The sequence below is a fragment of the Ascaphus truei genome, chromosome 4 (genome assembly GCF_040206685.1).
Source record: "Ascaphus truei isolate aAscTru1 chromosome 4, aAscTru1.hap1, whole genome shotgun sequence".
Lineage (NCBI taxonomy): Eukaryota > Metazoa > Chordata > Amphibia > Anura > Ascaphidae > Ascaphus > Ascaphus truei.
Genome location: NC_134486.1, coordinates 183,674,172 through 183,746,260, shown reverse-complemented (window position 1 = coordinate 183,746,260; position 72,089 = coordinate 183,674,172).

Genomic DNA, 72,089 nt, shown 5'->3' with positions numbered 1-72,089 from the left:
GAGAGACTGACTGACAAAATGAGTGAGAAACTGACTGACTGACTGAGAGAGACTGACTGACTGACTGACTGACTGAGAGAGAGACTGACTGACTGACTTACTGAGAGAGAGATTGACTGAGAGAGAGACTGACTGACTGAGAGAGAGACTGACTGACTGAGAGAGAGACTGACTGACTGACTGACTGTCTGTCTGAGAGAGTGACTGACTGACTAGAGAGAGACTGACTGACTGACTAACTGACTGAGAGAGAGACTGACTGACTGACGGAGAGACTGACTGACAGACTGAGAGAGTGACTGATTGACTGACTGACTGAGAGAGAGAATGACTGACTGAGAGAGAGACTGACTGACTGAGAGAGAGATTGACAGAGAGAGAGAATGACTGGCTGAGAGAGAGACTGACTGACTGAGAGAGAGACTGACTGAGAGAGAGAGACTGACTGACTGACTGAGAGAGAGACAGACTGACTGACTGACTGAGAGAGAGACTGACTTACTAACTGAGAGAGAGACTGACTGACTGACTGACTGACTGAGAGAGAGACTGACTGACTGAGAGAGAGACTGACTGACTGAGAGACTGACTGAGAGAGTGACTTATTGACTGACTGACTGAGAGAGAGACTGACTGACTGAGAGAGAGACTGACTGACTGACTGAGAGAGAGACTGACTGACTGAGAGAGTGACTGACTGACTGAGAGAGAACGACTGACTGACTGACTGACTGAGAGAGAGAGACTGACTGACTGAGAGAGAGACTGACTGACTGAGAGACTGACTGTCTGACTGACTGAGAGAGTGACTGATTGACTGACTGACTGAGAGAGAGACTGACTGACTGAGAGAGAGAGAGACTGACTGACTGACTGACTGACTGAGAGAGAGACTGACAGACTGACTGACTGAGAGAGAGACTGACTGACTGACTGAGAGAGAGGCTGACTGACTGACTGACTGAATGAGAGAGAGACTGACTGACTGAGAGAGAGACTGACTGACTGACTGACTGACTGAGAGAGAGACTGACTGACTGACTGAGATAGAGACTGACTGACTGACTGAGAGAGAGACTGACTGACTAAATGAGTGAGAAACTGACTGACTGACTGAGAGAGACTGACTGACTGACTGACTGAGAGAGAGACTGACTGACTGACTTACTGAGAGAGAGACTGACTGAGAGAGAGACTGACTGACTGAGAGAGAGACTGACTGACTGAGAGAGAGACTGACTGACTGACTGACTGTCTGTCTGAGAGAGTGACTGACTGACTAGAGAGAGACTGACTGACTGACTAACTGACTGAGAGAGAGACTGACTGACTGACGGAGAGACTGACTGACAGACTGAGAGAGTGACTGATTGACTGACTGACTGAGAGAGAGACTGACTGACTGAGAGAGAGACTGACTGACTGAGAGAGATTGACAGAGAGAGAGACTGACTGACTTAGAGAGAGACTGACTGACTGAGAGAGAGACTGACTGAGAGAGAGAGACTGACTGACTGACTGAGAGAGAGGCTGACTGACTGACTGACTGAATGAGAGAGAGACTGACTGACTGAGAGAGAGACTGACTGACTGACTGACTGACTGAGAGAGAGACTGACTGACTGACTGAGATAGAGACTGACTGACTGACTGAGAGAGAGACTGACTGACAAAATGAGTGAGAAACTGACTGACTGACTGAGAGAGACTGACTGACTGACTGACTGACTGAGAGAGAGACTGACTGACTGACTTACTGAGAGAGAGATTGACTGAGAGAGAGACTGACTGACTGAGAGAGAGACTGACTGACTGAGAGAGAGACTGACTGACTGACTGTCTGTCTGAGAGAGTGACTGACTGACTAGAGAGAGACTGACTGACTGACTAACTGACTGAGAGAGAGACTGACTGACTGACGGAGAGACTGACTGACAGACTGAGAGAGTGACTGATTGACTGACTGACTTAGAGAGAGAATGACTGACTGAGAGAGAGACTGACTGACTGAGAGAGAGATTGACAGAGAGAGAGACTGACTGGCTGAGAGAGAGACTGACTGACTGAGAGAGAGACTGACTGAGAGAGAGAGACTGACTGACTGACTGAGAGAGAGACAGACTGACTGACTGACTGAGAGAGAGACTGACTTACTAACTGAGAGAGAGACTGACTGACTGACTGACTGACTGAGAGAGAGACTGACTGACTGAGAGAGAGACTGACTGACTGAGAGAATGACTGAGAGAGTGACTTATTGACTGACTGACTGAGAGAGAGACTGACTGACTGAGAGAGAGACTGACTGACTGACTGAGAGAGAGACTGACTGACTGAGAGAGTGACTGACTGACTGAGAGAGAACGACTGACTGACTGACTGACTGAGAGAGAGAGACTGACTGACTGAGAGAGAGACTGACTGACTGAGAGACTGACTGTCTGACTGACTGAGAGAGTGACTGATTGACTGACTGACTGAGAGAGAGACTGACTGACTGAGAGAGAGAGAGACTGACTGACTGACTGACTGAGAGAGAGACTGACAGACTGACTGACTGAGAGAGAGACTGACTGACTGACTGAGAGAGAGGCTGACTGACTGACTAACTGAATGAGAGAGAGACTGACTGACTGAGAGAGAGACTGACTGACTGACTGACTGACTGAGAGAGAGACTGACTGACTGACTGAGAGAGAGACTGACTGACTGACTGAGAGAGAGACTGACTGACTAAATGAGTGAGAAACTGACTGACTGACTGAGAGAGACTGACTGACTGACTGACTGAGAGAGAGACTGACTGACTGACTGACTGAATGAGAGAGAGACTGACTGACTGAGAGAGAAACTGACTGAGAGAGAGACTGACTGACTGACTGACTGAGAGAGAGACTTACTGACTGACTGTCTGAGAGAGTGACTGACTGACTAGAGAGAGACTGACTGACTGACTGAGAGAGAGACTGACTGACTGACTGTCTGAGAGAGTGACTGACTGACTAGAGAGAGACTGACTGACTGACTGACTGACTGATAGAGAGACTGACTGACTGAATGAGAGAGAGACTGACTGACTGACTGAGATAGAGACTGACTGACTGACTGACTGAGAGAGAGACTGAATGACTGACTGAGAGAGAGACTGACAGACTAACTGACTGACTGAGAGAGTGACTGACTGACTGACTGACTGACTGAATGAGAGAGAGACTGACTGAGAGAGAGACTGACTGAGAGAGAGACTGACTGACTGAGAGAGAGAGAGACTGACTGACAGACTGACTGACTGAGAGAGACTGACTGACTGACTGTCTGAGAGAGTGACTGACTGACTAGAGAGTGACTGACTGACTGACTGAGAGAGAGACTGACTGACTGACTGTCTGAGAGAGTGACTGACTGACTAGAGAGAGACTGACTGACTGACTGAGAGAGAGACTGACTGACTGACTGAGAGAGAGACTGACTGACTGACTGACTGACTGACTGAGAGAGAGACTGACTGACTGAATGAGAGAGAGACTGACTGACTGACTGTGAGAGAGACTGACTGACTGTCTGACTGAGAGAGAGACTGACTGACTGACTGACTGAGAGAGAGACTTACTGACTGTATGAGAGAGAGACTGAATGACTGACTGACTGAGAGAGAGAGACTGACAGACTAACTGACTGACTGAGAGAGTGACTGACTGACTGACTGACTGACTAAAAGAGAGACTGACTGACTGACAGACTGAATGAGAGAGAGACTGACTGACTGAGAGTGAGACTGACTGACTCACTGAGAGAGAGACTGACTGACTGACTCAGAGAGAGACTGACTGACTGAGAGAGACTGACTGACTAAATGAGTTAGAGACTGACTGACTGACTCAGAGAGAGACTGACTGACTGAGAGAGACTGACTGACTGACTGAGAGAGAGACTGACTGACTGAGAGAGAGACTGACTGAGAGAGAGTCTGACTGACAGAGAGAGAAACTGACTGACTGAGAGAGAGACTGACTGAGAGAGAGAGACTGACTGACTGACTGACTGAGAGAGAGACAGACTGACTGACTGACTGAGAGAGAGACTGTCTTACTGACTGAGAGAGTGACTGACTGACTGAGAGAGACTGACTGACTGAGAGAGAGACTGACTGACTGAGAGACTGACTGACTGACTGACTGAGAGAGTGACTGATTGACTGACTGACTGAGAGAGAGACTGACTGACTGAGAGAGAGACTGACTGACTGACTGACTGAAAGAGAGACTGACTGACTGACTGACTGAATGAGAGAGAGACTGACTGACTGAGAGAGAGACTGACTGACTGACTAACTGACTGACTGAGAGAGAGACTGACTGACTGACTGAGAGAGAGACTGACGGACTGAGAGAGAGACTGACTGACTAAATGAGTGAGAGACTGACATACTGACTGACTGAGTGAGACTGACTGACTGACTGAGAGAGAGACTGACTGACTGACTGTCTGTCTGAGAGAGTGACTGACTGACTAGAGAGAGACTGACTGACTGACTAACTGACTGAGAGAGAGACTGACTTACTAACTGAGAGAGAGACTGACTGACTGACTGACTGACTGAGAGAGAGACTGACTGACTGAGAGAGAGACTGACTGACTGACTGAGAGACTGACTGAGAGAGTGACTTATTGACTGACTGACTGAGAGAGAGACTGACTGACTGAGAGAGAGACTGACTGACTGACTGAGAGAGAGATTGACTGACTGAGAGAGTGACTGACTGACTGAGAGAGAACGACTGACTGACTGACTGACTGAGAGAGAGAGACTGACTGACTGAGAGAGAGAGAGACTGACTGACTGACTGACTGAGAGAGAGACTGACAGACTGACTGACTGAGAGAGACTGACTGACTGACTGACTGAGAGAGAGGCTGACTGACTGACTGAATGAGAGAGAGACTGACTGACTGAGAGAGAGACTGACTGACTGACTGACTGACTGACTGACTGACTGAGAGAGACACTGACTGACTGACTGAGATAGAGACTGACTGACTGACTGAGAGAGAGACTGACAGACTAAATGAGTGAGAAACTGACTGACTGACTGAGAGAGACTGACTGACTGACTGACTGACTGAGAGAGAGACTGACTGACTGACTGACTGAGAGAGAGACTGACTGAGAGAGAGAGACTGACTGACTGACTGAGAGAGAGACTGACTGACTGTCTGAGAGAGTGACTGACTGACTAGAGAGAGACTGACTGACTGACTGACTGAGAGAGAGACTGACTGACTGACTGAGAGAGAGACTGACTGACTGACTGAGAGAGAGACTGACTGAGAGAGAGACTGACTGACTGAGAGAGAGACTGACTGACTGACTGAGAGAGACTGACTGACTGACTGTCTGAGAGAGTGACTGACTGACTAGAGAGTGACTGACTGACTGACTGAGAGAGAGACTGACTGACTGACTGTCTGAAAGAGTGACTGACTGACTAGAGAGAGACTTACTGACTGACTGACTGACTGACTGAGAGAGAGACTGACTGACTGACTGAGAGAGAGACAGACTGACTGACTGACTGAGAGTGAGACTGACTGACTGACTGACTTACTGACTTAGAGAGTGACTGACTGACTGAGAGAGAGACTGACTGGCTGATTGGCTGAGAGAGTGACTGACTGACTGACTGAGAGAGAGACAGACTGACTGACTGATTGAGAGAGAGACTAACTGACTGACTGAGAGATAATGACTGACTGACTGAGAGAGAGAGACTGACTGACTGAGAGAGAGACTGACTGACTGAGAGACTGACTGACTGACTGAGAGAGTGACTGACTGACTAGAGAGAGACTGACTGACTGACTGAGAGAGAGACTGACTGACTGACTGTCTGAGAGAGTGACTGACTGACTAGAGAGAGACTGACTGACTGACTGACTGACTGATAGAGAGACTGACTGACTGAATGAGAGAGAGACTGACTGACTGACTGAGATAGAGACTGACTGACTGACTGACTGAGAGAGAGACTGAATGACTGACTGAGAGAGAGACTGACAGACTAACTGACTGACTGAGAGAGTGACTGACTGACTGACTGACTGACTGAATGAGAGAGAGACTGACTGAGAGAGAGACTGACTGAGAGAGAGACTGACTGACTGAGAGAGAGAGAGACTGACTGACAGACTGACTGACTGAGAGAGACTGACTGACTGACTGTCTGAGAGAGTGACTGACTGACTAGAGAGTGACTGACTGACTGACTGAGAGAGAGACTGACTGACTGACTGACTGACTGTCTGAGAGAGTGACTGACTGACTAGAGAGAGACTAACTGACTGACTGAGAGAGAGACTGACTGACTGACTGAGAGAGAGACTGACTGACTGACTGACTGACTGAGAGAGAGACTGACTGACTGAATGAGAGAGAGACTGACTGACTGACTGTGAGAGAGACTGACTGACTGTCTGACTGAGAGAGAGACTGACTGACTGACAGAGAGAGAGACTTACTGACTGTATGAGAGAGAGACTGAATGACTGACTGACTGAGAGAGAGAGACTGACAGACTAACTGACTGACTGAGAGAGTGACTGACTGACTGACTAAAAGAGAGACTGACTGACTGACAGACTGAATGAGAGAGAGACTGACTGACTGAGAGTGAGACTGACTGACTAAATGAGTTAGAGACTGACTGACTGACTCAGAGAGAGACTGACTGACTGAGAGAGACTGACTGACTGACTGAGAGAGAGACTGACTGACTGAGAGAGAGACTGACTGAGAGAGAGACTGACTGACAGAGAGAGAAACTGACTGACTGAGAGAGAGACTGACTGAGAGAGAGAGACTGACTGACTGACTGAGAGAGAGACAGACTGACTGACTGACTGACTGAGAGAGAGACTGTCTTACTGACTGAGAGAGTGACTGACTGACTGAGAGAGACTGACTGACTGACTGAGAGAGAGACTGACTGACTGAGAGACTGACTGACTGACTGAGAGAGTGACTGATTGACTGACTGACTGAGAGAGAGACTGACTGACTGAGAGAGAGACTGACTGACTGACTGACTGAAAGAGAGACTGACTGACTGACTGACTGACTGAATGAGAGAGAGACTGACTGACTGAGAGAGAGACTGACTGACTGACTGACTGAGAGAGAGACTGACTGACTGACTGAGAGAGAGACTGACGGACTGAGAGAGAGACTGACTAAATGAGTGAGAGACTGACATACTGACTGACTGAGAGAGACTGACTGACTGACTGAGAGAGAGACTGACTGACTGACTGACTGTCTGTCTGAGAGAGTGACTGACTGACTAGAGAGAGACTGACTGACTGACTAATTGACTGAGAGAGAGACTGACTTACTAACTGAGAGAGAGACTGACTGACTGACTGACTGACTGACTGACTGACTGACTGACTGACTGAGAGAGAGACTGACTGACTGAGAGAGAGACTGACTTACTGACTGAGAGACTGACTGAGAGAGTGACTTATTGACTGACTGACTGAGAGAGAGACTGACTGACTGAGAGAGAGACTGACTGACTGACTGAGAGAGAGATTGACTGACTGAGAGAGTGACTGACTGACTGAGAGAGAACGACTGACTGACTGACTGACTGAGAGAGAGAGACTGACAGACTGAGAGAGAGACTGACTGACTGAGAGACTGACTGTCTGACTGACTGAGAGAGTGACTGATTGACTGACTGACTGAGAGAGAGACTGACTGACTGAGAGAGAGAGAGACTGACTGACTGACTGACTGAGAGAGAGACTGACAGACTGACTGACTGAGAGAGACTGACTGACTGACTGAGAGAGAGGCTGACTGACTGACTGACTGAGAGAGAGGCTGACTGACTGACTGAATGAGAGAGAGACTGACTGACTGAGAGAGAGACTGACAGACTGACTGACTGAGAGAGACTGACTGACTGACTGAGAGAGAGGCTGACTGACTGACTGAATGAGAGAGAGACTGACTGACTGAGATAGAGACTGACTGACTGACTGAGAGAGAGACTGACTGACTAAATGAGTGAGAAACTGACTGACTGACTGAGAGAGACTGACTGACTGACTGACTGACTGAGAGAGAGACTGACTGACTGCCTGACTGACTGACTGAGAGAGAGACTGACTGAGAGAGAGAGACTGACTGACTGAGAGAGAGACTGACTGACTGTCTGAGAGAGTGACTGACTGACTAGAGAGAGACTGACTGACTGACTGAGAGAGAGACTGACTGACTGACTGAGAGAGAGACTGACTGACTGACTGAGAGAGAGACTGACTGAGAGAGAGACTGACTGACTGAGAGAGAGACTGACTGACTGACTGAGAGAGACTGACTGACTGACTGACTGAATGAGAGAGTGACTGACTGACTAGAGAGTGACTGACTGACTGACTGAGAGAGAGACTGACTGACTGACTGAGAGAGAGACTGACTGAGAGAGAGACTGACTGACTGAGAGAGAGACTGACTGACTGACTGAGAGAGACTGACTGACTGACTGTCTGAGAGAGTGACTGACTGACTAGAGAGTGACTGACTGACTGACTGAGAGAGAGACTGACTGACTGACTGTCTGAAAGAGTGACTGACTGACTAGAGAGAGACTTACTGACTGACTGACTGACTGACTGAGAGAGAGACTGACTGACTGACTGAGAGAGAGACAGACTGACTGACTGACTGAGAGTGAGACTGACTGACTGACTGACTTACTGACTTAGAGAGTGACTGACTGACTGAGAGAGAGACTGACTGGCTGATTGGCTGAGAGAGTGACTGACTGACTGACTGAGAGAGAGACAGACTGACTGACTGATTGAGAGAGAGACTAACTGACTGACTGAGAGATAATGACTGACTGACTGAGAGAGAGAGACTGACTGACTGAGAGAGAGACTGACTGACTGAGAGACTGACTGACTGACTGAGAGAGTGACTGACTGACTAGAGAGAGACTGACTGACTGACTGAGAGAGAGACTGACTGACTGACTGTCTGAGAGAGTGACTGACTGACTAGAGAGAGACTGACTGACTGACTGACTGACTGATAGAGAGACTGACTGACTGAATGAGAGAGAGACTGACTGACTGACTGAGATAGAGACTGACTGACTGACTGACTGAGAGAGAGACTGAATGACTGACTGAGAGAGAGACTGACAGACTAACTGACTGACTGAGAGAGTGACTGACTGACTGACTGACTGACTGAATGAGAGAGAGACTGACTGAGAGAGAGACTGACTGAGAGAGAGACTGACTGACTGAGAGAGAGAGAGACTGACTGACAGACTGACTGACTGAGAGAGACTGACTGACTGACTGTCTGAGAGAGTGACTGACTGACTAGAGAGTGACTGACTGACTGACTGAGAGAGAGACTGACTGACTGACTGACTGACTGTCTGAGAGAGTGACTGACTGACTAGAGAGAGACTAACTGACTGACTGAGAGAGAGACTGACTGACTGACTGAGAGAGAGACTGACTGACTGACTGACTGACTGAGAGAGAGACTGACTGACTGAATGAGAGAGAGACTGACTGACTGACTGTGAGAGAGACTGACTGACTGTCTGACTGAGAGAGAGACTGACTGACTGACTGACAGAGAGAGAGACTTACTGACTGTATGAGAGAGAGACTGAATGACTGACTGACTGAGAGAGAGAGACTGACAGACTAACTGACTGACTGAGAGAGTGACTGACTGACTGACTAAAAGAGAGACTGACTGACTGACAGACTGAATGAGAGAGAGACTGACTGACTGAGAGTGAGACTGACTGACTAAATGAGTTAGAGACTGACTGACTGACTCAGAGAGAGACTGACTGACTGAGAGAGACTGACTGACTGACTGAGAGAGAGACTGACTGACTGAGAGAGAGACTGACTGAGAGAGAGACTGACTGACAGAGAGAGAAACTGACTGACTGAGAGAGAGACTGACTGAGAGAGAGAGACTGACTGACTGACTGAGAGAGAGACAGACTGACTGACTGACTGACTGAGAGAGAGACTGTCTTACTGACTGAGAGAGTGACTGACTGACTGAGAGAGACTGACTGACTGACTGAGAGAGAGACTGACTGACTGAGAGACTGACTGACTGACTGAGAGAGTGACTGATTGACTGACTGACTGAGAGAGAGACTGACTGACTGAGAGAGAGACTGACTGACTGACTGACTGAAAGAGAGACTGACTGACTGACTGACTGAATGAGAGAGAGACTGACTGACTGAGAGAGAGACTGACTGACTGACTGACTGACTGAGAGAGAGACTGACTGACTGACTGAGAGAGAGACTGACGGACTGAGAGAGAGACTGACTGACTAAATGAGTGAGAGACTGACATACTGACTGACTGAGAGAGACTGACTGACTGACTGAGAGAGAGACTGACTGACTGACTGACTGTCTGTCTGAGAGAGTGACTGACTGACTAGAGAGAGACTGACTGACTGACTAATTGACTGAGAGAGAGACTGACTTACTAACTGAGAGAGAGACTGACTGACTGACTGACTGACTGACTGACTGACTGAGAGAGAGACTGACTGACTGAGAGAGAGACTGACTTACTGACTGAGAGACTGACTGAGAGAGTGACTTATTGACTGACTGACTGAGAGAGAGACTGACTGACTGAGAGAGAGACTGACTGACTGACTGAGAGAGAGATTGACTGACTGAGAGAGTGACTGACTGACTGAGAGAGAACGACTGACTGACTGACTGACTGAGAGAGAGAGACTGACAGACTGAGAGAGAGACTGACTGACTGAGAGACTGACTGTCTGACTGACTGAGAGAGTGACTGATTGACTGACTGACTGAGAGAGAGACTGACTGACTGAGAGAGAGAGAGACTGACTGACTGACTGACTGAGAGAGAGACTGACAGACTGACTGACTGAGAGAGACTGACTGACTGACTGAGAGAGAGGCTGACTGACTGACTGACTGAGAGAGAGGCTGACTGACTGACTGAATGAGAGAGAGACTGACTGACTGAGAGAGAGACTGACAGACTGACTGACTGAGAGAGACTGACTGACTGACTGAGAGAGAGGCTGACTGACTGACTGAATGAGAGAGAGACTGACTGACTGAGATAGAGACTGACTGACTGACTGAGAGAGAGACTGACTGACTAAATGAGTGAGAAACTGACTGACTGACTGAGAGAGACTGACTGACTGACTGACTGACTGAGAGAGAGACTGACTGACTGCCTGACTGACTGACTGAGAGAGAGACTGACTGAGAGAGAGAGACTGACTGACTGAGAGAGAGACTGACTGACTGTCTGAGAGAGTGACTGACTGACTAGAGAGAGACTGACTGACTGACTGAGAGAGAGACTGACTGACTGACTGAGAGAGAGACTGACTGACTGACTGAGAGAGAGACTGACTGAGAGAGAGACTGACTGACTGAGAGAGAGACTGACTGACTGACTGAGAGAGACTGACTGACTGACTGACTGACTGAATGAGAGAGTGACTGACTGACTAGAGAGTGACTGACTGACTGACTGAGAGAGAGACTGACTGACTGACTGTCTGAAAGAGTGACTGACTGACTAGAGAGAGACTTACTGACTGACTGACTGACTGACTGAGAGAGAGACTGACTGACTGACTGAGAGAGAGACAGACTGACTGACTGACTGAGAGTGAGACTGACTGACTGACTGACTTACTGACTGAGAGAGTGACTGACTGACTGAGAGAGAGACTGACTGGCTGATTGGCTGAGAGAGTGACTGACTGACTGACTGAGAGAGAGACAGACTGACTGACTGATTGAGAGAGAGACTAACTGACTGACTGAGAGATAATGACTGACTGACTGAGAGAGAGAGACTGACTGACTGAGAGAGAGACTGACTGACTGAGAGACTGACTGACTGACTGAGAGAGTGACTGATTGACAGACTGACTAGAGAGAGACTGACTGACTGACGGAGTGAGAGACTGACTGACTGAGAGAGAGAGACTGACTGACTGACTGAATGAGAGAAAAACTGACTGACTGAGAGAGAGACTGACAGACTGACTGACTGACTGAGAGTGAGACTGACTGACTGACTGACTGAATGAGAGAGAGACTGACTGACTGAGAGAGAGACTGACTGACTGACTGACTGAGAGAGAGACTGACTGACTGAGAGAGAGACTGACTGACTGACTGAGAGAGAGACTGACTGACTAAATAAGTGAGAGACTGACTGACTGAGAGAGACTGACTGACTGACTGAGAGAGGGACTGACTGACTGACTGACTGAATGAGAGAGAGAGACTGACTGACTGAGAGAGAGACTGACTGAGAAAGAGACTGACTGACTGAGAGAGAGAGAGACTGACTGACTGACTGACTGACTGAGAGAAAGACTGACTGACTGAATGAGAGAGAGACTGACTGACAGAGAGAGACTGACTGAAAGAGAGACTGACTGAGAGATAGAGAGACTGACTGACTGACTGACTGTCTGAGAGAGTGACTGACTGACTAGAGAGAGACTGACTGACTGACTGACTGAATGAGAGAAAAACTGACTGACTGAGAGAGAGACTGACAGACTGACTGACTGACTGAGAGAGACTGACTGAGAGAGACTGACTGACTGACTGAGAGGGAGACTGACTAACTGACTGAGAGAGAGACTGACTGACTGACTGAGAGACAGACTGACTGAGAGAGAGACTGACTGACTGAGAGAGAGACTGACTGACTGAGAGAGAGATACTGACTGACTGACTGACTGTCTGAGAGAGTGACTGACTGACTAGAGAGAGACTGACTGACTGACTGAGAGAGAGACTGACGGACTGACTGAGAGAGTGACTGATTGACTGACTGACTGAGAGAGAGACTGACTGACTGACTGAGAGAGAGACTGACTGACTGAATGAGAGAGAGACTGACTGACAGAGAGAGACTGACTGAGAGAGAGACTGACTGACTGACGGAGAGAGAGAGAGACTGACTGACTGACTGACTGTCTAAGAGAGTGACTGACTGACTAAAGAGAGACTGACTGACTGACTGACTGAGAGAGAGACTGACGTACTGACTGACTGACTGACTGATGGAGTGAGATACTGACTGACTGAGAGAGAGACTGACTGACTGACTGAATGAGAGAAAACTGACTGACTGAGAGAGAGACTGACTAACTGACTGAGAGAGAGACTGACTGACTGACTTACTGAGAGAGAGACTGACTGAGAGAGAGACTGACTGACTGAGAGAGAGACTGACTGACTGAGAGAGAGACTGACTGACTGACTGACTGTCTGTCTGAGAGAGTGACTGACTGACTAGAGAGAGACTGACTGACTGACTAACTGACTGAGAGAGAGACTGACTGACTGACGGAGAGACTGACTGACAGACTGAGAGAGTGACTGATTGACTGACTGACTGAGAGAGAGACTGACTGACTGAGAGAGAGACTGACTGACTGAGAGAGAGATTGACAGAGAGAGAGACTGACTGACTGAGAGAGAGACTGACTGACTGAGAGAGAGACTGACAGAGAGAGAGAGACAGATTGACTGACTGACTGAGAGAGAATGACTTACTAACTGAGAGAGAGACTGACTGACTGACTGACTGACTGAGAGAGAGACTGACTGACTGAGAGAGAGACTGACTGACTGACTGAGAGACTGACTGAGAGACTGACTGACAGACTGACTGACTGAGAGAGAGACTGACTGACTGAGAGAGAGACTGACTGACTGAGAGAGAGACTGACTGACTGAGAGAGTGACTGACTGACTGAGAGAGAACGACTGACTGACTGACTGACTGAGAGAGAGAGACTGACTGACTGAGAGAGAGACTGACTGACTGAGAGACTGACTGTCTGACTGACTGAGAGAGTGACTGATTGACTGACTGACTGAGAGAGAGACTGACTGACTGAGAGAGAGAGAGACTGACTGACTGACTGACTGAGAGAGAGACTGACAGACTGACTGACTGAGAGAGAGACTGACTGACTGACTGAGAGAGAGGCTGACTGACTGACTGACTGAATGAGAGAGAGACTGACTGACTGAGAGAGAGACTGACTGACTGACTGACTGACTGACTGACTGAGAGAGAGACTGACTGACTGACTGAGATAGAGACTGACTGACTGACTGAGAGAGAGACTGACTGACTAAATGAGTGAGAAACTGACTGACTGACTGAGAGAGACTGACTGACTGACTGACTGACTGAGAGAGAGACTAACTGACTGACTTACTGAGAGAGAGACTGACTGAGAGAGAGACTGACTGACTGAGAGAGAGACTGACTGACTGAGAGAGAGACTGACTGACTGAGAGAGAGACTGACTGACTGAGAGAGAGATTGACAGAGAGAGAGACTGACTGACTTAGAGAGAGACTGACTGACTGAGAGAGAGACTGACTGAGAGAGAGAGACTGACTGACTTACTGACTGAGAGAGAGGCTGACTGACTGACTGACTGAATGAGAGAGAGACTGACTGACTGAGAGAGAGACTGACTGACTGACTGACTGAGAGAGAGACTGACTGACTGACTGAGATAGAGACTGACTGACTGACTGAGAGAGAGACTGACTGACTAAATGAGTGAGAAACTGACTGACTGACTGAGAGAGACTGACTGACTGACTGACTGACTGACTGAGAGAGAGACTGACTGACTGACTTACTGAGAGAGAGATTGACTGAGAGAGAGACTGACTGACTGAGAGAGAGACTGACTGACTGAGAGAGAGACTGACTGACTGACTGACTGTCTGTCTGAGAGAGTGACTGACTGACTAGAGAGAGACTGACTGACTGACTAACTGACTGAGAGAGAGACTGACTGACTGACGGAGAGACTGACTGACAGACTGAGAGAGTGACTGATTGACTGACTGACTGAGAGAGAGACTGACTGACTGAGAGAGAGACTGACTGACTGAGAGAGAGATTGACAGAGAGAGAGACTGACTGGCTGAGAGAGAGACTGACTGACTGAGAGAGAGACTGACTGAGAGAGAGAGACTGACTGACTGACTGAGAGAGAGACAGACTGACTGACTGACTGAGAGAGAGACTGACTTACTATCTGAGAGAGAGACTGACTGACTGACTGACTGACTGACTGAGAGAGAGACTGACTGACTGAGAGAGAGACTGACTGACTGACTGAGAGACTGACTGAGAGAGTGACTTATTGACTGACTGACTGAGAGAGAGACTGACTGACTGAGAGAGAGACTGACTGACTGACTGAGAGAGAGACTGACTGACTGAGAGAGTGACTGACTGACTGAGAGAGAACGACTGACTGACTGACTGACTGAGAGAGAGAGACTGACTGACTGAGAGAGAGACTGACTGACTGAGAGACTGACTGTCTGACTGACTGAGAGAGTGACTGATTGACTGACTGACTGAGAGAGAGACTGACTGACTGAGAGAGAGAGAGACTGACTGACTGACTGACTGACTGAGAGAGAGACTGACAGACTGACTGACTGAGAGAGAGACTGACTGACTGACTGAGATAGAGGCTGACTGACTGACTGACTGAATGAGAGAGAGACTGACTGACTGAGAGAGAGACTGACTGACTGACTGACTGACTGACTGAGAGAGAGACTGACTGACTGACTGTCTGAGAGAGTGACTGACTGACTAGAGAGAGACTTACTGACTGACTGACTGACTGACTGAGAGAGTGACTGACTGACTGACTGAGAGAGAGACTGACTGACTGACTGTCTGAGAGAGTGACTGACTGACTAGAGAGAGACTTACTGACTGACTGACTGACTGACTGAGAGAGAGACTGACTGACTGACTGAGAGAGAGACAGACTGACTGACTGACTGAGAGTGAGACTGACTGACTGACTGACTTACTGACTGAGAGAGTGACTGACTGACTGAGAGAGAGACTGACTGGCTGATTGGCTGAGAGAGTGACTGACTGACTGACTGAGAGAGAGACAGACTGACTGACTGATTGAGAGAGAGACTAACTGACTGACTGAGAGATAATGACTGACTGACTGAGAGAGAGAGACTGACTGACTGAGAGAGAGACTGACTGACTGAGAGAGTGACTGATTGACAGACTGACTAGAGAGAGACTGACTGACTGACGGAGTGAGAGACTGACTGACTGAGAGAGAGAGACTGACTGACTGACTGAATGAGAGAAAAACTGACTGACTGAGAGAGAGACTGACAGACTGACTGACTGACTGAGAGTGAGACTGACTGACTGACTGACTGAATGAGAGAGAGACTGACTGACTGAGAGAGAGACTGACTGACTGACTGACTGACTGAGAGAGAGACTGACTGACTGAGAGAGAGACTGACTGACTGACTGAGAGAGAGACTGACTGACTAAATAAGTGAGAGACTGACTGACTGAGAGAGACTGACTGACTGACTGAGAGAGAGACTGACTGACTGACTGACTGAATGAGAGAGAGAGACTGACTGACTGAGAGAGAGACTGACTGAGAAAGAGACTGACTGACTGAGAGAGAGAGAGAGAGACTGACTGACTGACTGACTGACTGACTGAGAGAAAGACTGACTGACTGAATGAGAGAGAGACTGACTGACAGAGAGAGACTGACTGAAAGTGAGACTGACTGAGAGATAGAGAGACTGACTGACTGACTGACTGACTGTCTGAGAGAGTGACTGACTGACTAGAGAGAGACTGACTGACTGACGGAGTGAGAGACTGACTGACTGAGAGAGAGAGACTGACTGACTGACTGAATGAGAGAAAAACTGACTGACTGAGAGAGAGACTGACAGACTGACTAACTGACTGAGAGAGACTGACTGAGAGAGACTGACTGACTGACTGAGAGGGAGACTGACTAACTGACTGAGAGAGAGACTGACTGACTGACTGAGAGAGAGACTGACTGAGAGAGAGACTGACTGACTGAGAGAGAGACTGACTGACTGAGAGAGAGATACTGACTGACTGTCTGAGAGAGTGACTGACTGACTAGAGAGAGACTGACTGACTGACTGAGAAAGAGACTGACGGACTGACTGAGAGAGTGACTGATTGACTGACTGACTGAGAGAGAGACTGACTGACTGACTGACTGAGAGAGAGACTGACTGACTGAATGAGAGAGAGACTGACTGACAGAGAGAGACTGACTGAGAGAGAGACTGACTGACTGACGGAGAGAGAGAGAGACTGACTGACTGACTGTCTAAGAGAGTGACTGACTGACTAAAGAGAGACTGACTGACTGACTGAGAGAGAGACTGACGTACTGACTGACTGACTGACTGACTGACTGACTGATGGAGTGAGAGACTGACTGACTGAGAGAGAGACTGACTGACTGACTGAATGAGAGAAAGACTGACTGACTGAGAGAGAGACTGACTAACTGACTGAGAGAGAGAGACTGACTGACTGACTTACTGAGAGAGAGACTGACTGAGAGAGAGACTGACTGACTGAGAGAGAGACTGACTGACTGAGAGAGAGACTGACTGACTGACTGACTGTCTGTCTGAGAGAGTGACTGACTGACTAGAGAGAGACTGACTGACTGACTAACTGACTGAGAGAGAGACTGACTGACTGACGGAGAGACTGACTGACAGACTGAGAGAGTGACTGATTGACTGACTGACTGAGAGAGAGACTGACTGACTGAGAGAGATACTGACTGACTGAGAGAGAGATTGACAGAGAGAGAGACTGACTGACTGAGAGAGAGACTGACTGACTGAGAGAGAGACTGACAGAGAGAGAGAGATTGACTGACTGACTGACTGACTGAGAGAGAGACAGACTGACTGACTGACTGAGAGAAAGAATGACTTACTAACTGAGAGAGAGACTGACTGACTGACTGACTGACTGACTGACTGACTGAGAGAGAGACTGACTGACTGAGAGAGAGACTGACTGACTGACTGAGAGACTGACTGAGAGACTGACTGACAGACTGACTGACTGAGAGAGAGACTGACTGACTGAGAGAGAGACTGACTGACTGAGAGAGAGACTGACTGACTGAGAGAGTGACTGACTGAGAGAAAGACTGACTGACTGAATGAGAGAGAGACTGACTGACAGAGAGAGACTGACTGAAAGTGAGACTGACTGAGAGATAGAGAGACTGACTGACTGACTGACTGTCTGAGAGAGTGACTGACTGACTAGAGAGAGACTGACTGACTGACGGAGTGAGAGACTGACTGACTGAGAGAGAGAGACTGACTGACTGACTGAATGAGAGAAAAACTGACTGACTGAGAGAGAGACTGACAGACTGACTAACTGACTGAGAGAGACTGACTGAGAGAGACTGACTGACTGACTGAGAGGGAGACTGACTAACTGACTGAGAGAGAGACTGACTGACTGACTGAGAGAGAGACTGACTGAGAGAGAGACTGACTGACTGAGAGAGAGACTGACTGACTGAGAGAGAGATACTGACTGACTGTCTGAGAGAGTGACTGACTGACTAGAGAGAGACTGACTGACTGACTGAGAAAGAGACTGACGGACTGACTGAGAGAGTGACTGATTGACTGACTGACTGAGAGAGAGACTGACTGACTGACTGACTGAGAGAGAGACTGACTGACTGAATGAGAGAGAGACTGACTGACAGAGAGAGACTGACTGAGAGAGAGACTGACTGACTGACGGAGAGAGAGAGAGACTGACTGACTGACTGTCTAAGAGAGTGACTGACTGACTAAAGAGAGACTGACTGACTGACTGAGAGAGAGACTGACGTACTGACTGACTGACTGACTGACTGACTGACTGATGGAGTGAGAGACTGACTGACTGAGAGAGAGACTGACTGACTGACTGAATGAGAGAAAGACTGACTGACTGAGAGAGAGACTGACTAACTGACTGAGAGAGAGAGACTGACTGACTGACTTACTGAGAGAGAGACTGACTGAGAGAGAGACTGACTGACTGAGAGAGAGACTGACTGACTGAGAGAGAGACTGACTGACTGACTGACTGTCTGTCTGAGAGAGTGACTGACTGACTAGAGAGAGACTGACTGACTGACTAACTGACTGAGAGAGAGACTGACTGACTGACGGAGAGACTGACTGACAGACTGAGAGAGTGACTGATTGACTGACTGACTGAGAGAGAGACTGACTGACTGAGAGAGATACTGACTGACTGAGAGAGAGATTGACAGAGAGAGAGACTGACTGACTGAGAGAGAGACTGACTGACTGAGAGAGAGACTGACAGAGAGAGAGAGATTGACTGACTGACTGACTGACTGAGAGAGAGACAGACTGACTGACTGACTGAGAGAAAGAATGACTTACTAACTGAGAGAGAGACTGACTGACTGACTGACTGACTGACTGACTGAGAGAGAGACTGACTGACTGAGAGAGAGACTGACTGACTGACTGAGAGACTGACTGAGAGACTGACTGACAGACTGACTGACTGAGAGAGAGACTGACTGACTGAGAGAGAGACTGACTGACTGAGAGAGAGACTGACTGACTGAGAGAGTGACTGACTGACTGAGAGAGAACGACTGACTGACTGACTGACTGAGAGAGAGAGACTGACTGACTGAGAGAGAGACTGACTGACTGAGAGACTGACTGTCTGACTGACTGAGAGAGTGACTGATTGACTGACTGACTGAGAGAGAGACTGACTGACTGAGAGAGAGAGAGACTGACTGACTGACTGACTGACTGAGAGAGAGACTGACAGACTGACTGACTGAGAGAGAGACTGACTGACTGACTGAGATAGAGGCTGACTGACTGACTGACTGAATGAGAGAGAGACTGACTGACTGAGAGAGAGACTGACTGACTGACTGACTGACTGAGAGAGAGACTGACTGACTAGAGAGAGACTTACTGACTGACTGACTGACTGACTGAGAGAGTGACTGACTGACTGACTGAGAGAGAGACTGACTGACTGACTGAGAGAGAGACAGACTGACTGACTGACTGAGAGTGAGACTGACTGACTGACTGACTTACTGACTGAGAGAGTGACTGACTGAGAGAGAGACTGACTGGCTGATTGGCTGAGAGAGTGACTGACTGACTGACTGAGAGAGAGACAGACTGACTGACTGATTGAGAGAGAGACTAACTGACTGACTGAGAGATAATGACTGACTGACTGAGAGAGAGAGACTGACTGACTGAGAGAGAGACTGACTGACTGAGAGAGTGACTGATTGACAGACTGACTAGAGAGAGACTGACTGACTGACGGAATGAGAGACTGACTGACTGAGAGAGAGAGACTGACTGACTGACTGAATGAGAGAAAAACTGACTGACTGAGAGAGAGACTGACAGACTGACTGACTGACTGAGAGTGAGACTGACTGACTGACTGACTGAATGAGAGAGAGACTGACTGACTGAGAGAGAGACTGACTGACTGACTGACTGACTGACTGAGAGAGAGACTGACTGACTGAGAGAGAGACTGACTGACTGACTGAGAGAGAGACTGACTGACTAAATAAGTGAGAGACTGACTGACTGAGAGAGACTGACTGACTGACTGAGAGAGAGACTGACTGACTGACTGACTGAATGAGAGAGAGAGACTGACTGACTGAGAGAGAGACTGACTGAGAAAGAGACTGACTGACTGAGAGAGAGAGAGACTGACTGACTGACTGACTGACTGACTGAGAGAAAGACTGACTGACTGAATGAGAGAGAGACTGACTGACAGAGAGAGACTGACTGAAAGAGAGACTGACTGAGAGATAGAGAGACTGACTGACTGACTGACTGTCTGAGAGAGTGACTGACTGACTAGAGAGAGACTGACTGACTGACGGAGTGAGAGACTGACTGACTGAGAGAGAGAGACTGACTGACTGACTGAATGAGAGAAAAACTGACTGACTGAGAGAGAGACTGACAGACTGACTGACTGACTGAGAGAGACTGACTGAGAGAGACTGACTGACTGACTGAGAGGGAGACTGACTAACTGACTGAGAGAGAGACTGACTGACTGACTGAGAGAGAGACTGACTGAGAGAGAGACTGACTGACTGAGAGAGAGACTGACTGACTGAGAGAGAGATACTGACTGACTGTCTGAGAGAGTGACTGACTGACTAGAGAGAGACTGACTGACTGACTGAGAAAGAGACTGACGGACTGACTGAGAGAGTGACTGATTGACTGACTGACTGAGAGAGAGACTGGCTGACTGACTGACTGAGAGAGAGACTGACTGACTGAATGAGAGAGAGACTGACTGACAGAGAGAGACTGACTGAGAGAGAGACTGACTGACTGACGGAGAGAGAGAGAGACTGACTGACTGACTGTCTAAGAGAGTGACTGACTGACTAAAGAGAGACTGACTGACTGACTGACTGAGAGAGAGACTGACGTACTGACTGACTGACTGACTGACTGACTGATGGAGTGAGAGACTGACTGACTGAGAGAGAGACTGACTGACTGACTGAATGAGAGAAAGACTGACTGACTGAGAGAGAGACTGACTAACTGACTGAGAGAGAGAGACTGACTGACTGACTTACTGAGAGAGAGACTGACTGAGAGAGAGACTGACTGACTGAGAGAGAGACTGACTGACTGAGAGAGAGACTGACTGACTGACTGTCTGTCTGAGAGAGTGACTGACTGACTAGAGAGAGACTGACTGACTGACTAACTGACTGAGAGAGAGACTGACTGACTGACGGAGAGACTGACTGACAGACTGAGAGAGTGACTGATTGACTGACTGACTGAGAGAGAGACTGACTGACTGAGAGAGAGACTGACTGACTGAGAGAGAGATTGACAGAGAGAGAGACTGACTGACTGAGAGAGAGATAGACTGACTGACTGACTGAGAGAAAGAATGACTTACTAACTGAGAGAGAGACTGACTGACTGACTGACTGACTGAGAGAGAGACTGACTGACTGAGAGAGAGACTGACTGACTGACTGAGAGACTGACTGAGAGACTGACTGACAGACTGACTGACTGAGAGAGAGACTGACTGACTGAGAGAGAGACTGACTGACTGAGAGAGAGACTGACTGACTGAGAGAGTGACTGACTGACTGAGAGAGAACGACTGACTGACTGACTGACTGAGAGAGAGAGACTGACTGACTGAGAGAGAGACTGACTGACTGAGAGACTGACTGTCTGACTGACTGAGAGAGTGACTGATTGACTGACTGACTGAGAGAGAGACTGACTGACTGAGAGAGAGAGAGACTGACTGGCTGACTGACTGAGAGAGAGACTGACAGACTGACTGACTGAGAGAGAGACTGACTGACTGACTAAGAGAGAGGCTGACTGACTGACTGACTGAATGAGAGAGAGACTGACTGACTGAGAGAGAGACTGACTGACTGACTGACTGACTGAGAGAGAGACTGACTGACTGACTGAGATAGAGACTGACTGACTGACTGAGAGAGAGACTGACTGACTAAATGAGTGAGAAACTGACTGACTGACTGAGAGAGACTGACTGACTGACTGACTGACTGACTGAGAGAGAGACTGACTGACTGACTTACTGAGAGAGAGACTGACTGAGAGAGTGACTGACTGACTGAGAGAGAACGACTGACTGACTGACTGACTGAGAGAGAGAGACTGACTGACTGAGAGAGAGACTGACTGACTGAGAGACTGACTGTCTGACTGACTGAGAGAGTGACTGATTGACTGACTGACTGAGAGAGAGACTGACTGACTGAGAGAGAGAGAGACTGACTGACTGACTGACTGAGAGAGAGACTGACAGACTGACTGACTGAGAGAGAGACTGACTGACTGACTGAGAGAGAGGCTGACTGACTGACTGACTGAATGAGAGAGAGACTGACTGACTGAGAGAGAGACTGACTGACTGACTGACTGACTGAGAGAGAGACTGACTGACTGACTGAGATAGAGACTGACTGACTGACTGAGAGAGAGACTGACTGACTAAATGAGTGAGAAACTGACTGACTGACTGAGAGAGACTGACTGACTGACTGACTGACTGAGAGAGAGACTGACTGACTGACTTACTGAGAGAGAGACTGACTGAGAGAGAGACTGACTGACTGAGAGAGAGACTGACTGACTGAGAGAGAGACTGACTGACTGAGAGAGAGACTGACTGACTGAGAGAGAGACTGACTGACTGAGAGAGAGATTGACAGAGAGAGAGACTGACTGACTTAGAGAGAGACTGACTGACTGAGAGAGAGACTGACTGAGAGAGAGAGACTGACTGACTGACTGAGAGAGAGGCTGACTGACTGACTGACTGAATGAGAGAGAGACTGACTGACTGAGAGAGAGACTGACTGACTGACTGACTGAGAGAGAGACTGACTGACTGACTGACTGAGATAGAGACTGACTGACTGACTGACTGAGAGAGAGAATGACTGACTAAATGAGTGAGAAACTGACTGACTGACTGAGAGAGACTGACTGACTGACTGACTGACTGAGAGAGAGACTGACTGACTGACTTACTGAGAGAGAGATTGACTGAGAGAGAGACTGACTGACTGAGAGAGAGACTGACTGACTGAGAGAGAGACTGACTGACTGACTGTCTGTCTGAGAGAGTGACTGACTGACTAGAGAGAGACTGACTGACTGACTAACTGACTGAGAGAGAGACTGACTGACTGACGGAGAGACTGACTGACAGACTGAGAGAGTGACTGATTGCCTGACTGACTGAGAGAGAGACTGACTGACTGAGAGAGAGACTGACTGACTGAGAGAGAGATTGACAGAGAGAGAGACTGACTGGCTGAGAGAGAGACTGACTGAGAGAGAGACTGACTGAGAGAGAGAGACTGACTGACTGAGAGAGAGACAGACTGACTGACTGACTGAGAGAGAGACTGACTTACTAACTGAGAGAGAGACTGACTGACTGACTGACTGAATGACTGAGAGAGAGACTGACTGACTGAGAGAGAGACTGACTGACTGACTGAGAGACTGACTGAGAGAGTGACTTATTGACTGACTGACTGAGAGAGAGACTGACTGACTGAGAGAGAGACTGACTGACTGACTGACTGAGAGAGAGACTGACTGACTGAGAGAGTGACTGACTGACTGAGAGAGAACGACTGACTGACTGACTGACTGAGAGAGAGAGACTGACTGACTGAGAGAGAGACTGACTGACTGACTGAGAGAGAGGCTGACTGACTGACTGACTGACTGAATGAGAGAGAGACTGACTGACTGAGAGAGAGACTGACTGACTGACTGACTGACTGACTGACTGAGAGAGAGACTGACTGACTGACTGAGATAGAGACTGACTGACTGACTGAGAGAGAGACTGACTGACTAAATGAGTGAGAAACTGACTGACTGACTGAGAGAGACTGACTGACTGACTGACTGACTGACTGAGAGAGAGACTGACTGACTGACTTACTGAGAGAGAGACTGACTGAGAGAGAGACTGACTGACTGAGAGAGAGACTGACTGACTGAGAGAGAGACTGACTGACTGAGAGAGAGACTGACTGACTGAGAGAGAGATTGACAGAGAGAGAGACTGACTGACTTAGAGAGAGACTGACTGACTGAGAGAGAGACTGACTGAGAGAGAGAGACTGACTGACTGACTGAGAGAGAGGCTGACTGACTGACTGACTGAATGAGAGAGAGACTGACTGACTGAGAGAGAGACTGACTGACTGACTGACTGAGAGAGAGACTGACTGACTGACTGAGATAGAGACTGACTGACTGACTGAGAGAGAGACTGACTGACTAAATGAGTGAGAAACTGACTGACTGACTGAGAGAGACTGACTGACTGACTGACTGAGAGAGAGACTGACTGACTGACTTACTGAGAGAGAGATTGACTGAGAGAGAGACTGACTGACTGAGAGAGAGACTGACTGACTGAGAGAGAGACTGACTGACTGACTGACTGTCTGTCTGAGAGAGTGACTGACTGACTAGAGAGAGACTGACTGACTGACTAACTGACTGAGAGAGAGACTGACTGACTGATGGAGAGACTGACTGACAGACTGAGAGAGTGACTGATTGACTGACTGACTGAGAGAGAGACTGACTGACTGAGAGAGAGACTGACTGACTGAGAGAGAGATTGACAGAGAGAGAGACTGACTGGCTGAGAGAGAGACTGACTGACTGAGAGAGAGACTGACTGACTGAGAGAGAGACTGACTGACTGACTGAGAGACTGACTGAGAGAGTGACTTATTGACTGACTGACTGAGAGAGAGACTGACTGACTGAGAGAGAGACTGACTGACTGACTGAGAGAGAGACTGACTGACTGAGAGAGTGACTGACTGACTGAGAGAGAACGACTGACTGACTGACTGACTGAGAGAGAGAGACTGACTGACTGAGAGAGAGACTGACTGACTGAGAGACTGACTGTCTGACTGACTGAGAGAGTGACTGTGACTGAGAGAGAGAGAGACTGACTGACTGACTGACTGACTGAGAGAGAGACTGACAGACTGACTGACTGAGAGAGAGACTGACTGACTGACTGAGATAGAGGCTGACTGACTGACTGACTGACTGAATGAGAGAGAGACTGACTGACTGAGAGAGAGACTGACTGACTGACTGACTGACTGAGAGAGAGACTGACTGACTGACTGAGAGAGAGACTGACTGACTGACTGAGAGAGAGACTGACTGACTAAATGAGTGAGAAACTGACTGACTGACTGAGAGAGACTGACTGACTGACTGACTGACTGACTGAGAGAGAGACTGACTGACTGACTGACTGACTGAGAGAGAGACTGACTGACTGAGAGAGAGACTGACTGACTGACTGACTGACTGAGAGAGAGACTTACTGACTGACTGTCTGAGAGAGTGACTGACTGACTAGAGAGAGACTGACTGACTGACTGAGAGAGAGACTGACTGACTGACTGTCTGAGAGAGTGACTGACTGACTAGAGAGAGACTGACTGACTGACTGACTGACTGATAGAGAGACTGACTGACTGAATGAGAGAGAGACTGACTGACTGACTGACTGAGATAGAGACTGACTGACTGACTGACTGAGAGAGAGACTGAATGACTGACTGAGAGAGAGACTGACAGACTAACTGACTGACTGAGAGATTGACTGACTGACTGACTGACTGACTGACTGACTGAATGAATGAGAGAGAGACTGACTGAGAGAGAGACTGACTGAGAGAGAGACTGACTGACTGAGAGAGAGAGAGACTGACTGACAGACTGACTGACTGAGAGAGACTTACTGACTGACTGTCTGAGAGAGTGACTGACTGACTAGAGAGTGACTGACTGACTGACTGAGAGAGAGACTGACTGACTGACTGTCTGAGAGAGTGACTGACTGACTAGAGAGAGACTGACTGACTGACTGACTGAGAGAGAGACTGACTGACTGACTGAGAGAGAGACTGACTGACTGACTGACTGACTGAGAGAGAGACTGACTGACTGAATGAGAGAGAGACTGACTGACTGACTGTGAGAGAGACTGACTGACTGTCTGACTGAGAGAGAGACTGACTGACTGTATGAGAGAGAGACTGAATGACTGACTGACTGAGAGAGAGACTGACAGACTAACTGACTGACTGAGAGAGTGACTGACTGACTGACTGACTGACTAAAAGAGAGACTGACTGACTGACAGACTGAATGAGAGAGAGACTGACTGACTGAGAGTGAGACTGACTGACTGACTGAGAGAGAGACTGACTGACTGACTCAGAGAGAGACTGACTGACTGAGAGAGACTGACTGACTAAATGAGTTAGAGACTGACTGACTGACTGATTGAGAGAGACTGACTGACTGACTGAGAGAGAGACTGACTGACTGAGAGAGAGACTGACTGAGAGAGAGACTGACTGACAGAGAGAGAAACTGACTGACTGAGAGAGAGACTGACTGAGAGAGAGAGACTGACTGACTGACTGAGAGAGAGACAGACTGACTGACTGACTGACTGACTGAGAGAGAGACTGTCTTACTGACTGAGAGAGTGACTGACTGACTGAGAGAGACTGACTTACTGACTGAGAGAGAGACTGACTGACTGAGAGACTGACTGACTGACTGACTGAGAGAGTGACTGATTGACTGACTGACTGAGAGAGAGACTGACTGACTGAGAGAGAGACTGACTGACTGACTGACTGAAAGAGAGACTGACTGACTGACTGACTTAATGAGAGAGAGACTGACTGACTGAGAGAGAGACTGACTGACTGACTGACTGAGAGAGAGACTGACTGACTGACTGAGAGAGAGACTGACGGACTGAGAGAGAGACTGACTGACTAAATGAGTGAGAGACTGACATACTGACTGACTGAGAGAGACTGACTGACTGACTGAGAGAGAGACTGACTGACTGACTGACTGTCTGTCTGAGAGAGTGACTGACTGACTAGAGAGAGACTGACTGACTGACTAACTGACTGAGAGAGAGACTGACTGACTGACGGAGAAACTGACTGACAGACTGAGAGAGTGACTGATTGACTGACTGACTGAGAGAGAGACTGACTGACTGAGAGAGAGACTGACTGACTGAGAGAGAGATTGACAGAGAGAGAGACTGACTGACTGAGAGAGAGACTGACTGACTGAGAGAGAGACTGACTGAGAGAGAGAGACTGACTGACTGACTGACTGAGAGAGAGACAGACTGACTGACTGACTGAGAGAGAGACTGACTTACTAACTGAGAGAGAGACTGACTGACTGACTGAGAGAGAGACTGACTGACTGAGAGAGAGACTGACTGACTGACTGAGAGACTGACTGAGAGAGTGACTGATTGACTGACTGACTGAGAGAGAGACTGACTGACTGAGAGAGAGACTGACTGACAGACTGAGAGAGAGACTGACTGACTGAGAGAGTGACTGTCTGACTGACTGAGAGAGTGACTGATTGACTGACTGACTGAGAGAGAGACTGACTGACTGAGAGAGAGAGAGACTGACTGACTGACTGACTGAGAGAGAGACTGACAGACTGACTGACTGAGAGAGAGACTGACAGACTGACTGACTGAGAGAGAGACTGACTGACTGATTGAGAGAGAGGCTGACTGACTGACTGACTGAATGAGAGAGAGACTGACTGACTGAGAGAGAGACTGACTGACTGAGAGACTGACTGTCTGACTGACTGAGAGAGTGACTGATTGACTGACTGACTGAGAGAGAGACTGTGACTGAGAGAGAGAGAGACTGACTGACTGACTGACTGACTGAGAGAGAGACTGACAGACTGACTGACTGAGAGAGAGACTGACTGACTGACTGAGATAGAGGCTGACTGACTGACTGACTGACTGAATGAGAGAGAGACTGACTGACTGAGAGAGAGACTGACTGACTGACTGACTGACTGAGAGAGAGACTGACTGACTGACTGAGAGAGAGACTGACTGACTGACTGAGAGAGAGACTGACTGACTAAATGAGTGAGAAACTGACTGACTGACTGAGAGAGACTGACTGACTGACTGACTGACTGACTGAGAGAGAGACTGACTGACTGACTGACTGACTGAGAGAGAGACTGACTGACTGAGAGAGAGACTGACTGACTGACTGACTGACTGAGAGAGAGACTTACTGACTGACTGTCTGAGAGAGTGACTGACTGACTAGAGAGAGACTGACTGACTGACTGAGAGAGAGACTGACTGACTGACTGTCTGAGAGAGTGACTGACTGACTAGAGAGAGACTGACTGACTGACTGACTGACTGATAGAGAGACTGACTGACTGAATGAGAGAGAGACTGACTGACTGACTGACTGACTGACTGAGAGAGAGAGACTGACTGACTGAGAGAGAGACTGACTGACTGAGAGACTGACTGTCTGACTGACTGAGAGAGTGACTGATTGACTGACTGACTGAGAGAGAGACTGTGACTGAGAGAGAGAGAGACTGACTGACTGACTGACTGACTGAGAGAGAGACTGACAGACTGACTGACTGAGAGAGAGACTGACTGACTGACTGAGATAGAGGCTGACTGACTGACTGACTGACTGAATGAGAGAGAGACTGACTGACTGAGAGAGAGACTGACTGACTGACTGACTGACTGAGAGAGAGACTGACTGACTGACTGAGAGAGAGACTGACTGACTGACTGAGAGAGAGACTGACTGACTAAATGAGTGAGAAACTGACTGACTGACTGAGAGAGACTGACTGACTGACTGACTGACTGACTGAGAGAGAGACTGACTGACTGACTGACTGACTGAGAGAGAGACTGACTGACTGAGAGAGAGACTGACTGACTGACTGACTGACTGAGAGAGAGACTTACTGACTGACTGTCTGAGAGAGTGACTGACTGACTAGAGAGAGACTGACTGACTGACTGAGAGAGAGACTGACTGACTGACTGACTGTCTGAGAGAGTGACTGACTGACTAGAGAGAGACTGACTGACTGACTGACTGACTGACTGATAGAGAGACTGACTGACTGAATGAGAGAGAGACTGACTGACTGACTGAGATAGAGACTGACTGACTGACTGACTGAGAGAGAGACTGAATGACTGACTGAGAGAGAGACTGACAGACTAACTGACTGACTGAGAGATTGACTGACTGACTGACTGACTGACTGACTGACTGAATGAATGAGAGAGAGACTGACTGAGAGAGAGACTGACTGAGAGAGAGACTGACTGACTGAGAGAGAGAGAGACTGACTGACAGACTGACTGACTGAGAGAGACTTACTGACTGACTGTCTGAGAGAGTGACTGACTGACTAGAGAGTGACTGACTGACTGACTGAGAGAGAGACTGACTGACTGACTGTCTGAGAGAGTGACTGACTGACTAGAGAGAGACTGACTGACTGACTGACTGAGAGAGAGACTGACTGACTGACTGAGAGAGAGACTGACTGACTGACTGACTGACTGAGAGAGAGACTGACTGACTGAATGAGAGAGAGACTGACTGACTGACTGTGAGAGAGACTGACTGACTGTCTGACTGAGAGAGAGACTGACTGACTGTATGAGAGAGAGACTGAATGACTGACTGACTGAGAGAGAGACTGACAGACTAACTGACTGACTGAGAGAGTGACTGACTGACTGACTGACTGACTAAAAGAGAGACTGACTGACTGACAGACTGAATGAGAGAGAGACTGACTGACTGAGAGTGAGACTGACTGACTGACTGAGAGAGAGACTGACTGACTGACTCAGAGAGAGACTGACTGACTGAGAGAGACTGACTGACTAAATGAGTTAGAGACTGACTGACTGACTGATTGAGAGAGACTGACTGACTGACTGAGAGAGAGACTGACTGACTGAGAGAGAGACTGACTGAGAGAGAGACTGACTGACAGAGAGAGAAACTGACTGACTGAGAGAGAGACTGACTGAGAGAGAGAGACTGACTGACTGACTGAGAGAGAGACAGACTGACTGACTGACTGACTGACTGAGAGAGAGACTGTCTTACTGACTGAGAGAGTGACTGACTGACTGAGAGAGACTGACTTACTGACTGAGAGAGAGACTGACTGACTGAGAGACTGACTGACTGACTGACTGAGAGAGTGACTGATTGACTGACTGACTGAGAGAGAGACTGACTGACTGAGAGAGAGACTGACTGACTGACTGACGGAAAGAGAGACTGACTGACTGACTGACTTAATGAGAGAGAGACTGACTGACTGAGAGAGAGACTGACTGACTGACTGACTGAGAGAGAGACTGACTGACTGACTGAGAGAGAGACTGACGGACTGAGAGAGAGACTGACTGACTAAATGAGTGAGAGACTGACATACTGACTGACTGAGAGAGACTGACTGACTGACTGAGAGAGAGACTGACTGACTGACTGACTGTCTGTCTGAGAGAGTGACTGACTGACTAGAGAGAGACTGACTGACTGACTAACTGACTGAGAGAGAGACTGACTGACTGACGGAGAAACTGACTGACAGACTGAGAGAGTGACTGATTGACTGACTGACTGAGAGAGAGACTGACTGACTGAGAGAGAGACTGACTGAGAGAGAGATTGACAGAGAGAGAGACTGACTGACTGAGAGAGAGACTGACTGACTGAGAGAGAGACTGACTGAGAGAGAGAGACTGACTGACTGACTGACTGAGAGAGAGACAGACTGACTGACTGACTGAGAGAGAGACTGACTTACTAACTGAGAGAGAGACTGACTGACTGACTGAGAGAGAGACTGACTGACTGAGAGAGAGACTGACTGACTGACTGAGAGACTGACTGAGAGAGTGACTGATTGACTGACTGACTGAGAGAGAGACTGACTGACTGAGAGAGAGACTGACTGACAGACTGAGAGAGAGACTGACTGACTGAGAGAGTGACTGTCTGACTGACTGAGAGAGTGACTGATTGACTGACTGACTGAGAGAGAGACTGACTGACTGAGAGAGAGAGAGACTGACTGACTGACTGACTGAGAGAGAGACTGACAGACTGACTGACTGAGAGAGAGACTGACAGACTGACTGACTGAGAGAGAGACTGACTGACTGATTGAGAGAGAGGCTGACTGACTGACTGACTGAATGAGAGAGAGACTGACTGACTGAGAGAGAGACTGACTGACTGACTGACTGAGAGAGAGACTGACTGACTGACTGAGATAGAGACTGACTGACTGACTGAGAGAGAGACTGACTGACTAAATGAGTGAGAAACTGACTGACTGACTGAGAGAGACTGACTGACTGACTGACTGACTGAGAGAGAGACTGACTGACTGACTTACTGAGAGAGAGACTGACTGAGAGAGAGACTGACTGACTGAGAGAGAGACTGACTGACTGACTGAGAGAGAGACTGACTGACTGACTGACTGACTGACTGAGAGAGAGACTGACTGACTGAATGAGAGAGAGACTGACTGACTGACTGTGAGAGAGACTGACTGACTGTCTGACTGAAAGAGAGACTGACTGACTGTATGAGAGAGAGACTGAATGACTGACTGACTGAGAGAGAGACTGACAGACTAACTAACTGACTGAGAGAGTGACTGACTGACTGACTGACTAAAAGAGAGACTGACTGACTGACAGACTGAATGAGAGAGAGACTGACTGACTGAGAGTGAGACTGACTGACTGACTGAGAGAGAGACTGACTGACTGACTCAGAGAGAGACTGACTGACTGAGAGAGACTGACTGACTAAATGAGTTAGAGACTGACTGACTGACTGATTGAGAGAGACTGACTGACTGACTGAGAGAGAGACTGACTGACTGAGAGAGAGACTGACTGAGAGAGAGACTGACTGACAGAGAGAGAAACTGACTGACTGAGAGAGAGACTGACTGAGAGAGAGAGACTGACTGACTGACTGAGAGAGAGACAGACTGACTGACTGACTGACTGAGAGAGAGACTGTCTTACTGACTGAGAGAGTGACTGACTGACTGAGAGAGACTGACTTACTGACTGAGAGAGAGACTGACTGACTGAGAGACTGACTGACTGACTGACTGAGAGAGTGACTGATTGACTGACTGACTGAGAGAGAGACTGACTGACTGAGAGAGAGACTGACTGACTGACTGAAAGAGAGACTGACTGACTGACTGACTTAATGAGAGAGAGACTGACTGACTGAGAGAGAGACTGACTGACTGACTGACTGACTGACTGAGAGAGAGACTGACTGACTGACTGAGAGAGAGACTGACGGACTGAGAGAGAGACTGACTGACTAAATGAGTGAGAGACTGACATACTGACTGACTGAGAGAGACTGACTGACTGACTGAGAGAGAGACTGACTGACTGACTGACTGTCTGTCTGAGAGAGTGACTGACTGACTAGAGAGAGACTGACTGACTGACTAACTGACTGAGAGAGAGACTGACTGACTGACGGAGAAACTGACTGACAGACTGAGAGAGTGACTGATTGACTGACTGACTGAGAGAGAGACTGACTGACTGAGAGAGAGACTGACTGACTGAGAGAGAGATTGACAGAGAGAGAGACTGACTGACTGAGAGAGAGACTGACTGACTGAGAGAGAGACTGACTGAGAGAGAGAGACTGACTGACTGACTGACTGAGAGAGAGACAGACTGACTGACTGACTGAGAGAGAGACTGACTTACTAACTGAGAGAGAGACTGACTGACTGACTGAGAGAGAGACTGACTGACTGAGAGAGAGACTGACTGACTGACTGAGAGACTGACTGAGAGAGTGACTGATTGACTGACTGACTGAGAGAGAGACTGACTGACTGAGAGAGAGACTGACTGACAGACTGAGAGAGAGACTGACTGACTGAGAGAGTGACTGTCTGACTGACTGAGAGAGTGACTGATTGACTGACTGACTGAGAGAGAGACTGACTGACTGAGAGAGAGAGAGACTGACTGACTGACTGACTGAGAGAGAGACTGACAGACTGACTGACTGAGAGAGAGACTGACTGACTGACTGAGAGAGAGGCTGACTGACTGACTGACTGAATGAGAGAGAGACTGACTGACTGAGAGAGAGACTGACTGACTGACTGACTGAGAGAGAGACTGACTGACTGACTGAGATAGAGACTGACTGACTGACTGAGAGAGAGACTGACTGACTAAATGAGTGAGAAACTGACTGACTGACTGAGAGAGACTGACTGACTGACTGACTGAGAGAGAGACTGACTGACTGACTTACTGAGAGAGAGACTGACTGAGAGAGAGACTGACTGACTGAGAGAGAGACTGACTGACTGAGAGAGAGACTGACTGACTGAGAGAGAGACTGACTGACTGAGAGAGAGATTGACAGAGAGAGAGACTGACTGACTTAGAGAGAGACTGACTGACTGAGAGAGAGACTGACTGAGAGAGAGAGACTGACTGACTGACTGAGAGAGAGGCTGACTGACTGACTGACTGAATGAGAGAGAGACTGACTGACTGAGAGAGAGACTGACTGACTGACTGACTGAGAGAGAGACTGACTGACTGACTGAGATAGAGACTGACTGACTGACTGAGAGAGAGACTGACTGACTAAATGAGTGAGAAACTGACTGACTGACTGAGAGAGACTGACTGACTGACTGACTGACTGACTGAGAGAGAGACTGACTGACTGACTTACTGAGAGAGAGATTGACTGAGAGAGAGACTGACTGACTGAGAGAGAGACTGACTGACTGAGAGAGAGACTGACTGACTGACTGACTGTCTGTCTGAGAGAGTGACTGACTGACTAGAGAGAGACTGACTGACTGACTAACTGACTGAGAGAGAGACTGACTGACTGACGGAGAGACTGACTGACAGACTGAGAGAGTGACTGATTGACTGACTGACTGAGAGAGAGACTGACTGAGAGAGAGACTGACTGACTGAGAGAGAGATTGACAGAGAGAGAGACTGACTGGCTGAGAGAGAGACTGACTGACTGAGAGAGAGACTGACTGAGAGAGAGAGACTGACTGACTGAGAGAGAGACAGACTGACTGACTGACTGAGAGAGAGACTGACTTAGTAACTGAGAGAGAGACTGACTGAATGACTGACTGAATGACTGAGAGAGAGACTGACTGACTGAGAGAGAGACTGACTGACTGACTGAGAGACTGACTGAGAGAGTGACTTATTGACTGACTGACTGAGAGAGAGACTGACTGACTGAGAGAGAGACTGACTGACTGAGAGAGAGACTGACTGACTGAGAGAGTGACTGACTGACTGAGAGAGAACGACTGACTGACTGACTGACTGACTGAGAGAGAGAGACTGACTGACAGAGAGAGACTGACTGACAGAGAGAGACTGACTGACTGAGAGACTGACTGTCTGACTGACTGAGAGAGTGACTGATTGACTGACTGACAGAGAGAGAGACTGACTGACTGAGAGAGAGAGAGACTGACTGACTGACTGACTGACTGAGAGAGAGACTGACAGACTGACTGACTGAGAGAGAGACTGACTGACTGACTGAGATAGAGGCTGACTGACTGACTGACTGAATGAGAGAGAGACTGACTGACTGAGAGAGAGACTGACTGACTGACTGACTGACTGACTGAGAGAGAGACTGACTGACTGACTGAGAGAGAGACTGACTGACTGACTGAGAGAGAGACTGACTGACTAAATGAGTGAGAAACTGACTGACTGACTGAGAGAGACTGACTGACTGACTGACTGACTGAGAGAGAGACTGACTGACTGACTGACTGAATGAGAGAGAGACTGACTGACTGAGAGAGAAACTGACTGAGAGAGAGACTGACTGACTGAGAGAGAGACTGACTGACTGACTGACTGAGAGAGAGACTTACTGACTGACTGTCTGAGAGAGTGACTGACTGACTAGAGAGAGACTGACTGACTGACTGAGAGAGAGACTGACTGACTGACTGTCTGAGAGAGTGACTGACTGACTAGAGAGAGACTGACTGACTGACTGACTGACTGATAGAGAGACTGACTGACTGAATGAGAGAGAGACTGACTGACTGACTGAGATAGAGACTGACTGACTGACTGACTGAGAGAGAGACTGAATGACTGACTGAGAGAGAGACTGACAGACTAACTGACTGACTGAGAGAGTGACTGACTGACTGACTGACTGACTGAATGAGAGAGAGACTGACTGAGAGAGAGACTGACTGAGAGAGAGACTGACTGACTGAGAGAGAGAGAGACTGACTGACAGACTGACTGACTGAGAGAGACTGACTGACTGACTGTCTGAGAGAGTGACTGACTGACTAGAGAGTGACTGACTGACTGACTGAGAAAGAGACTGACTGACTGACTGTCTGAGAGAGTGACTGACTGACTAGAGAGAGACTGACTGACTGACTGACTGAGAGAGAGACTGACTGACTGACTGACTGAGAGAGAGACTGACTGACTGACTGACTGACTGACTGAGAGAGAGACTGACTGACTGAATGAGAGAGAGACTGACTGACTGACTGTGAGAGAGACTGACTGACTGTCTGACTGAGAGAGAGACTGACTGACTGTATGAGAGAGAGACTGAATGACTGACTGACTGAGAGAGAGACTGACAGACTAACTGACTGACTGAGAGAGTGACTGACTGACTGACTGACTAAAAGAGAGACTGACTGACTGACAGACTGAATGAGAGAGAGACTGACTGACTGAGAGTGAGACTGACTGACTGACTGAGAGAGAGACTGACTGACTGACTCAGAGAGAGACTGACTGACTGAGAGAGACTGACTGACTAAATGAGTTAGAGACTGACTGACTGACTGATTGAGAGAGACTGACTGACTGACTGAGAGAGAGACTGACTGACTGAGAGAGAGACTGACTGAGAGAGATACTGACTGACAGAGAGAGAAACTGACTGACTGAGAGAGAGACTGACTGACTGACTGAGAGAGAGACTGACTTACTAACTGAGAGAGAGACTGACTGACTGACTGAGAGAGAGACTGACTGACTGAGAGAGAGACTGACTGACTGACTGAGAGACTGACTGAGAGAGTGACTGATTGACTGACTGACTGAGAGAGAGACTGACTGACTGAGAGAGAGACTGACTGACAGACTGAGAGAGAGACTGACTGACTGAGAGAGTGACTGTCTGACTGACTGAGAGAGTGACTGATTGACTGACTGACTGAGAGAGAGACTGACTGACTGAGAGAGAGAGAGACTGACTGACTGACTGACTGAGAGAGAGACTGACAGACTGACTGACTGAGAGAGAGACTGACAGACTGACTGACTGAGAGAGAGACTGACTGACTGATTGAGAGAGAGGCTGACTGACTGACTGACTGAATGAGAGAGAGACTGACTGACTGAGAGAGAGACTGACTGACTGACTGACTGAGAGAGAGACTGACTGACTGACTGAGATAGAGACTGACTGACTGACTGAGAGAGAGACTGACTGACTAAATGAGTGAGAAACTGACTGACTGACTGAGAGAGACTGACTGACTGACTGACTGACTGAGAGAGAGACTGACTGACTGACTTACTGAGAGAGAGACTGACTGAGAGAGAGACTGACTGACTGAGAGAGAGACTGACTGACTGACTGAGAGAGAGACTGACTGACTGACTGACTGACTGACTGAGAGAGAGACTGACTGACTGAATGAGAGAGAGACTGACTGACTGACTGTGAGAGAGACTGACTGACTGTCTGACTGAAAGAGAGACTGACTGACTGTATGAGAGAGAGACTGAATGACTGACTGACTGAGAGAGAGACTGACAGACTAACTAACTGACTGAGAGAGTGACTGACTGACTGACTGACTAAAAGAGAGACTGACTGACTGACAGACTGAATGAGAGAGAGACTGACTGACTGAGAGTGAGACTGACTGACTGACTGAGAGAGAGACTGACTGACTGACTCAGAGAGAGACTGACTGACTGAGAGAGACTGACTGACTAAATGAGTTAGAGACTGACTGACTGACTGATTGAGAGAGACTGACTGACTGACTGAGAGAGAGACTGACTGACTGAGAGAGAGACTGACTGAGAGAGAGACTGACTGACAGAGAGAGAAACTGACTGACTGAGAGAGAGACTGACTGAGAGAGAGAGACTGACTGACTGACTGAGAGAGAGACAGACTGACTGACTGACTGACTGAGAGAGAGACTGTCTTACTGACTGAGAGAGTGACTGACTGACTGAGAGAGACTGACTTACTGACTGAGAGAGAGACTGACTGACTGAGAGACTGACTGACTGACTGACTGACTGAGAGAGTGACTGATTGACTGACTGACTGAGAGAGAGACTGACTGACTGAGAGAGAGACTGACTGACTGACTGAAAGAGAGACTGACTGACTGACTGACTTAATGAGAGAGAGACTGACTGACTGAGAGAGAGACTGACTGACTGACTGACTGACTGACTGAGAGAGAGACTGACTGACTGACTGAGAGAGAGACTGACGGACTGAGAGAGAGACTGACTGACTAAATGAGTGAGAGACTGACATACTGACTGACTGAGAGAGACTGACTGACTGACTGAGAGAGAGACTGACTGACTGACTGACTGTCTGTCTGAGAGAGTGACTGACTGACTAGAGAGAGACTGACTGACTGACTAACTGACTGAGAGAGAGACTGACTGACTGACGGAGAAACTGACTGACAGACTGAGAGAGTGACTGATTGACTGACTGACTGAGAGAGAGACTGACTGACTGAGAGAGAGACTGACTGACTGAGAGAGAGATTGACAGAGAGAGAGACTGACTGACTGAGAGAGAGACTGACTGACTGAGAGAGAGACTGACTGAGAGAGAGAGACTGACTGACTGACTGACTGAGAGAGAGACAGACTGACTGACTGACTGAGAGAGAGACTGACTTACTAACTGAGAGAGAGACTGACTGACTGACTGAGAGAGAGACTGACTGACTGAGAGAGAGACTGACTGACTGACTGAGAGACTGACTGAGAGAGTGACTGATTGACTGACTGACTGAGAGAGAGACTGACTGACTGAGAGAGAGACTGACTGACAGACTGAGAGAGAGACTGACTGACTGAGAGAGTGACTGTCTGACTGACTGAGAGAGTGACTGATTGACTGACTGACTGAGAGAGAGACTGACTGACTGAGAGAGAGAGAGACTGACTGACTGACTGACTGAGAGAGAGACTGACAGACTGACTGACTGAGAGAGAGACTGACTGACTGACTGAGAGAGAGGCTGACTGACTGACTGACTGAATGAGAGAGAGACTGACTGACTGAGAGAGAGACTGACTGACTGACTGACTGACTGAGAGAGAGACTGACTGACTGACTGAGATAGAGACTGACTGACTGACTGAGAGAGAGACTGACTGACTAAATGAGTGAGAAACTGACTGACTGACTGAGAGAGACTGACTGACTGACTGACTGAGAGAGAGACTGACTGACTGACTTACTGAGAGAGAGACTGACTGAGAGAGAGACTGACTGACTGAGAGAGAGACTGACTGACTGAGAGAGAGACTGACTGACTGAGAGAGAGACTGACTGACTGAGAGAGAGATTGACAGAGAGAGAGACTGACTGACTTAGAGAGAGACTGACTGACTGAGAGAGAGACTGACTGAGAGAGAGAGACTGACTGACTGACTGAGAGAGAGGCTGACTGACTGACTGACTGAATGAGAGAGAGACTGACTGACTGAGAGAGAGACTGACTGACTGACTGACTGAGAGAGAGACTGACTGACTGACTGAGATAGAGACTGACTGACTGACTGAGAGAGAGACTGACTGACTAAATGAGTGAGAAACTGACTGACTGACTGAGAGAGACTGACTGACTGACTGACTGACTGACTGAGAGAGAGACTGACTGACTGACTTACTGAGAGAGAGATTGACTGAGAGAGAGACTGACTGACTGAGAGAGAGACTGACTGACTGAGAGAGAGACTGACTGACTGACTGACTGTCTGTCTGAGAGAGTGACTGACTGACTAGAGAGAGACTGACTGACTGACTAACTGACTGAGAGAGAGACTGACTGACTGACGGAGAGACTGACTGACAGACTGAGAGAGTGACTGATTGACTGACTGACTGAGAGAGAGACTGACTGAGAGAGAGACTGACTGACTGAGAGAGAGATTGACAGAGAGAGAGACTGACTGGCTGAGAGAGAGACTGACTGACTGAGAGAGAGACTGACTGAGAGAGAGAGACTGACTGACTGAGAGAGAGACAGACTGACTGACTGACTGAGAGAGAGACTGACTTAGTAACTGAGAGAGAGACTGACTGAATGACTGACTGAATGACTGAGAGAGAGACTGACTGACTGAGAGAGAGACTGACTGACTGACTGAGAGACTGACTGAGAGAGTGACTTATTGACTGACTGACTGAGAGAGAGACTGACTGACTGAGAGAGAGACTGACTGACTGAGAGAGAGACTGACTGACTGAGAGAGTGACTGACTGACTGAGAGAGAACGACTGACTGACTGACTGACTGACTGAGAGAGAGAGACTGACTGACAGAGAGAGACTGACTGACAGAGAGAGACTGACTGACTGAGAGACTGACTGTCTGACTGACTGAGAGAGTGACTGATTGACTGACTGACAGAGAGAGAGACTGACTGACTGAGAGAGAGAGAGACTGACTGACTGACTGACTGACTGAGAGAGAGACTGACAGACTGACTGACTGAGAGAGAGACTGACTGACTGACTGAGATAGAGGCTGACTGACTGACTGACTGAATGAGAGAGAGACTGACTGACTGAGAGAGAGACTGACTGACTGACTGACTGACTGACTGAGAGAGAGACTGACTGACTGACTGAGAGAGAGACTGACTGACTGACTGAGAGAGAGACTGACTGACTAAATGAGTGAGAAACTGACTGACTGACTGAGAGAGACTGACTGACTGACTGACTGACTGAGAGAGAGACTGACTGACTGACTGACTGAATGAGAGAGAGACTGACTGACTGAGAGAGAAACTGACTGAGAGAGAGACTGACTGACTGAGAGAGAGACTGACTGACTGACTGACTGACTGAGAGAGAGACTTACTGACTGACTGTCTGAGAGAGTGACTGACTGACTAGAGAGAGACTGACTGACTGACTGAGAGAGAGACTGACTGACTGACTGTCTGAGAGAGTGACTGACTGACTAGAGAGAGACTGACTGACTGACTGACTGACTGATAGAGAGACTGACTGACTGAATGAGAGAGAGGCTGACTGACTGACTGAGATAGAGACTGACTGACTGACTGACTGAGAGAGAGACTGAATGACTGACTGAGAGAGAGACTGACAGACTAACTGACTGACTGAGAGAGTGACTGACTGACTGACTGACTGACTGAATGAGAGAGAGACTGACTGAGAGAGAGACTGACTGAGAGAGAGACTGACTGACTGAGAGAGAGAGAGACTGACTGACAGACTGACTGACTGAGAGAGACTGACTGACTGACTGTCTGAGAGAGTGACTGACTGACTAGAGAGTGACTGACTGACTGACTGAGAAAGAGACTGACTGACTGACTGTCTGAGAGAGTGACTGACTGACTAGAGAGAGACTGACTGACTGACTGACTGAGAGAGAGACTGACTGACTGACTGACTGAGAGAGAGACTGACTGACTGACTGACTGACTGACTGAGAGAGAGACTGACTGACTGAATGAGAGAGAGACTGACTGACTGACTGTGAGAGAGACTGACTGACTGTCTGACTGAGAGAGAGACTGACTGACTGTATGAGAGAGAGACTGAATGACTGACTGACTGAGAGAGAGACTGACAGACTAACTGACTGACTGAGAGAGTGACTGACTGACTGACTGACTAAAAGAGAGACTGACTGACTGACAGACTGAATGAGAGAGAGACTGACTGACTGAGAGTGAGACTGACTGACTGACTGAGAGAGAGACTGACTGACTGACTCAGAGAGAGACTGACTGACTGAGAGAGACTGACTGACTAAATGAGTTAGAGACTGACTGACTGACTGATTGAGAGAGACTGACTGACTGACTGAGAGAGAGACTGACTGACTGAGAGAGAGACTGACTGAGAGAGATACTGACTGACAGAGAGAGAAACTGACTGACTGAGAGAGAGACTGACTGAGAGAGAGAGACTGACTGACTGACTGACTGAGAGAGAGACAGACTGACTGACTGACTGACTGAAAGAGAGACTGTCTTACTGACTGAGAGAGTGACTGACTGACTGAGAGAGACTGACTGACTGACTGAGAGAGAGACTGACTGACTGAGAGACTGACTGACTGACTGACTGACTGAGAGAGTGACTGATTGACTGACTGACTGAGAGAGAGACTGACTGACTGAGAGAGAGACTGACTGACTGACTGACTGAAAGAGAGACTGACTGACTGACTGACTGAATGAGAGAGAGACTGACTGACTGAGAGAGAGACTGACTGACTGACTGACTGACTGAGAGAGAGACTGACGGACTGAGAGAGAGACTGACTGACTAAATGAGTGAGAGACTGACATACTGACTGACTGAGAGAGACTGACTGACTGACTGAGAGAGAGACTGACTGACTGACTGACTGTCTGTCTGAGAGAGTGACTGACTGACTAGAGAGAGACTGACTGACTGACTAACTGACTGAGAGAGAGACTGACTGACTGACGGAGAAACTGACTGACAGACTGAGAGAGTGACTGATTGACTGACTGACTGAGAGAGAGACTGACTGACTGAGAGAGAGACTGACTGACTGAGAGAGAGATTGACAGAGAGAGAGACTGACTGACTGAGAGAGAGACTGACTGACTGAGAGAGAGATTGACTGAGAGAGAGAGACTGACTGACTGACTGACTGAGAGAGAGACAGACTGACTGACTGACTGAGAGAGAGACTGACTTACTAACTGAGAGAGAGACTGACTGACTGACTGAGAGAGAGACTGACTGACTGAGAGAGAGACTGACTGACTGACTGAGAGACTGACTGAGAGAGTGACTGATTGACTGACTGACTGAGAGAGAGACTGACTGACTGAGAGAGAGACTGACTGACAGACTGAGAGAGAGACTGACTGACTGAGAGAGTGACTGTCTGACTGACTGAGAGAGTGACTGATTGACTGACTGACTGAGAGAGAGACTGACTGACTGAGAGAGAGAGAGACTGACTGACTGACTGACTGAGAGAGAGACTGACAGACTGACTGACTGAGAGAGAGACTGACTTACTGACTGAGAGAGAGGCTGACTGACTGACTGACTGAATGAGAGAGAGACTGACTGACTGAGATAGAGACTGACTGACTGACTGACTGACTGACTGACTGACTGAGAGAGAGACTGACTGATTGACTGAGAGAGAGACTGACTGACTGACTGACTGAGAGAGAGACTGACTGACTAAATGAGTGAGAGACTGACTGACTGACTGAGAGAGACTGACTGACTGACTGACTGACTGAGAGAGAGAGAGACTGACTGACTGACTGAATGAGAGAGAGACTGACTGACTGAGAGAGAGACTGACTGAGAGAGAGACTGACTGACTGAGAGAGAGACTGACTGACTGACTGACTGAGAGAGAGACTTACTGACTGACTGTCTGAGAGAGTGACTGACTGACTAGAGAGAGACTGACTGACTGACTGTCTGAGAGAGTGACTGACTAGAGAGAGACTGACTGACTGACTGACTGATAGAGAGACTAACTGACTGAATGAGAGAGAGACTGACTGACTGAGATAGAGACTGACTGACTGACTGACTGAGAGAGAGACTGACTGACTGACTGAGAGAGAGACTTACTGACTGAATGAGAGAGAGACTGAATGACTGACTGAGAGAGAGACTGACAGACTAACTGACTGACTGAGAGAGTGACTGACTGACTGACTGACTGACTGAATGAATGAGAGAGAGACTGACTGAGAGACAGACTGACTGAGAGAGAGACGGACTGACTGAGAGAGAGAGAGACTGACTGACAGACTGACTGACTGAGAGAGACTGACTGACTGTCTGAGAGAGTGACTGACTGACTAGAGAGTGACTGACTGACTGACTGAGAGAGAGACTGACTGACTGATTGTCTGAGAGAGTGACTGACTGACTAGAGAGAGACTGACTGACTGACTGACTGACTGAGAGAGAGACTGACTGACTTACTAAGAGAGAGACTGACTGACTGACTGACTGACTGAGAGAGAGACTGACTGACTGAATGAGAGAGAGACTGACTGACTGAATGAGAGAGAGACTGACTGACTGACTGAGAGACTGACTGTCTGACTGACTGAGAGAGTGACTGATTGACTGAATGACTGAGAGAGAGACTGACTGACTGAGAGAGAGAGAGACTGACTGACTGACTGACTGACTGACTGAGAGAGAGACTGACAGACTGACTGACTGAGAGAGAGACTGACTGACTGACTGAGATAGAGGCTGACTGACTGACTGACTGAATGAGAGAGAGACTGACTGACTGAGAGAGAGACTGACTGACTGACTGACTGACTGAGAGAGAGACTGACTGACTGACTGAGAGAGAGACTGACTGACTGACTGAGAGAGAGACTGACTGACTAAATGAGTGAGAAACTGACTGACTGACTGAGAGAGACTGAATGACTGACTGACTGACTGAGAGAGAGACTGACTGACTGACTGACTGAATGAGAGAGAGACTGACTGACTGAGAGAGAAACTGACTGAAAGAGAGACTGACTGACTGAGAGAGAGACTGACTGACTGACTGACTGAGAGAGAGACTTACTGACTGACTGTCTGAGAGAGTGACTGACTGACTAGAGAGAGACTGACTGACTGACTGAGAGAGAGACTGACTGACTGACTGTCTGAGAGAGTGACTGACTGACTAGAGAGAGACTGACTGACTGACTGACTGATAGAGAGACTGACTGACTGAATGAGAGAGAGACTGACTGACTGACTGAGATAGAGACTGACTGACTGACTGACTGAGAGAGAGACTGAATGACTGACTGAGAGAGAGACTGACAGACTAACTGACTGACTGAGAGAGTGACTGACTGACTGACTGACTGAATAAGAGAGAGACTGACTGAGAGAGAGACTGACTGAGAGAGAGACTGACTGACTGAGAGAGAGAGAGACTGACTGACAGACTGACTGACTGAGAGAGACTGACTGACTGACTGTCTGAGAGAGTGACTGACTGACTAGAGAGTGACTGACTGACTGACTGAGAGAGAGACTGACTGACTGACTGTCTGAGAGAGTGACTGACTGACTAGAGAGAGACTGACTGACTGACTGACTGAGAGAGAGACTGACTGACTGACTGAGAGAGAGACTGACTGACTGACTGACTGACTGACTGACTGACTGAGAGAGAGACTGACTGACTGAATGAGAGAGAGACTGACTGACTGACTGTGAGAGAGACTGACTGACTGTCTGACTGAGAGAGAGACTGACTGACTGTATGAGAGAGAAACTGAATGACTGACTGACTGAGAGAGAGCATGACAGACTAACTGACTGACTGAGAGAGTGACTTACTGACTGACTGACTAAAAGAGAGACTGACTGACTGACAGACTGAATGAGAGAGAGACTGACTGACTGAGAGTGAGACTGACTGACTGACTGAGAGAGAGACTGACTGACTGACTCAGAGAGAGACTGACTGACTGAGAGAGACTGACTGACTAAATGAGTTAGAGACTGACTGACTGACTGATTGAGAGAGACTGACTGACTAACTGAGAGAGAGACTGACTGACTGAGAGAGAGACTGACTGAGAGAGAGACTGACTGACAGAGAGAGAAACTGACTGACTGAGAGAGAGACTGACTGAGAGAGAGAGACTGACTGACTGACTGAGAGAGAGAGAGACAGACTGACTGACTGACTGACTGAGAGAGAGACTGTCTTACTGACTGAGAGAGTGACTGACTGACTGAGAGAGACTGACTGACTGACTGAGAGAGAGACTGACTGACTGAGAGACTGACTGACTGACTGACTGAGAGAGTGACTGATTGACTGACTGACTGAGAGAGAGACTGACTGACTGAGAGAGAGACTGACTGACTGACTGACTGAAAGAGAGACTGACTGACTGACTGACTGAATGAGAGAGAGACTGACTGACTGAGAGAGAGACTGACTGACTGACTGACTGAGAGAGAGACTGACTGACTGACTGACTGAGAGAGAGACTGACGGACTGAGAGAGAGACTGACTGACTAAATGAGTGAGAGACTGACATACTGACTGACTGAGAGAGACTGACTGACTGACTGAGAGAGAGACTGACTGACTGACTGACTGTCTGTCTGAGAGAGTGACTGACTGACTAGAGAGAGACTGACTGACTGACTAACTGACTGAGAGAGAGACTGACTGACTGACGGAGAAACTGACTGACAGACTGAGAGAGTGACTGATTGACTGACTGACTGAGAGAGAGACTGACTGACTGAGAGAGAGACTGACTGACTGAGAGAGAGATTGACAGAGAGAGAGACTGACTGACTGAGAGAGAGACTGACTGACTGAGAGAGAGACTGACTGAGAGAGAGAGACTGACTGACTGACTGACTGAGAGAGAGACAGACTGACTGACTGACTGAGAGAGAGACTGACTTACTAACTGAGAGAGAGACTGACTGACTGACTGAGAGAGAGACTGACTGACTGAGAGAGAGACTGACTGACTGACTGAGAGACTGACTGAGAGAGTGACTGATTGACTGACTGACTGAGAGAGAGACTGACTGACTGAGAGAGAGACTGACTGACAGACTGAGAGAGAGACTGACTGACTGAGAGAGTGACTGTCTGACTGACTGAGAGAGTGACTGATTGACTGACTGACTGAGAGAGAGACTGACTGACTGAGAGAGAGAGAGACTGACTGACTGACTGACTGAGAGAGAGACTGACAGACTGACTGACTGAGAGAGAGACTGACTGACTGACTGAGAGAGAGGCTGACTGACTGACTGACTGAATGAGAGAGAGACTGACTGACTGAGAGTGAGACTGACTGACTGACTGAGAGAGAGACTGACTGACTGACTCAGAGAGAGACTGACTGACTGAGAGAGACTGACTGACTAAATGAGTTAGAGACTGACTGACTGACTGAGAGAGAGACGGACTGACTGACTGAGAGAGAGACTGACTGACTGAGAGAGAGACTGACTGAGAGAGAGACTGACTGACAGAGAGAGAAACTGACTGACTGAGAGAGAGACTGACTGAGAGAGAGAGACTGACTGACTGACTGAGAGAGAGACAGACTGACTGACTGACTGACTGAGAGAGAGACTGTCTTACTGACTGAGAGAGTGACTGACTGACTGAGAGAGACTGACTGACTGACTGAGAGAGAGACTGACTGACTGAGAGACTGACTGACTGACTGACTGAGAGAGTGACTGATTGACTGACTGACTGAGAGAGAGACTGACTGACTGAGAGAGAGACTGACTGACTGACTGACTGAAAGAGAGACTGACTGACTGACTGACTGAATGAGAGAGAGACTGACTGACTGAGAGAGAGACTGACTGACTGACTGACTGACTGAGAGAGAGACTGACTGACTGACTGAGAGAGAGACTGTCGGACTGAGAGAGAGACTGACTGACTAAATGAGTGAGAGACTGACATACTGACTGACTGAGAGAGACTGACTGACTGACTGAGAGAGAGACTGACTGACTGACTGTCTGTCTGAGAGAGTGACTGACTGACTAGAGAGAGACTGACTGACTGACTAACTGACTGAGAGAGAGACTGACTGACTGACGGAGAAACTGACTGACAGACTGAGAGAGTGACTGATTGACTGACTGACTGAGAGAGAGACTGACTGACTGAGAGAGAGACTGACTGACTGAGAGAGAGATTGACAGAGAGAGAGACTGACTGACTGAGAGAGAGACTGACTGACTGAGAGAGAGACTGACTGAGAGAGAGAGACTGACTGACTGACTGAGAGAGAGACAGACTGACTGACTGACTGAGAGAGAGACTGACTTACTAACTGAGAGAGAGACTGACTGACTGACTGAGAGAGAGACTGACTGACTGAGAGAGAGACTGACTGACTGACTGAGAGACTGACTGAGAGAGTGACTGATTGACTGACTGACTGAGAGAGAGACTGACTGACTGACTGAGAGAGAGACTGACTGACAGACTGAGAGAGAGACTGACTGACTGACTGAGAGAGTGACTGTCTGACTGACTGAGAGAGTGTCTGATTGACTGACTGACTGAGAGAGAGACTGACTGACTGAGAGAGAGAGAGACTGACTGACTGACTGACTGAGAGAGAGACTGACAGACTGACTGACTGAGAGAGAGACTGACTGACTGACTGAGAGAGAGGCTGACTGACTGACTGACTGAATGAGAGAGAGACTGACTGACTGAGAGAGAGACTGACTGACTGACTGACTGACTGACTGACTGACTGAGAGAGAGACTGACTGACTGACTGAGAGAGAGACTGACTGACTGAGAGAGAGACTGACTGACTAAATGAGTGAGAGACTGACTGACTGACTGAGAGAGACTGACTGACTGACTGACTGACTGAGAGAGAGAGAGACTGACTGACTGACTGAATGAGAGAGAGACTGACTGACTGAGAGAGAGACTGACTGAGAGAGAGACTGACTGACTGAGAGAGAGACTGACTGACTGACTGTCTGAGAGAGTGACTGACTGACTAGAGAGAGACTGACTGACTGACTGTCTGAGAGAGTGACTGACTGACTAGAGAGAGACTGACTGACTGACTGACTGATAGAGAGACTAACTGACTGAATGAGAGAGAGACTGACTGACTGAGATAGAGACTGACTGACTGACTGACTGAGAGAGAGACTGACTGACTGACTGAGAGAGAGACTTACTGACTGAATGAGAGAGAGACTGAATGACTGACTGAGAGAGAGACTGACAGACTAACTGACTGACTGAGAGAGTGACTGACTGACTGACTGACTGACTGAATGAATGAGAGAGAGACTGACTGAGAGACAGACTGACTGAGAGAGAGACGGACTGACTGAGAGAGAGAGAGACTGACTGACAGACTGACTGACTGAGAGAGACTGACTGACTGTCTGAGAGAGTGACTGACTGACTAGAGAGTGACTGACTGACTGACTGAGAGAGAGACTGACTGACTGATTGTCTGAGAGAGTGACTGACTGACTAGAGAGAGACTGACTGACTGACTGACTGACTGAGAGAGAGACTGACTGACTTACTAAGAGAGAGACTGACTGACTGACTGACTGACTGACTGAGAGAGAGACTGACTGACTGAATGAGAGAGAGACTGACTGACTGACTGTGAGAGAGACTGACTGACTGTCTGACTGAGAGAGAGACTGACTGACTGATTGACTGAGTGAGAGACTTACTGACTGTATGAGAGAGAGACTGAATGACTGACTGACTGAGAGAGAGACTGAAAGACTAACTGACTGACTGAGAGAGTGACTGACTGACTGACTGACTGACTAAAAGAGAGACTGACTGACTGACAGACTGAATGAGAGAGAGACTGACTGACTGAGAGTGAGACTGACTGACTGACTGACTGAGAGAGAGACTGACTGACTGACTCAGAGAGAGACTGACTGACTGAGAGAGACTGACTGACTAAATGAGTTAGAGACTGACTGACTGACTGATTGAGAGAGACTGACTGACTGACTGAGAGAGAGACTGACTGATTGACTGAATGAGAGAGAGACTGACTGACTGCGAGATAGACTGACTGAGGGAGAGACTGACTGACTGAGAGAGAGACTGACTGAGAGAGAGACTGACTAACTGACTGAGAGAGAGACTGACTGACTGACTGAGAGAGAGACTGACTGACTGACTGAGAGAGAGACTGACTGACTGAGAGAGAGACTGACTGATTGACTGTCTGAGAGAGTGACTGACTGACTAGAGAGAGACTGACTGACTGAGAGAGAGACTGACTGACTGACGGAGAGACTGAGAGAGAGACTGACTGACTGAATGAGAGAGAGACTGACTGACAGAGAGAGACTGACTGAGAGAGAGACTGACTGACTGAGAGAGAGAGAGACTGACTGACTGACTGTCTGAGAGAGTGACTGACTGACTAAAGAGAGACTGACTGACTGACTAACTGACTGAGAGAGAGACTGACGTACTAATTGACTGACTGATGGAGTGAGAGACTGACTGACTGAGAGAGAGACTCACTGACTGACTGAATGAGAGAAAGACTGACTGACTGAGAGAGAGACTGACAGACTGACTGACTGACTGAGAGAGACTGACTGAGAGAGACTGACTGACTGACTGAGAGAGAGACTGACTAACTGACTGAGAGAGAGACTGACTGACTGACTAACTGAGAGAGAGACTGACTGAGAGAGAGACTGACTGAGAGAGAGACTGACTGACTGAGAGAGAGAGACTGACTGACTGACTGTCAGAGAGTGACTGACTGACTAGAGAGAGACTGACTGACTGACTGACTGACGGAGAGACTGACTGACAGACTGAGAGAGTGACTGATTGACTGACTGACTGAGAGAGAGACTGACTGACTGAGAGAGAGACTGACTGACTGACAGAGAGACTGACTGACTGAGAGAGAGACTGACTGAGAGAGAGACTGACTGACAGAGAGAGAAACTGACTGAGAGAGAGAGACTGACTGAGAGAGAGAGACTGACTGACTGACTGAGAGAGAGACAGACTGACTGACTGACTGACTGACAGAGAGACTAGCTTACTGACTGAGAGAGTGACTGACTGAGAGAGACTGACTGACTGACTGACTGAGAGAGAGACTGACTGACTGACTGAGAGACTGACTGACTGACTGACTGACTGACTGAGAGAGTGACTGATTGACTGACTGACTGAGAGAGAGACTGACTGACTGAGAGAGAGACTGACTGACTGACTGAAAGAGAGACTGACTGACTGACTGACTGAATGAGAGAGAGACTGACTGACTGAGAGAGAGACTGACTGACTGACTGACTGAGAGAGAGACTGACTGACTGACTGAGAGAGAGACTGACTGACTGAGAGAGAGACTGACTGACTAAATGAGTGAGAGACTGACTGACTGACTGACTGAGAGAGACTGACTGACTGACTGAGAGAGAGACTGACTGACTGACTGACTGAATGAGAGAGAGACTGACTGACTGACTGAGAGAGAGACTGACTGACTGACTGAGAGAGAGACTGACTGACTGACTGACTGAGAGAGAGACTGACTGACTAAATGAGTGAGAGACTGACTGACTGACTGAGAGAGACTGACTGACTGACTGACTGACTGACTGAGAGAGAGAGAGACTGACTGACTGACTGAATGAGAGAGAGACTGACTGACTGAGAGAGAGACTGACTGAGAGAGAGACTGACTGACTGAGAGAGAGACTGACTGACTGACTGTCTGAGAGAGTGACTGACTGACTAGAGAGAGACTGACTGACTGACTGTCTGAGAGAGTGACTGACTGACTAGAGAGAGACTGACTGACTGACTGACTGATAGAGAGACTAACTGACTGAATGAGAGAGAGACTGACTGACTGAGATAGAGACTGACTGACTGACTGACTGAGAGAGAGACTGACTGACTGACTGAGAGAGAGACTTACTGACTGAATGAGAGAGAGACTGAATGACTGACTGAGAGAGAGACTGACAGACTAACTGACTGACTGAGAGAGTGACTGACTGACTGACTGACTGACTGAATGAATGAGAGAGAGACTGACTGAGAGACAGACTGACTGAGAGAGAGACGGACTGACTGAGAGAGAGAGAGACTGACTGACAGACTGACTGACTGAGAGAGACTGACTGACTGTCTGAGAGAGTGACTGACTGACTAGAGAGTGACTGACTGACTGACTGAGAGAGAGACTGACTGACTGATTGTCTGAGAGAGTGACTGACTGACTAGAGAGAGACTGACTGACTGACTGACTGACTGAGAGAGAGACTGACTGACTTACTAAGAGAGAGACTGACTGACTGACTGACTGACTGAGAGAGAGACTGACTGACTGAATGAGAGAGAGACTGACTGACTGACTGTGAGAGAGACTGACTGACTGTCTGACTGAGAGAGAGACTGACTGACTGACTGACTGAGAGAGAGACTTACTGACTGTATGAGAGAGAGACTGAATGACTGACTGACTGAGAGAGAGACTGAAAGACTAACTGACTGACTGAGAGAGTGACTGACTGACTGACTGACTGACTAAAAGAGAGACTGACTGACTGACAGACTGAATGAGAGAGAGACTGACTGACTGAGAGTGAGACTGACTGACTGACTGACTGAGAGAGAGACTGACTGACTGACTCAGAGAGAGACTGACTGACTGAGAGAGACTGACTGACTAAATGAGTTAGAGACTGACTGACTGACTGATTGAGAGAGACTGACTGACTGACTGAGAGAGAGACTGACTGATTGACTGAATGAGAGAGAGACTGACTGACTGACTGCGAGATAGACTGACTGAGGGAGAGACTGACTGACTGAGAGAGAGACTGACTGAGAGAGAGACTGACTAACTGACTGAGAGACTGACTGACTGACTGACTGAGAGAGAGACTGACTGACTGACTGAGAGAGAGACTGACTGACTGAGAGAGAGACTGACTGATTGACTGTCTGAGAGAGTGACTGACTGACTAGAGAGAGACTGACTGACTGAGAGAGAGACTGACTGACTGACGGAGAGACTGAGAGAGAGACTGACTGACTGAATGAGAGAGAGACTGACTGACAGAGAGAGACTGACTGAGAGAGAGACTGACTGACTGAGAGAGAGAGAGACTGACTGACTGACTGTCTGAGAGAGTGACTGACTGACTAAAGAGAGACTGACTGACTGACTAACTGACTGAGAGAGAGACTGACGTACTAATTGACTGACTGATGGAGTGAGAGACTGACTGACTGAGAGAGAGACTGACAGACTGACTGACTGACTGAGAGAGACTGACTGAGAGAGACTGACTGACTGACTGAGAGAGAGACTGACTAACTGACTGAGAGAGAGACTGACTGACTGACTAACTGAGAGAGAGACTGACTGAGAGAGAGACTGACTGAGAGAGAGACTGACTGACTGAGAGAGAGAGACTGACTGACTGACTGTCAGAGAGTGACTGACTGACTAGAGAGAGACTGACTGACTGACTGACTGACGGAGAGACTGACTGACAGACTGAGAGAGTGACTGATTGACTGACTGACTGAGAGAGAGACTGACTGACTGAGAGAGAGACTGACTGACTGAGAGAGAGACTGACTGACTGAGAGAGAGACTGACTGAGAGAGAGACTGACTGACAGAGAGAGAAACTGACTGAGAGAGAGAGACTGACTGAGAGAGAGAGACTGACTGACTGACTGAGAGAGAGACAGACTGACTGACTGACTGACTGACAGAGAGACTGTCTTACTGACTGAGAGAGTGACTGACTGAGAGAGACTGACTGACTGACTGACTGACTGAGAGAGAGACTGACTGACTGACTGAGAGACTGACTGACTGACTGACTGACTGAGAGAGTGACTGATTGACTGACTGACTGAGAGAGAGACTGACTGACTGAGAGAGAGACTGACTGACTGACTGAAAGAGAGACTGACTGACTGACTGAATGAGAGAGAGACTGACTGACTGAGAGAGAGACTGAATGACTGACTGACTGAGAGAGAGACTGACTGACTGACTGAGAGAGAGACTGACTGACTGAGAGAGAGACTGACTGACTAAATGAGTGAGAGACTGACTGACTGACTGACTGAGAGAGACTGACTGACTGACTGAGAGAGAGACTGACTGACTGACTGACTGAATGAGAGAGAGACTGACTGACTGACTGAGAGAGAGACTGACTGACTGTCTGAGAGAGTTACTGACTGACTAGAGAGAGACTGACTGACTGACTGACTGAGAGAGAAACTGACTGACTGACTGAGAGAGAGACTGACTGACTGACTGACTGACTGACTGACTGACTGAGAGAGAGACTGACTGACTGACTGAGAGAGAGACTGACTGACTGAATGAGAGAGAGACTGACTGACCGACTGACTGACTGTGAGAGAGACTGACTCACTGTCTGACTGAGAGAGAGACTGACTGACTGACTGACTGAGAGAGAGACTTACTGACTGACTGAGAGAGAGACTTACTGACTGAATGAGTGAGAGACTGAATGACTGACTGAGAGAGAGACTGACAGACTAACCGACTGACTGAGAGAGTGACTGACTGACTGACTGACTGAATGAGAGAGAGACTGACTGAGAGAGAGACTGACTGAGAGAGAGACTCACTGATTGAGAGAGAGACTGACTGACTGACTGACTGAGAGAGACTGACTGACTGACTGTCTGAGAGAGTGACTGACTGACTAGAGAGTGACTGACTGACTGACTGAGAGAGAGACTGACTGACTGACTAGAGAGAGACTGACTGACTGACTGACTGACTGACTGAGAGAGAGACTGACTGACTGACTGACTGAGAGAGAGACTGACTGACTGACTGACTGACTGAGAGAGAGACTGACTGACTGAATGAGAGAGAGACTGACTGACTGAGTATGAGAGAGACTGACTGACTGTCTGACTGAGAGAGAGACTGACTGACTGACTGACTGAGAGAGAGACTTACTGACTGTTTGAGAGAGAGACTGAATGACTGACTGACTGAGAGAGAGACTGACAGACTAACTGACTGACTGAGAGAGTGACTGACTGACTGACTAAAAGAGAGACTGACTGACTGACAGACTGAATGAGAGAGAGACTGACTGACTGAGAGTGAGACTGACTGACTGAGAGAGAGACTGACTGACTGACTGACTGAGAGAGAGACTGACTGACTGAGAGAAAGACTGACTGACTAAATGAGTTAGAGACTGACTGACTGACTGACTGAGAGAGAGACTGACTGACTGACTGAGAGAGAGACTGACTGACTGACTGAGAGAGAGACTGACTGACTGAGAGAGAGACTGACTGACTGAGAGAGAAACTGACTGACTGACTGTCTGAGAGAGTGACTGACTGACTAGAGAGAGACTGACTGACTGACTGAGAGAGAGACTGAATGACTGACGGAGAGACTGACTGACTGACTGAAAGAGTGACTGATTGACTGACTGACTGAGAGAGAGACTGACTGACTGACTGACTGAGAGAGAGACTGACTGACTGAGAGAGAGACTGACTGACTGAGAGAGAGACTGACTGACTGAGAGAGAGACTGACTGAGAGAGAGACTGACTGACAGAGAGAGAAACTGACTGAGAGAGAGAGACTGACTGAGAGAGAGAGACTGACTGACTGACTGAGAGAGAGACAGACTGACTGACTGACTGACAGAGAGACTGTCTTACTGACTGAGAGAGTGACTGACTGACTGAGAGAGACTGACTGACTGACTGACTGAGAGAGAGACTGACTGACTGACTGAGAGACTGACTGACTGACTGACTGACTGACTGACTGAGAGAGTGACTGATTGACTGACTGACTGAGAGAGAGACTGACTGACTGAGAGAGAGACTGACTGACTGACTGAAAGAGAGACTGACTGACTGACTGACTGAATGAGAGAGAGACTGACTGACTGAGAGAGAGACTGACTGACTGACTGACTGAGAGAGAGACTGACTGACTGACTGAGAGAGAGACTGACTGACTGAGAGAGAGACTGACTGACTAAATGAGTGAGAGACTGACTGACTGACTGACTGAGAGAGACTGACTGACTGACTGAGAGAGAGACTGACTGACTGACTGACTGAATGAGAGAGAGACTGACTGACTGACTGAGAGAGAGACTGACTGACTGTCTGAGAGAGTTACTGACTGACTAGAGAGAGACTGACTGACTGACTGACTGACTGAGAGAGAAACTGACTGACTGACTGAGAGAGAGACTGACTGACTGACTGACTGACTGACTGAGAGAGAGACTGACTGACTGACTGAGAGAGAGACTGACTGACTGAATGAGAGAGAGACTGACTGACCGACTGACTGACTGTGAGAGAGACTGACTCACTGTCTGACTGAGAGAGAGACTGACTGACTGACTGACTGAGAGAGAGACTTACTGACTGACTGAGAGAGAGACTTACTGACTGAATGAGTGAGAGACTGAATGACTGACTGAGAGAGAGACTGACAGACTAACTGACTGACTGAGAGAGTGACTGACTGACTGACTGACTGAATGAGAGAGAGACTGACTGAGAGAGAGACTGACTGAGAGAGAGACTGACTGACTGAGAGAGAGACTGACTGACTGACTGACTGAGAGAGACTGACTGACTGACTGTCTGAGAGAGTGACTGACTGACTAGAGAGTGACTGACTGACTGACTGAGAGAGAGACTGACTGACTGACTAGAGAGAGACTGACTGACTGACTGACTGACTGACTGAGAGAGAGACTGACTGACTGACTGACTGAGAGAGAGACTGACTGACTGACTGACTGACTGAGAGAGAGACTGACTGACTGAATGAGAGAGAGACTGACTGACTGAGTATGAGAGAGACTGACTGACTGTCTGACTGAGAGAGAGACTGACTGACTGACTGACTGAGAGAGAGACTTACTGACTGTTTGAGAGAGAGACTGAATGACTGACTGACTGAGAGAGAGACTGACAGACTAACTGACTGACTGAGAGAGTGACTGACTGACTGACTGACTAAAAGAGAGACTGACTGACTGACAGACTGAATGAGAGAGAGACTGACTGACTGAGAGTGAGACTGACTGACTGAGAGAGAGACTGACTGACTGACTGACTGAGAGAGAGACTGACTGACTGAGAGAGAGACTGACTGACTAAATGAGTTAGAGACTGACTGACTGACTGACTGAGAGAGAGACTGACTGACTGACTGAGAGAGAGACTGACTGACTGACTGAGAGAGAGACTGACTGACTGAGAGAGAGACTGACTGACTGAGAGAGAAACTGACTGACTGACTGTCTGAGAGAGTGACTGACTGACTAGAGAGAGACTGACTGACTGACTGAGAGAGAGACTGAATGACTGACGGAGAGACTGACTGACTGACTGAAAGAGTGACTGATTGACTGACTGACTGAGAGAGAGACTGACTGACTGACTGACTGAGAGAGAGACTGACTGAATGAGAGAGAGACTGACTGACAGAGAGAGACTGACTGAGAGAGAGACTGACTGACTGACTGAGAGAGAGAGAGACTGACTGACTGACTGTCTGACTGATGGAGTGAGAGACTGACTGACTGAGAGAGAGACTCACTGACTGACTGAATGAGAGAAAGACTGACTGACTGAGAGAGAGACTGACAGACTGACTGACTGACTCACTGAGAGAGACTGACTGAGAGAGACTGACTGACTGACTGAGAGAGAGACTGACTAACTGACTGAGAGAGAGACTGACTGACTGACTGAGAGAGAGACTGACTGAGAGAGAGTCTGACTGAGAGAGAGACTAACTGACTGAGAGAGAGAGACTGACTGACTGACTAGAGAGAGACTGACTGACTGACTGACTGACTGAGAGAGAGACTGACTGACTGACGGAGAGACTGACTGACAGACTGAGAGAGTGACTGATTGACTGACTTACTGAGAGAGAGACTGACTGACTGAGAGAGAGACTGACTGACTGAGAGAGAGACTGACTGAGAGAGAGACTGACTGACAGAGAGAGAAACTGACTGACTGAGAGAGAGACTGACTGAGAGAGAGAGACTGACTGACTGACTGAGAGAGAGACAGACTGACTGACTGACTGACTGAGAGAGAGACTGACTTACTGACTGAGAGAGTGACTGACTGACTGAGAGAGACTGACTCACTGACTGACTGATTGAGAGAGAAACTGACTGACTGAGAGACTGACTGACTGACTGAGAGAGTGACTGATTGACTGACTGACTGAGAGAGAGACTGACTGACTGAGAGAGAGACTGACTGACTGACTGACTGACTGACTGAGAGAGAGACTGACTGACTGAGAGAGAGGCTGACTGACTGACTGACTGACTGCATGAGAGAGAAACTGACTGACTGACTGACTGACTGAAAGAGAGACTGACTGACTGACTGATTGAATGAGAGAGAGACTGACTGACTGAGAGAGAGACTGACTGACTGACTGACTGACTGACTGACTGACTGAGAGACTGACTGACTGACTGAGAGAGAGACTGACTGACTGACTGAGAGAGAGACTGACTGACTAAATGAGTGAGACACTGACTGACTGACTGAGAGAGACTGACTGACTGACTGACTGAGAGAGAGACTGACTGACTGACTGAATGAGAGAGAGACTGACTGACTGACTGAGAGAGAGACTGACTGACTGACTGTCTGAGAGAGTGACAGACTGACTAGAGAGAGACTGACTGACTGACTGACTGAGAGAGAAACTGACTGACTGACTGAGAGAGAGACTGACTGACTGACTGACTGACTGACTGAGAGAGAGACTGACTGACTGACTGAGAGAGAGACTGACTGACTGAATGAGAGAGAGACTGACTGACTGACTGACTGTGAGAGAGACTGACTGACTGACTGACTGAGAGAGAGACTTACTGACTGAGAGAGAGACTGATTGACTAAATGAATTAGAGAGAGACTGACTGACTGACTGAGAGAGAGACTGACTGACTGACTGTCTGAGAGAGTGACAGACTGACTAGAGAGAGACTGACTGACTGACTGAATGAGAGAGAGACTGACTGACTGACTGAGAGAGAGACTGACTGACTGACTGTCTGAGAGAGTGACAGACTGACTAGGGAGAGACTGACTGACTGACTGACTGAGAGAGAAACTGACTGACTGACTGAGAGAGAGACTGACTGACTGACTGACTGACTGACTGAGAGAGAGACTGACTGACTGACTGAGAGAGAGACTGACTGACTGAATGAGAGAGAGACTGACTGACTGACTGACTGTGAGAGAGACTGACTGACTGACTGACTGTGAGAGTGACTGATTGACTGACTGACTGAGAGAGAGACTGACTGACTGAGAGAGAGACTGACTGACTGACTGACTGACTGACTGAGAGAGAGACTGACTGACTGAGAGAGAGGCTGACTGACTGACTGACTGACTGCATGAGAGAGAAACTGACTGACTGACTGACTGACTGAAAGAGAGACTGACTGACTGACTGATTGAATGAGAGAGAGACTGACTGACTGAGAGAGAGACTGACTGACTGACTGACTGACTGACTGACTGACTGAGAGACTGACTGACTGACTGAGAGAGAGACTGACTGACTGACTGAGAGAGAGACTGACTGACTAAATGAGTGAGACACTGACTGACTGACTGAGATAGACTGACTGACTGACTGACTGAGAGAGAGACTGACTGACTGACTGAATGAGAGAGAGACTGACTGACTGACTGAGAGAGAGACTGACTGACTGACTGTCTGAGAGAGTGACAGACTGACTAGAGAGAGACTGACTGACTGACTGACTGACTGAGAGAGAAACTGACTGACTGACTGAGAGAGAGACTGACTGACTGACTGACTGACTGACTGAGAGAGAGACTGACTGACTGACTGAGAGAGAGACTGACTGACTGAATGAGAGAGAGACTGACTGACTGACTGTGAGAGAGACTGACTGACTGACTGACTGAGAGAGAGACTTACTGACTGAGAGAGAGACTGATTGACTAAATGAATTAGAGACTGACTGACTGACTGAGAGAGAGAGACTGACTGACTGACTGAGAGAGAGACTGACTGACTGACTGAATGAGAGAGAGACTGACTGACTGAGAGATAGACTGACTGAAGGAGAGACTGACTGACTGAGAGAGAGACTGACTGAGAGAGAGACTGACTGACTGACTGAGAGAGAGACTGACTGACTGAGAGAGAGACTGACTGAGAGAGAGACTGACTGACTGAGAGAGAGAGACTGGCTGACTGACTGTCTGAGAGAGTTACTGACTGACTAGAGAGAGACTGACTGACTGACTGAGAGAGAGACTGACTGACTGACGGAGAGACTGACTGACTGACTGAGAGAGTGACTGATTGACTGACTGACTGAGAGAGAGACTGACTGACTGAGAGAGAGACTGACTGACTGACTACCTGAGAGAGAGACTGACTGACTGAGAGAGAGACTGACTGACTAAATGAGTTAGAGACTGACTGACTGACTGACTGAGAGAGACTGACTGACTGACTGAGAGAGAGACTGACTGACTGACTGAATGAGAGAGAGACTGACTGACTGAGAGCTACACTGACTGAGGGAGAGACTGACTGACTGAGAGAGAGACTGACTGAGAGTGTGACTGATTGACTGACTGACTGAGAGAGAGACTGACTGACTGACTGACTGAAAGAGAGACTGACTGACTGAATGAGAGAGAGACTGACTGACAGAGAGAGACTGACTGAGAGAGAGACTGGCTGACTGACTGAGAGAGAGAGAGACTGACTGACTGACTCACTGTCTGAGAGAGTGACTGACTGACTAAAGAGAGACTGACTGACTGACTAACTGACTGAGAGAGAGACTGACGTACTGATTGACTGACTGATGGAGTGAGAGACTGACTGACTGACTGAGAGAAAGACTGACTGACTGACTGAGAGAGAGACTGACTGACTTACTGACTGAGAGAGAGACTGACAGACTGAATGAGAGAGAGACAGACTGACTGACTGAGAGAGTGACTGACTGACTAGAGAGAGACTGACTGACTGACTGACTGAGAGAGAGACTGACTGACTGACTGAGAGAAAGACTGACTGACTGACTGACTGAGAGAGAGACTGACTGACTGAGAGAGAGACTGACTGACTGAATGAGAGAGAGACTGACTGACTGAGAGAGAGACTGACTGACTGAATGAGAGAGAGACTGACTGACTGACTGACTGTGAGAGAGACTGACTGACTGTCTGACTGAGAGAGAGACTGACTGACTGACTGACTGAGAGAGAGACGTACTGACTGAATGAGAGAGAGACTGAATGACTGACTGACTGACTGACTGAGAGAGAGACTGACAGACTAACTGACTGACTGAGAGAGTGACTGACTGACTGACTGAAAGAGAGACTGACTGACTGGCAGACTGACTGAGAGAGAGACTGACTGACTAAATGAGTGAGACACTGACTGACTGACTGAGAGAGACTGACTGACTGACTGACTGACTGAGAGAGAGACTGACTGACTGACTGAATGAGAGAGAGACTGACTGACTGACTGAGAGAGAGACTGACTGACTGACTGTCTGAGAGAGTGACTGACTGACTAGAGAGAGACTGACTGACTGACTGACTGACTGAGAGAGAAACTGACTGACTGACTGAGAGAGAGACTGACTGACTGACTGACTGACTGAGAGAGAGACTGACTGACTGACTGAGAGAGAGACTGACTGACTGAATGAGAGAGAGACTGACTGACTGACTAACTGACTGTGAGAGAGTCTGACTGACTGACTGACTGAGAGAGAGACTTACTGACTGAGAGAGAGACTGACTGACTAAATGAATTAGAGACAGACTGACTGACTGAGAGAGAGAGACTGACTGACTGACTGACTGAGAGAGAGACTGACTAACTGACTGAATGAGAGAGAGACTGACTGACTGAGAGATAGACTGGCTGAGGGAGAGACTGACTGACTGAGAGAGAGACTGACTGAGAGAGAGACTGACTGACTGACTGAGAGAGAGACTGACTGACTGACTGAGAGAGAGACTGACTGACTGAGAGAGAGACTGACTGACTGAGAGAGAGACTGACTGACTGAGAGAGAGAGACTGGCTGACTGACTGTCTGAGAGAGTGACTGACTGATTAGAGAGAGACTGACTGACTGACTGAGAGAGAGACTGACTGACTGACGGAGAGACTGACTGACTGACTGAGAGAGTGACTGATTGACTGACTGACTGAGAGAGAGACTGACTGACTGACTGACTGAGAGAGAGACTGACTGACTGACTGAATGAGAGAGAGACTGACTGACTGAGAGATAGACTGACTGAGAGACTGACTGACTGAGAGAGAGACTGACTGAGAGAGAGACTGACTGACTGACTGAGAGAGAGACTGACTGACTGACTGACTGACTGAGAGAGAAACTGACTGACTGAGAGAGAGACTGACTGACTGAGAGAGAGAGACTGGCTGACTGACTGTCTGAGAGAGTGACTGACTGACTAGAGAGAGACTGACTGACTGACTGAGAGAGAGACTGACTGACTGACGGAGAGACTGACTGACTGACTGAGAGAGTGACTGATTGACTGACTGACTGAGAGAGAGACTGACTGACTGAGAGAGAGACTGACTGACTGACTACCTGAGAGAGAGACTGACTGACTGAGAGAGAGACTGACTGACTAAATGAGTTAGAGACTGACTGACTGACTGAGGGAGAGACTGACTGACTGAGAGAGAGACTGACTGAGAGTGTGACTGATTGACTGACTGACTGAGAGAGAGACTGACTGACTGACTGACTGAAAGAGAGACTGACTTACTGAATGAGAGAGAGACTGACTGACAGAGAGAGACTGACTGAGAGAGAGACTGACTGACTGACTGAGAGAGAGAGAGACTGACTGACTGACTCACTGTCTGAGAGAGTGACTGACTGACTAAAGAGAGACTGACTGACTGACTAACTGACTGAGAGAGAGACTGACGTACTGATTGACTGACTGATGGAGTGAGAGACTGACTGACTGACTGAGAGAAAGACTGACTGACTGACTGACTGAGAGAGAGACTGACTGACTGACTGACTGAGAGAGAGACTGACAGACTGAATGAGAGAGAGACAGACTGACTGACTGATAGAGTGACTGACTGACTAGAGAGAGACTGACTGACTGACTGACTGAGAGAGAGACTGACTGACTGACTGAGAGAAAGACTGACTGACTGACTGACTGAGAGAGAGACTGACTGACTGAGAGAGAGACTGACTGACTGAATGAGAGAGAGACTGACTGACTGAGAGAGAGACTGACTGACTGAATGAGAGAGAGACTGACTGACTGACTGACTGTGAGAGAGACTGACTGACTGTCTGACTGAGAGAGAGACTGACTGACTGACTGACTGAGAGAGAGACGTACTGACTGAATGAGAGAGAGACTGAATGACTGACTGACTGACTGAGAGAGAGACTTACAGACTAACTGACTGACTGAGAGAGTGACTGACTGACTGACTGAAAGAGAGACTGACTGACTGACAGACTGACTGAGAGAGAGACTGACTGACTAAATGAGTGAGACACTGACTGACTGACTGAGAGAGACTGACTGACTGACTGACTGACTGACTGAGAGAGAGACTGACTGACTGACTGAGAGAGAGACTGACTGACTGACTGTCTGAGAGAGTGACTGACTGACTAGAGAGAGATTGACTGACTGACTGACTGACTGACTGAGAGAGAAACTGACTGACTGACTGAGAGAGAGAGACTGACTGACTGACTGACTGAGAGAGAGACTGACTGACTGATTGAGAGAGAGACTGACTGACTGAATGAGAGAGAGACTGACTGACTGACTGACTGACTGTGAGAGAGTCTGACTGACTGACTGACTGAGAGAGAGACTTACTGACTGAGAGAGAGACTGACTGACTAAATGAGTTAGAGACTGACTGACTGACTGAGAGAGAGAGACTGACTGACTGACTGACTGAGAGAGAGACTGACTGACTGACTGAATGAGAGAGAGACTGACTGACTGAGAGATAGACTGACTGAGGGAGAGACTGACTGACTGAGAGAGAGACTGACTGAGAGAGAGACTGACTGACTGACTGAGAGAGAGACTGACTGACTGACTGAGAGAGAGACTGACTGACTGAGAGAGAGACTGACTGACTGAGAGAGAGACTGACTGACTGAGAGAGAGAGACTGGCTGACTGACTGTCTGAGAGAGTGACTGACTGATTAGAGAGAGACTGACTGACTGACTGAGAGAGAGACTGACTGACTGACGGAGAGACTGACTGACTGACTGAGAGAGTGACTGATTGACTGACTGACTGAGAGAGAGACTGACTGACTGACTGACTGAGAGAGAGACTGACTGACTGACTGAATGAGAGAGAGACTGACTGACTGAGAGATAGACTGACTGAGGGAGAGACTGACTGACTGAGAGAGAGACTGACTGAGAGAGAGACTGACTGACTGACTGAGAGAGAGACTGACTGACTGACTGACTGAGAGAGAGACTGACTGACTGAGAGAGAGACTGACTGACTGAGAGAGAGACTGACTGACTGAGAGAGAGAGACTGGCTGACTGACTGTCTGAGAGAGTGACTGACTGACTAGAGAGAGACTGACTGACTGACTGAGAGAGAGACTGACTGACTGACGGAGAGACTGACTGACTGACTGAGAGAGTGACTGATTGACTGACTCACTGAGAGAGAGACTGACTGACTGAGAGAGAGACTGACTGACTGACTGACTGAGAGAGAGACTGACTGACTGAGAGAGAGACTGAGTGACTAAATGAGTTAGTGACTGACTGACTGACTGAGAGAGACTGACTGACTGACTGAGAGAGAGACTGACTGACTGACTGAATGAGAGAGAGACTGACTGACTGAGAGATAGACTGACTGAGGGAGAGACTGACTGACTGAGAGAGAGACTGACTGAGAGAGTGACTGATTGACTGACTGACTGAGAGAGAGACTGACTGACTGACTGACTGAAAGAGAGACTGACTGAATGAATGAGAGAGAGACTGACTGACAGAGAGAGACTGACTGAGAGAGAGACTGACTGACTGAGAGAGAGACTGAGTGACTAAATGAGTTAGTGACTGACTGACTGACTGAGAGAGACTGACTGACTGACTGAGAGAGAGACTGACTGACTGACTGAATGAGAGAGAGACTGACTGACTGAGAGATAGACTGACTGAGGGAGAGACTGACTGACTGAGAGAGAGACTGACTGAGAGAGTGACTGATTGACTGACTGACTGAGAGAGAGACTGACTGACTGACTGACTGAAAGAGAGACTGACTGACTGACTAAAGAGAGACTGACTGACTGACTAACTGACTGAGAGAGAGACTGACGTACTGATTGACTGACTGATGGAGTGAGAGAATGACTGACTGACTGAGAGAAAGACTGACTGACTGACTGAGAGAGAGACTGACTGACTGACTGACTGAGAGAGAGACTGACTGACTGAATGAGAGAGAGACTGACTGACTGACTGAGAGAGTGACTGACTGACTAGAGAGAGACTGACTGACTGACTGACTGAGAGAGAGACTGACTGACTGACTGAGAGAAAGACTGAATGACTGACTGACTGAGAGAGAGACTGACTGACTGACTGAGAGAGAGACTTACTGACTGAATGAGAGAGAGACTGACTGACTGAGAGAGAGACTGACTGACTGAATGAGAGAGAGACTGACTGACTGACTGACTGACTGACTGTGAGAGAGACTGACTGACTGTCTGACTGAGAGAGAGACTGACTGAGAGAGAGACGGACTGACTGAGAGAGAGAGAGACTGACTGACAGACTGACTGACTGAGAGAGACTGACTGACTGTCTGAGAGAGTGACTGACTGACTAGAGAGTGACTGACTGACTGACTGAGAGAGAGACTGACTGACTGATTGTCTGAGAGAGTGACTGACTGACTAGAGAGAGACTGACTGACTGACTGACTGAGAGAGAGACTGACTGACTTACTAAGAGAGAGACTGACTGACTGACTGACTGACTGAGAGAGAGACTGACTGACTGAATGAGAGAGAGACTGACTGACTGACTTTGAGAGAGACTGACTGACTGTATGACTGAGAGAGAGACTGACTGACTGACTGACTGAGAGAGAGACTTACTGACTGTATGAGAGAGAGACTGAATGACTGACTGACTGAGAGAGAGACTGAAAGACTAACTGACTGACTGAGAGAGTGACTGACTGACTGACTGACTGACTAAAAGAGAGACTGACTGACTGACAGACTGAATGAGAGAGAGACTGACTGACTGAGAGTGAGACTGACTGACTGACTGAGAGAGAGACTGACTGACTGACTCAGAGAGAGACTGACTGACTGAGAGAGACTGACTGACTAAATGAGTTAGAGACTGACTGACTGACTGATTGAGAGAGACTGACTGACTGACTGAGAGAGAGACTGACTGAGGGAGAGACTGACTGACTGAGAGAGAGACTGACTGAGAGAGAGACTGACTAACTGACTGAGAGAGAGACTGACTGACTGACTGAGAGAGAGACTGACTGACTGACTGAGAGAGAGACTGACTGACTGAGAGAGAGACTGACTGATTGACAGTCTGAGAGAGTGACTGACTGACTAGAGAGAGACTGACTGACTGAGAGAGAGACTGACTGACTGACGGAGAGACTGAGAGAGAGACTGACTGACTGAATGAGAGAGAGACTGACTGACAGAGAGAGACTGACTGAGAGAGAGACTGACTGACTGAGAGAGAGAGAGACTGACTGACTGTCTGAGAGAGTGACTGACTGACTAAAGAGAGACTGACTGACTGACTAACTGACTGAGAGAGAGACTGACGTACTGATTGACTGACTGATGGAGTGAGAGACTGACTGACTGAGAGAGAGACTCACTGACTGACTGAATGAGAGAAAGACTGACTGACTGAGAGAGAGACTGACAGACTGACTGACTGACTGAGAGAGACTGACTGAGAGAGACTGACTGACTGACTGAGAGAGAGACTGACTAACTGACTGAGAGAGAGACTGACTGACTGACTAACTGAGAGAGAGACTGACTGAGAGAGAGACTGACTGAGAGAGAGACTGACCGACTGAGAGAGAGAGACTGACTGACTGACTGTCAGAGAGTGACTGACTGACTAGAGAGAGACTGATTGACTGACTGACTGACGGAGAGACTGACTGACAGACTGAGAGAGTGACTGATTGACTGACTGACTGAGAGAGAGACTGACTGACTGAGAGAGAGAGACTGACTGACTGACTGTCAGAGAGTGACTGACTGACTAGAGAGAGACTGATTGACTGACTGACTGACGGAGAGACTGACTGACAGACTGAGAGAGTGACTGATTGACTGACTGACTGAGAGAGAGACTGACTGACTGAGAGAGAGACTGACGGACTGAGAGAGAGACTGACTGACTGAGAGAGAGACTGACTGAGAGAGAGACTGACTGACAGAGAGAGAAACTGACTGACTGAGAGAGAGACTGACAGAGAGAGAGAGACTGACTGACTGACTGAGAGAGAGACAGACTGACTGACTGACTGACTGACAGAGAGACTGTCTGACAGAGAGAGAAACTGACTGACTGAGAGAGAGACTGACAGAGAGAGAAACTGACTGACTGAGAGAGTGACTGACTGACTGAGAGAGACTGACTGACTGACTGACTGAGAGAGAGGCTGACTGACTGAGAGACTGACTGACTGACTGACTGACTGACTGAGAGAGTGACTGATTGACTGACTGACTGAGAGAGAGACTGACTGACTGAGAGAGAGACTGACTGACTGACTGAAAGAGAGACTGACTGACTGACTGACTGAAAGAGAGTTAGACTGACTGACTGAGAGAGAGACTGACTGACTGAATGAGAGAGAGACTGACTGACTGAGAGAGAGACTGACTGACTGAATGAGAGAGAGACTGACTGACTGACTGACTGTGAGAGAGACTGACTGACTGTCTGACTGAGAGAGAGACTGACTGACTGACTGACTGAGAGAGAGACGTACTGACTGAATGAGAGAGAGACTGAATGACTGACTGACTGACTGAGAGAGAGACTTACAGACTAACTGACTGACTGAGAGAGTGACTGACTGACTGACTGAAAGAGAGACTGACTGACTGACAGACTGACTGAGAGAGAGACTGACTGACTAAATGAGTGAGACACTGACTGACTGACTGAGAGAGACTGACTGACTGACTGACTGACTGACTGAGAGAGAGACTGACTGACTGACTGAGAGAGAGACTGACTGACTGACTGTCTGAGAGAGTGACTGACTGACTAGAGAGAGATTGACTGACTGACTGACTGACTGACTGAGAGAGAAACTGACTGACTGACTGAGAGAGAGACTGACTGACTGACTGACTGAGAGAGAGACTGACTGACTGACTGAGAGAGAGACTGACTGACTGAATGAGAGAGAGACTGACTGACTGACTGACTGACTGTGAGAGAGTCTGACTGACTGACTGACTGAGAGAGAGACTTACTGACTGAGAGAGAGACTGACTGACTAAATGAGTTAGAGACTGACTGACTGACTGAGAGAGAGAGACTGACTGACTGACTGACTGAGAGAGAGACTGACTGACTGACTGAATGAGAGAGAGACTGACTGACTGAGAGATAGACTGACTGAGGGAGAGACTGACTGACTGAGAGAGAGACTGACTGAGAGAGAGACTGACTGACTGACTGACTGAGAGAGAGACTGACTGACTGACTGAGAGAGAGACTGACTGACTGAGAGAGAGACTGACTGACTGAGAGAGAGACTGACTGACTGAGAGAGAGAGACTGGCTGACTGACTGTCTGAGAGAGTGACTGACTGATTAGAGAGAGACTGACTGACTGACTGAGAGAGAGACTGACTGACTGAGAGAGAGACTGACTGACTGAGAGAGAGACTGACTGACTGAGAGAGAGAGACTGGCTGACTGACTGTCTGAGAGAGTGACTGACTGATTAGAGAGAGACTGACTGACTGACTGAGAGAGAGACTGACTGACTGACGGAGAGACTGACTGACTGACTGAGAGAGTGACTGATTGACTGACTGACTGAGAGAGAGACTGACTGACTGACTGACTGAGAGAGAGACTGACTGACTGACTGAATGAGAGAGAGACTGACTGACTGAGAGATAGACTGACTGAGGGAGAGACTGACTGACTGAGAGAGAGACTGACTGAGAGAGAGACTGACTGACTGACTGAGAGAGAGACTGACTGACTGACTGACTGAGAGAGAGACTGACTGACTGAGAGAGAGACTGACTGACTGAGAGAGAGACTGACTGACTGAGAGAGAGAGACTGGCTGACTGACTGTCTGAGAGAGTGACTGACTGACTAGAGAGAGACTGACTGACTGACTGAGAGAGAGACTGACTGACTGACGGAGAGACTGACTGACTGACTGAGAGAGTGACTGATTGACTGACTCACTGAGAGAGAGACTGACTGACTGAGAGAGAGACTGACTGACTGACTGACTGAGAGAGAGACTGACTGACTGAGAGAGAGACTGAGTGACTAAATGAGTTAGTGACTGACTGACTGACTGAGAGAGACTGACTGACTGACTGAGAGAGAGACTGACTGACTGACTGAATGAGAGAGAGACTGACTGACTGAGAGATAGACTGACTGAGGGAGAGACTGACTGACTGAGAGAGAGACTGACTGAGAGAGTGACTGATTGACTGACTGACTGAGAGAGAGACTGACTGACTGACTGACTGAAAGAGAGACTGACTGAATGAATGAGAGAGAGACTGACTGACAGAGAGAGACTGACTGAGAGAGAGACTGACTGACTGAGAGAGAGACTGAGTGACTAAATGAGTTAGTGACTGACTGACTGACTGAGAGAGACTGACTGACTGACTGAGAGAGAGACTGACTGACTGACTGAATGAGAGAGAGACTGACTGACTGAGAGATAGACTGACTGAGGGAGAGACTGACTGACTGAGAGAGAGACTGACTGAGAGAGTGACTGATTGACTGACTGACTGAGAGAGAGACTGACTGACTGACTGACTGAAAGAGAGACTGACTGACTGACTAAAGAGAGACTGACTGACTGACTAACTGACTGAGAGAGAGACTGACGTACTGATTGACTGACTGATGGAGTGAGAGAATGACTGACTGACTGAGAGAAAGACTGACTGAGTGACTGACTGAGAGAGAGACTGACTGACTGACTGACTGAGAGAGAGACTGACTGACTGAATGAGAGAGAGACTGACTGACTGACTGAGAGAGTGACTGACTGACTAGAGAGAGACTGACTGACTGACTGACTGAGAGAGAGACTGACTGACTGACTGAGAGAAAGACTGAATGACTGACTGACTGAGAGAGAGACTGACTGACTGACTGAGAGAGAGACTGACTGACTGAATGAGAGAGAGACTGACTGACTGAGAGAGAGACTGACTGACTGAATGAGAGAGAGACTGACTGACTGACTGACTGACTGTGAGAGAGACTGACTGACTGTCTGACTGAGAGAGAGACTGACTGAGAGAGAGACGGACTGACTGAGAGAGAGAGAGACTGACTGACAGACTGACTGACTGAGAGAGACTGACTGACTGTCTGAGAGAGTGACTGACTGACTAGAGAGTGACTGACTGACTGACTGAGAGAGAGACTGACTGACTGATTGTCTGAGAGAGTGACTGACTGACTAGAGAGAGACTGACTGACTGACTGACTGAGAGAGAGACTGACTGACTTACTAAGAGAGAGACTGACTGACTGACTGACTGACTGAGAGAGAGACTGACTGACTGAATGAGAGAGAGACTGACTGACTGACTTTGAGAGAGACTGACTGACTGTATGACTGAGAGAGAGACTGACTGACTGACTGACTGAGAGAGAGACTTACTGACTGTATGAGAGAGAGACTGAATGACTGACTGACTGAGAGAGAGACTGAAAGACTAACTGACTGACTGAGAGAGTGACTGACTGACTGACTGACTGACTAAAAGAGAGACTGACTGACTGACAGACTGAATGAGAGAGAGACTGACTGACTGAGAGTGAGACTGACTGACTGACTGAGAGAGAGACTGACTGACTGACTCAGAGAGAGACTGACTGACTGAGAGAGACTGACTGACTAAATGAGTTAGAGACTGACTGACTGACTGATTGAGAGAGACTGACTGACTGACTGAGAGAGAGACTGACTGAGGGAGAGACTGACTAACTGACTGAGAGAGAGACTGACTGACTGACTGAGAGAGAGACTGACTGACTGACTGAGAGAGAGACTGACTGACTGAGAGAGAGACTGACTGATTGACAGTCTGAGAGAGTGACTGACTGACTAGAGAGAGACTGACTGACTGAGAGAGAGACTGACTGACTGACGGAGAGACTGAGAGAGAGACTGACTGACTGAATGAGAGAGAGACTGACTGACAGAGAGAGACTGACTGAGAGAGAGACTGACTGACTGAGAGAGAGAGAGACTGACTGACTGTCTGAGAGAGTGACTGACTGACTAAAGAGAGACTGACTGACTGACTAACTGACTGAGAGAGAGACTGACGTACTGATTGACTGACTGATGGAGTGAGAGACTGACTGACTGAGAGAGAGACTCACTGACTGACTGAATGAGAGAAAGACTGACTGACTGAGAGAGAGACTGACAGACTGACTGACTGACTGAGAGAGACTGACTGAGAGAGACTGACTGACTGACTGAGAGAGAGACTGACTAACTGACTGAGAGAGAGACTGACTGACTGACTAACTGAGAGAGAGACTGACTGAGAGAGAGACTGACTGAGAGAGAGACTGACTGACTGAGAGAGAGAGACTGACTGACTGACTGTCAGAGAGTGACTGACTGACTAGAGAGAGACTGATTGACTGACTGACTGACGGAGAGACTGACTGACAGACTGAGAGAGTGACTGATTGACTGACTGACTGAGAGAGAGACTGACTGACTGAGAGAGAGAGACTGACTGACTGACTGTCAGAGAGTGACTGACTGACTAGAGAGAGACTGATTGACTGACTGACTGACGGAGAGACTGACTGACAGACTGAGAGAGTGACTGATTGACTGACTGACTGAGAGAGAGACTGACTGACTGAGAGAGAGACTGACGGACTGAGAGAGAGACTGACTGACTGAGAGAGAGACTGACTGAGAGAGAGACTGACTGACAGAGAGAGAAACTGACTGACTGAGAGAGAGACTGACAGAGAGAGAGAGACTGACTGACTGACTGAGAGAGAGACAGACTGACTGACTGACTGACTGACAGAGAGACTGTCTGACAGAGAGAGAAACTGACTGACTGAGAGAGAGACTGACAGAGAGAGAAACTGACTGACTGAGAGAGTGACTGACTGACTGAGAGAGACTGACTGACTGACTGACTGAGAGAGAGGCTGACTGACTGAGAGACTGACTGACTGACTGACTGACTGACTGACTGAGAGAGTGACTGATTGACT